General features: G+C 34.5%; 2 protein-coding genes across 2 annotated transcripts; both read right to left on the reverse strand.

The window, feature by feature from the left end:
• Positions 1–7,276: 7,276 nt before the first annotated feature.
• On the reverse strand, positions 7,277–8,558 carry LOC140790101 (uncharacterized). Its single transcript, XM_073140029.1, has 2 exons — positions 7,807–8,558; positions 7,277–7,676 (listed from the first exon to the last, which is right to left on the reverse strand). The coding sequence occupies exons 1-2, from the start codon at positions 8,417–8,419 to the stop codon at positions 7,531–7,533; spliced, it is 759 nt and encodes a 252-aa protein (XP_072996130.1). The 5' UTR covers positions 8,420–8,558; the 3' UTR covers positions 7,277–7,530.
• A 10,198-nt stretch (positions 8,559–18,756) lies between these two features.
• On the reverse strand, positions 18,757–60,227 carry LOC140790350 (ferredoxin-dependent glutamate synthase, chloroplastic). Its single transcript, XM_073140385.1, has 33 exons — positions 59,742–60,227; positions 53,713–54,025; positions 52,854–53,293; positions 52,594–52,725; positions 49,174–49,272; positions 48,971–49,041; positions 43,674–43,770; positions 42,975–43,067; positions 41,147–41,292; positions 39,664–39,823; positions 39,140–39,250; positions 38,813–39,028; positions 38,406–38,563; positions 37,519–37,648; positions 35,439–35,497; positions 35,242–35,347; positions 31,738–31,834; positions 30,929–31,044; positions 30,609–30,806; positions 30,381–30,491; positions 26,506–26,745; positions 26,253–26,351; positions 25,316–25,411; positions 25,034–25,231; positions 24,880–24,954; positions 24,535–24,663; positions 24,338–24,436; positions 22,152–22,294; positions 21,962–22,055; positions 21,647–21,885; positions 21,481–21,559; positions 19,361–19,444; positions 18,757–19,280 (listed from the first exon to the last, which is right to left on the reverse strand). Exons 1-33 carry the CDS (start codon positions 60,012–60,014, stop codon positions 19,116–19,118), a joined length of 4,866 nt encoding a protein of 1,621 aa, XP_072996486.1. The 5' UTR covers positions 60,015–60,227; the 3' UTR covers positions 18,757–19,115.
• Positions 60,228–72,089: the final 11,862 nt, after the last annotated feature.

Below are 72,089 nucleotides of genomic sequence, written 5' to 3' on the forward strand. Positions count from 1 at the left end.
CACCACTTCTCTAGCACACCAATGGCAAGCCAGTAGGGGATGTTTCACATCTACAAGTGACTAACCCAAAACTACAAATGGGTTGGCCTGAATGAGCTGTTTTATTAAGTACGTCCACTTTTTAGTAGGGTTGAGTACCCTTTTAATCATGGGCAGCCCCTCGATGAAGACCAAGGTCACATCTTCCCATATTTGAGCTAGAATTGGAAGGGGTTGCAACAGCCCCACCGATTTGGTTGAGTCAATCTTGGCTCATTGACACACCTTACATGCCATCTACTCAATCATCATGGTCATGGTCGACCAATTTATTAAATTTGTCTACTTTTTAGCTCTATCACACCCGTACACCACAAGGAAAATGGCCAACATTTTTTGATAGATGTGGCACAACTACATAACATTCCTAAGTCCATTGTGTCAGATTAAGATCTGGTGTTCATGAGTCGCTTCCAACAAGACCTCTTTTGACACTAAAGGATACATTCAACATGAGTTCGACTTATCATCTCTAGATCAACGAGCAAATCGAGATACTTAATTGGTGCCTTAAGAAGTACTTGTAGTGCTTCACGGGGGATCAACCAAAATAATGACCGACCTACCTTCTATGGATAGAATGGTCATACAATATCGCACATCAGATGACTACTATTGGCATGACTCCATTTGAGGTAGTCTACAGGCATGCACCACCGACCTTGAGGGCCTATGATCAACCGAATTTAATGGATTGAATCGAGGTGGACATGGTACTAGCGGACTGAGACACATTACAAGGTAGCTCAAATACCATCTAGCGGTGGCCCATAATTGAACTAAGTAAATTTATAATAGTAAGCAACCAGGTATGCAGCCATGGGGTGGGGGATAAGGTCTATGTTCTACAACTATATCGATAAGCCACAATGTAGCCCATCTTAACTAGAAGTTGGCACACTGCTTTTTCGGTCCATACTAGATCATGAAATGAATTGGATCAATGGCATACCATTTAGACTTAACCAAAGAGTCGAGGACACACTCGATTTTCCACGTTTCGAGCTTGAGGGCCTAACTTAGAATGAACGAGCTAATTGAACCCAAGCCGGTAATGATCTTGGCTAATAGGCAGACTCAGCAAAATAATACCTAGGTGACAAAAGTTTTGGTGGAGTGGTTGAACAAACTTACAAATGAAGCATCTTGGGATCCCCGAGACAAACTTCAAGAATTATTTCCCCGATTTCTTACTTTAAGGGCAAAGTGAGCGAAAACGTAGTGGAGTGATATAATTTAAGGCTTTATTGAATCACTTCACTAAGGGGATATTAGGTTCGTTGGGTTGAACCTAGTTATCGTAGCTATCTTATTTTGAAGGAGTAATGACCTCGAGCAAGAGTGTTCAAAAGCTTGGAAGGCCATTCAAATGCCCCCACTCGAATGGCGTCATGGCACCTTTTTGAGGTAGGCTAGCCTCTAAGTACGTGGTGGGTAGCATCTTTTAGATCATTGAAGTAAGTATATTGATCATTTTATATCTTCTTCTACCTCTTCTCTTGATCTCATCCCTCTCGTTCTCTCAACTTAGGCTACCGTCTTCTCCAAGGTACTCATCTTTTCTCCGTCCTTGACTGTCATATCTCCTTAGACCTTTAGGGCTGCCATTTCTCCCTCCTCTTTCCTTTTAACTTTCAAATCTCCTATTTTCAGCATCAGCATCACTATCTAGATATTTAATTCATTGTGTTCAAAAAGGTATTGTTTTCTTTGGAAAAAGTACTATTTACTTTTGAAAACTGAGAAACTAGCGTTAAATAAGAATCAAAACTTTCTTTTTCCACCCAAAACTAAAGCAAAGGTAAGTTGGTCTAGAAATAATAAAATTAGATGTTTTTGCAATGGAAAAATAAAATGAGAGAAAATGGTTATATCGAAACTATCTCAGTTTATCAGGCAAAATGCTCATTCCGAGTTTATACATTTGATTGAAATCTATTCTTATAATTGAAAATTCCCAAGGTTTAGTTAATTATTTTAATAATTTTTTAGTTATTAAACACACCCTTGCTTATACATATCATTAGAATATGTTTGGTAAGTTTTCTATTATTATTATTTTTTTAATGCAAAGTGAGAACTTAATAATATATCAATTAAACCAATGCTACAAGGATTGAAACCCAATACACTCATCAATACGAGTCAATTCAACCATTGAGTGGACCCAATAATCTCAAAATTTAGCTTGAAAGATTCAGTTATGCGTTTAAGGAATTCTAACAGATAGACAATTTTGCAGCATAGCTGTTCTATTTATAATTCTGCTTTCAGAAGGCTAAACTCTAGACTACTTATATGGATTTCTCAGATATGTCAAGTCGCAAACTTTCTTTTCTTTTCTTTTTTCAATGGAAATGTCCGTAGACTGTTCACTGATCAAATAGTTACAAATTACAAAGGAGAAGTGAATCAGTCTCAATTTCACTCAATCCATTCGAGATTGCAAGAGCTCATGAGCAGCAGTGTGATGCGATCCGGGTCAGATCGAATCACATCAAAGAGAGATTGGGCTCAATGGATTGAGTCTAATTATCTTATTTAGTTATTTGGTTTAGTTAGAGTCTTAGTAGGTTAGGATTTTATTTAATTAGCTAAATCTAACTCAGCACAGTTTTGGAAAAATATTCGCAGAATGTTCTACAGATATCCGAATAATATCAAACCAGTTGGATAAGATCGTCAACCTCTAGATCTACAACTTTGGTATTCACGGTTTCTTTAGATTTGGAATATATCTTCGGTGAAACGAAGGGTTAATCTGAGAAGATAAGCGGCAAAACAAAAGGTTAATCCAAGAAAGTAAGGAAAACTGGTTTAGTTAGTTTGTTATGATTTTAACTTAGTTGCTTGGGTCTTTAGGGAGAGCTTCTATAAATATGTGGAAGAAACCCTAATTGGAGTTAAGAATATGATAATTGAAATCGGCGTTGTCTTTATCTTCTTCTTAACTATCTCTAGCCATTGACACCCTCTCCTACCTCCTTCCTTCCACCACCTAAGTTTTTGGTTGGCCTCCTCTAACTCCTAATCCCCCTCTTATACAAGAATTTCTCTCCCTTCACACCAAGAAATTAACCTAGCACTTATCTAGCCATTGGAGGGCTACAAGCTAGGATTTATTTGATTTTCAGTTACTGTTTGACCAATATCTCAAGATCTAGCCATCCAAACCTTGCGATCTTAGATTTATTGAAAAGCTCTTTTCAAGGGCAACAAGATATCCAAAAATCAGGAAGATCCAACGGTTAGATTATCCGCAACTTTCTTCAGAAATTACACCCCCAATCTAGTTCAGAACCGTTTCGGATCAGATCAAGCTTATTCGTAACAATTGGTGTTATTCACCATGCTCTTATACACGATCATAATACAAGTAAACGGATCAAGCTGGTTCGTAATAAGTGGAGTTATTCAGCATGCTCTTATACACTATCCTAATACAAGTAAACAATAACATTCACCTTAGATACCCTTTGAATGATTGAAAATACTTTCCAATCCACGTAGCATGCAGCACACTCCTTGTTATAGGTGCTGAAACCTGAACTGCATTAAATAATCTCCACAGAAATTTTTATTGTTCGAAATAATGAACAAACTAAAGTTGTCCATTGGATTTTAGTTAACTAATTTATGAGATTTTTAGTTGCAATATTGAGCTTTTTTCTGGGTGGTTTAAGCTGCAACCCCAGAACCCTTATTATGTTGTGCCTTAACAAAAACAAAACTGTCACAAAACTTAGGGTTCTTTTTTTTAGTTAATTAATTAGAGCATCATGTCATTATTGATCATGTGCATCTTACAATCTCCTATAATTTGTGTATAAACACTCTACAAGGAAGAATTAAATCTAGAGCAACGATCCGTAGCATCTGTGACTTGCTACTTGAGTGCCACCTTAGTAGTATTATCTCATAGAAAGTTACGATTACTCCCATTCTATCTCGACAATAAAGAACTCCTCTTAATAACTAAATTGAACAAGAAATATTATAGAGAATGAAACAAATTTAGCCATGACCATGAATTGGCATATCAACAGAGAAATTGTAAATATTAAACTGCGAAGAAGATGTTTTCATCTTATACCTTTGTCCGTTAGCAGTACTACTATTGATTCAAGTGTCAGCCCATCTTCTACCTTTGCACGTTAAAGCATGGATTGCAGCGTCTATCTTGATCTGGCTGGATCAACAGAAACTACCAATCCCATTATTCTCTCTCCTCTCTCACCTTACTGGTCTCTCCCACTCTCCTTTGCCGCAACAGCTCGACGTCCGACAATCTTTACTAACAGCTTTCTCAAAGACTGATGAGTCCTCTTCTCTCTTGTTTTTCTTATGGTTCTCAACCCTCGCGCTCTCTCTCTGAAGCCCTGCTTTCACTCTCCTCTCTGCCGCTTCTTTCTCTCTCTATATATCCCTTATTGTCTCTCTCTCTCTCCCCTCTACTGCAGCAACAACCGATTGTTTCAGCAAGAGAGAGACATAGAGGATAGAAGAGTAAAAGATGAGATAGAGAGACTTGAGAGAAGGGATTGCTGCTGCAGCAGCCCTAATACTAAAGAAGTAGCAAAACAATGAGGGGGAGACCAAAAAGGGAGACACTAGAGAGAAGTTGCAAATGGTCTTAGATTTATTGTGTCTTACTTTCTGACATTGGCTTACAATATTCTAGCTTGGATGGTCTAGTAAAAGACTAGTAAGAAATAACTGGCGTGAAAAGCAGGTAAGTGACAGTGTCAACTGCATGAAGCAACATTTTGTTAGAAAATTAAAAAAATGTAGCATCTTGCACTAAAGTGAAAATAGATGTTATCAAAACAAAGAATAATTTATTTAATAGTCAAAGAACGAGAAAAAAAACAATATTCAAAATGAAGAGAATCAATTATCAAGAAGAAATTGATGCATAGTCCTAAAGTATAAGAGGTTAATAATGATAACAGTGAACATAATGATAAGAATGATGGGTAGAGGCAAATAAGAAAGAGCAATGAGGGAGCGCAAACAATGTACAGGGAGGATATGAGAAGTGGTGAATTTGACATATCTAGATTAGTCCACATATAGGAGAGAGAATATGGAAACATCAGTTCTAGATCAAGCCTAGCAAGGATTGAGTCTTCTAATATCAAGAGTGGTGATATAGGGGAGTCTAGAATAGTTAGACAAATGTATATATATATATATCTGAATAAAAATAGAATGTCACGCCCAGTCATCTATCAGGACAGCTCTTAAAGAGATGAAAATGCAAAAAAGTATTTTGATAGAGCTATAGAGCTATCACCAGAGTTTTCTTCTACCATAACCATGCTTCCTTAATAAATCAGATAGTCCCTATTATCACATTATAATAGATGTAATACAACCAACAGCGACAGGTGTTCAGCCTCCTTATGGATATGATATTGCAAACAAGTCTTATAATTTGCCCTATTATTAGTGACCAATTAAACAACCATTTTCTCACCAGCCTCTTTTGCTACATCATGAATTAGTCCCATGTGGTCCACTCATTACACATCAAAGTACAATCAAATTTACCTCACTAGTTTGTAAATGTCCCAAAAAAGTTTGGATATCATATACCTAAAGTTAAAATATTTCTTCACAATATCTTATATACTAAAAGGCTCAAAACTAGTCCCTCTTGATTGTATAAATTTCTATCATTGTGTGATAATAAGAACTATATCATACATTACGCTAATATAGAAAAATTCAGCAATAGACTTAACATATGTGTAATAGGTCTGGATTCCCATGTATCATTAGGAATCTTCACATTAGAAGACAATTTCTGATAGGCTTGCCCTAGAACTACAACACTCATATTCATTTTTCTCCTAGTACATGGATTGCTCTAGATTTGCCAAAGTCATCACCACTTTAAAGCATATTTCCCTATACACTTGTTTGCTCTCTTTTGTTCTATCCTGCTCTTAGTTCTCATCGATGTTCCATTACTATCATCATCAACCTTTTCCACTTTGGTTTTGAGAATTATTTTTCCTTCTCGTTGCCTACTAAAATAATCATAAATTGCTTCCTAATTTCCTTGTTCACTTAAGGGCACGTTGCCGCACTTCCTTATTTTCGAACTAAATGTCACTTCAAAAGACCAACATTGCCACACACTAGTTACAGTTTGCACGTCTTTTATCATACCCTATCAAGCCACAATTTTGCCACTAAATGTTATTTAACGGTTTCTTATCTTTAGTCATCATAGACTACAAAATAAACCTTAAAAGAAAATAAATATTTCATCCTCCTCTGTCTGCAGCAGCCCACCTCTTTGTTCTAGTCTCTCTTTCTCTCCTTCTTTCTGTCTTTGCTGTTTCAGCAGCAAAGAAAAAGAGCTTCCAAGAGCTCTGTATTTTTGTAATAATACTATATAATCCCTAAAAGAGTTTGCAACTAACCAACCAAAACTCTCTACACCTAAAGGCTTAACAGCTCTAGTTTATCAATTATTCAATTTCACTACCTACCTGTAGAAATAACTCCAGATTAACCCAAAACAATAGTAACTTTTAAATTATTTAATAGAACATATAAACTACATGTGTAGAAGATGCTAGAAACATCCAAAGAATAAATCCTAGTGGCTTAAGAGTTTCAAACAGTAGTATACATAAATTAGGGTTTGCAAAACTATTCCTAGCAAAATGAAAAAAAAAACTACCTAAAATGTCAATATACTAGGATCCAACCATCAGAATAATGTTGCAACATCATATCAGATACAATAACAAAAGTGACACTAGCCCATGCCAAGTAGTAGAACAATAATGTGATGAAAGAATAAAAGTGAATAAAAAGAACATTCTTAAGTTTTAGATATCTACCTTTCATGGCAAAAGAAAGCACACTACAACTCTTCACAGTAATGAATGTGACATAGATTACTCATGCATGTGTCCTGCATGTTTCTCACTCTGGTTTAATGCTAAAAACTATAGCATGATAATCTCATCTAAATGCATTATGTTTTTTAAACCAGCGCCCTAATAATGCATTCATGACAATTCAAGAGTCTCCTTTTTCTATTATATAGAAGTGAACAAATGATAAGATATGAAACAAGCACTGCAACAGGATATGCGAATACAGTAATCTGAAACAATATGTGCAAACTGACCATCTATAGCCTTCATCAGGAGGTATATATTAAATGAACTACAAAGAGAAAAAGAAAGACAGTAACTTAAGACGATGACAAAAGTAAATAGAAAGTAATCTTGTACTAAAGTACCAAGAGGTAAACATGGTCTCTTTACATGTAAATTAGGAAACTTGTACTATGAACATGTTAGGTCCCATACAGGATAATCCACCATTAACGAAAAGGGCAAAGAAAGTACTATGTGCAATCTGTTGAGATGCCAACCTCAATTAAAGCTTCAACAAGTCCTTCCTGATAAGAATGCTAAATTGCATGAAAGTTTCCACAAATAATCCTGAGAAACGTCTTATATTTCACAATCTCTGCTTCTGGCTGTCAGTCCCCATCCTACCTGAAGATGCAAGCTTGCTAATAACATTACCAAACATAACAGCAAAAGATGGCCCAGATTGTAATTTCACCAGCTGTGTCCTGTAAGGTATGAGTATACTCCTCAATCCTGCAGTTAGCCACAAGGACTTACAACATCAGACCAGTTTCTCAGTGCTAAGCATTCTCCAAACACATTGGTAAGCACTACCACGAGTAAGAAAAAAAAAAAAAAAGGAGCAGCAAGCTAACAACTTTACCTGCAATACACATAGCTCTATACAAAAGAGCAGCCTGGGCACCCCCTTTGGTGGCTATCCTCGGCTTCTCCAAGCACTCGAGGAAGGCCAGGTCCGCCTTGAGGAGCTTGGCCTGGTCGTGGGTGTCATATCCAATGTCATGGCAATAGCAACAGAAGTCCAACCAATCGATCGGCCGCCGGTCCCACAGCATCGATCCCTGGTCCTTGCCGCTCGACCAGTTCGGGCCGCAGTAATGGCCGTAGCGGGGGAACAACTGCGAGAGGAACGCCCGGGGCCCACCGTGCCACGGGACCTTGGCAACATAAGGGCGGAAGAGGGGGAGAGAGCAACCGGCATCCGATCGACGGTTAAGTGGCGAAACGGGCAATTGAGCCTGAGTCCCAGGCCTCCATGGGATGATGGATTGGAGAGATCTCGTCAACCCACTAAAGAAATCCTCGAAATATGCATTCTTGGACGCGGGAGGGGGTGAAATAAAGGGATCAGAATCGGGATTGGAAACGACGATCTGGGTATTGGAGAGAATTTTGAGAGGAGAGGAGAGGAGTTGGAGGAAGTGGAAATTTAAGATGGGGGGAACCCACAAGGTTTTGCCCCTCATCATTACCATAAAATACCACCCGAAAGCAAGCGTAGTGACAATGGAACTTTGACGGGGAATAATTGGGGAAGGCAGTGTTGTTTCTACGAGAGGTGAGAGCGAGGAGATTTGAAGGAAGGCTCAGAAAAGAAAAGAGGGATGTGGCGGTGATCCACTGCTCCTTTGGTCATCAAATATGCGTTAAGAGTTCTCTCAGGAAGACGCACGCACGTGTGGCGACGGGTGCGCGTGCGATGAAGGTCGAACCACAAGCCAAAGATAAACGTGACGTCAGCAGCACTCCATCCCCATGTGGTCCGAAGCATTCAGTTTAAGTGATTCTTCGGATATTCCTCGCATCGCACTCAGAGTCATTCCAAACACCAATTTTCAAAGATTTTGTTTCCCCTACGCTCAACCTACTGGTAGGCCCGTTTATTGGATTAGACCTCCTAACGAGAAGTTCTAATCAGGCAATGATTACTTACTAGTCCAGCTATGTCTTTACGCGCTAATACTTCTCTATCTAAATTACAAAATTATGAGAGCAGTCTTTAGAACGTTTAGCACACTATGAAAGTGTCGACCTGTGGAGGCCTGAGTTTGGGATAGAATAAAATTCAATGTTTGCCAAAAATGCATCCAAGCTATAGAAGATATCTTCTAGTTGCTCTTTTCTATACGTAGAATTTGATATATAGGAACATCAATAAGAGAGGCCCCGGAAGGAAAAAAAAAAAAAAATAAGAGCGGTGATAGCTATTCTTTTTAAAAAATTAGAAATATATTAATCAAAAGGCAAGTCTCACAAAATAATTACTCATTGCTGCCTCGCTATGTAATGTGCTAGTAATATTAAAACACAAAATGATACCTAAGTCATCCTATAAAAAGGATGAAGATGTTAACTAGAGCGAGTTGCCACCCAATTGGCTGCTTCTCTAAAGATGTGATTAATCCTTTCCCTTTCCCTTGGCAAGAAAATGGATCAGTTGTTTGGAATCTATCTTAATAACTAGGAGGACCTTCCATTGGTTTGGCTAAGCCATGAGTGATCATAATTAGCTTTTGGCAGGATATTATCTATAATGTATTGTCCTTCCACAAAGGCCGATTGCTCAAGATGATGATCTGCGCCAACAGAAACTTTAACCGATTGGCTAGAAGCTTTGTAAATAGATGATAAGTCAAATTGCAAAGCAAAATGAGCTGGAATTTTAAAACCCTAGCAAGGTTGTGCTTCTTAGGAATAAGAGCAATAAAAGTTTGGTTCCTCTCAAAGATGGCAGCTTGCCACTGATTTGAAACTTTTCAAGGCCAAACACAAGTCCTCACTTGTAAAAAGTTTGACATAGAAGCTATTAGGGCTTGGGGATTTGCCAATGGGCATACTTTAATCTCTTTATCAGAAAAAGGTAGAATTAATTCATTATAGCAATTAAAGGAGATAGGTGTCAAACCCTCCTAGTTCCAGCTAGTTGTTACAACATTATCAAAACTATCCCAAATCTTATAGTAAAAGTTTATAAAAGTCTGCTTAGTTGCTTCAAAGTTACTCAGTTTATCATCAAAATTAAGCAATAAGGAGTGGATAATATTGCGTCTACATAATCATAGTAATCATGTGAAAATAGTGGGAGTTCTTGTTCCCCATATGGATCCACCTATTCCTAGCCTTGATTTGCCGCTTAGTTTCCTCCCAGCGAAGAAGGGCAACATGTTTTTGATAAAGGCAAATGAGATTAGGTTGAGAAGGGGTAAGAGAAACCACCATAAGGTTGGGTTGCTCAAGCTTAGCGATTTGATCATTAAGGGCATCAATATGATTCTCAATCTTACCTAGGTCAAAATGGTTCCAAAATCACACCTTGTTCTAATAATAGTAAGCTTAGAATACAAAGGACACCTTTGAGTTGGAAGAAAAACAATCTTGATAATTTGGTGGACATTCGGTACTCAAATAAAAAATGTTCAGACCTAAAAGATTTTTTAACATATTTTGGAGCCAGAAGGGATAAAGACATGGAGAAGAGCATGACCAAAGCCAATGTGAGCAAGATGAGATACATGAGTGGAAGGAAAAAGGTGAAGCCACTAACCATTTGCAAAAGATTTATCAATCCGGCACCCCTTAGCATGGCTATTAGACTAGGGGTGGGGGGATATTTTTTCTATTAGTACTAAGCAGAATATTAAATCACCATCATAAAGCCACGCTAAATCAATGCAGCTTTAAAAACTTTAATTCATCCCACTGCATTCTTCTATATAAACAAGAGTTGTATAAATACCTGTGACTATCCAAGAGGAATTTAATATCTTAGAGGTTACTATGCCATGGATAGCTTGAGGAGAAGCTCTAATTTTTTCCATTAGTGCTAAGGAAAACATTAAATCACCATCATAAAGCCACGCCAAATCAATGCAGCTTAAAACTTTAATTCATCCCACAACATTCTTCTATATAAATAGAAGTTACATAAATACCTGTGACTATCCAAGAGGAATTTAAGATCTTAGAGGTTACTATTCCATGGTTAATGAGGAGAAGCTCTTATTATTGACACAAGGATCTCAACAAAGTTCTAGATCATGATGATGTTGCTTGACACTCACGGTTGGAGACCTACCAAAAAAATCCTAGCTTTTGCCAAGCTTGCGAGCAATCATGCTCACCCTAGTTTCAATAGGAAAAAAAATTGACTCTTAAGAATATGAACAAGATCAAAAAGTCTATTACAAGTGACCCTTTTGAGAGTCCCTTGATAGTTCTAGAAAATTGTATTAATTAATTAAACAATATGGGTATTTCCTTCTACTAGCACTGAGGGTGATTTGATCGCGATTTGAAGCTTGCATTTCTTCGAATTGGCCCTAGCTTCGAGGATGGTACCCCTCTTTCTTTGAATGGTTTCTTTCGATGCTTGCAGAGCCATCTTGGAAGTTCATATGTTTTTAGAACTTCCAAGCTTCCTCTGTGATTTTGTCCCTCCATTGCTCTCTCGATCCATCTTGGGAATAAGTTAAGGTAGGATAGTCATTAGACGAAGAAGGCATAGACACTATCTTAAAATATTATTTTCTAACTCAAATTTGCATCAATTGACTTAAAATCTCCACACATTTGGATATTTCATAAGCTGACTTGACCATATACATGAATCTAATTTATACAACTCAATTAAATGTTATTTTGTCCATAAATTTTCCATTATTAAAATTATTGCTCTTATAATCTCTCCTTGGCAATTTCGTAATGAAACACAATTCTCTAAGCCCTTGTTTGTTTTGAGTTCAGAGGGATTCCTAAACTTTGTTAGGGACCCTAACCAAGTTCAACAACTAAATATCTTTTTACCTTTTTTTTATTCCTAACTAAGTTCACTAAAATATAAACTCAAATTGATTCCAAGTTTATCATTGGCATGATTTAAATCTATCACTTTCATGTGATTTCAAATTGAAGTGAAAAAATAAAATTAGAATAGTGGAGAACGGTCAAACAAATTGGTAATTATTTGATGTTGAGGTGGTCGTTGGAGGGTGGCGAACGGCCAAGTGTGGTGGTGGATAGTCGTAAGGTAGAGTGGCTCATGGAGATGATGGTAGCTAAGGTTTGGAGGTAAAATTAGGCTTCTAACTAAATATACTCTTAGAAAAATAAATGGCTATGATTAATTTATTTCTACTCCTAAATTATCTTACTTTTATTCTCAAGGCTAAAATAATTTATTAATGCTTGAATAATTACACAAAGCAGCCTAAACCCTCTATATATATAGAAGTTGGGTACAATGAGTCATACTAGGATTAACCCTATGGGCTTATACGACTTAAACTGAGATGTCTTAAAGGCTTACATAACTTAATTGAACTTGTCTTAAAGACTTACTTGACTTAACTATACCTGTCTTAAGGGTTTACTTGAATTAATTGGACTTGTTTTATGAGTATACATGACTTAACTAGACTTTTCTTAAGGGCTTACATAAGCATAATAAATAGACTTAATCTATTGAGCTCAATGTTCCTAATCTATTGAGCCCAATGTCCTTATAATGTAATCCGATTTGACCCGATTCGCATTAATTCACCACACTCTGACCACATTATCCTCAAGGTGTCTATGGTGGTTTCCATACCTTTTATTGCTCTCAAACTACATATCTTCGATCTTCGTGTAGATCTCATCTCCCACATGGAGGAGGGCCCCATAGTGGGTTATGCTTTTGGCCCAATTGTTAGACCGATAGTCTACCTAGTCACAGATGGCTAGGGCCAAATCCTAGCCAAGGGTGGTTCAAGCCAAAATCTTAGTGCATGCAATTTAGGCCATAGTTCACATGTAGTTGGTCCAAAGAAGGTGCTGAGAGTGGTGGTTTGGACCGAAAGTGTCTGGATTGTCACCGATGCAAAGCTAGGGTTTTCAATCCAAACTTCCATCGCGGGTGGCCAAGATGACATTGGGGCCATCACTAGGGTCTCCTTTGGTGTCACAGATGTGGTGGGATGGGTATGCAGGGGTGGAAGGAGCTCCAATGTGGCCAGAGGAGGAGTGGTTATCGCAGTTTGAATGGTCTCCATGGTTTCACCATTGTTGGTGCTTGAAGATGGTTGGGTTAACTCTTCTCCTCCCTCGTAAGTTGAAGATAATGGTCATGAGAGGATCGATTCCATCGTGGTCGGCGGCACTGGCGGCGTAGGGTGGTGCTGTCTAGCCAAGATAGCTACTACTATGGCTTGGAGAGCCTTTTTGACCCTCTAGTGTTCTCCGCAGCTCTCTTCTTATTTTCGCGTATCTCCTTAACAGTTTCACGTATTGCCATTGCCTAAATGGGTGACCCGTCATTGGCAATTTTTTATGGTGACACCGAAGAAGACCCAGTCAGTATAAAGATGAGTTCTTGGTTTTCTATGGCAGCAATCTGCCTCAGATTTGTTTTGGATTGCATACCAATGGCCAAGGAAATGTGGCTTTGATATCACTACTATGAACTGTATTTGGAATGAATTGGACATAAGAAAATTATGATATTTTTATGAGACGAAGCCTCGAAAGCATGGATCTAATGGCTTTAGTATCATATGATTTTGAGGTTGGAGTAAAAAGATAAAATTAAAATAGTTGAGAAAGATCATAATTGGACAGATTAGCAAGTGTCTAATGTTGCGGCGGTCGTCGGAGGGTGCCGAATGGCTAAGGGTGGTAGTGGATGGCCGTAAGGTAGAGGTTCATGAAAATAATGGTGGCTAGGATTTGTAGGTAAAATTAGGATTCTAAGCTAGATCTACTTCTAGGAAAATAAATGCTATGATTAATTTACTTTTACTCCTAGATTATTTTGCACTTACTCTTAAGATAAACTCAATGCTAAAATAATTTCTCAATACTTGGATAATTAAACAAAGCAGCCTAACCCCTCTATATCTAGAGGTCAGATACAATGAGTTATACTAGAATTAGCCCTAAAGGCTTACACGACTTGAACTATGATTTGCCTTAAAGACTTACATGACTTAATTAGACTTGTCTTAAAGGTTTATCTAACTTAACTAGACTTGTCTTAATAGCTTACTTCAGTTAATTGGGACTTGGCTTACAAGTTACATGACTTAACTATACTTTCTTTAAGGGCTTAAATAAACATAAATCAATTAAAAGATAAACAGACTCGATCTATCGAACCTAATATCCTCATGATATGATCCGACCTAATTCGATTCACATCACTTTCACCATGGCCCACAAAAAATAGCCCTAAAAATATATTTGTACACGCTAGTGAAAAATTAAAATTTTATTATTTAATACTAATATGTTTAATATGGGTTTAAATTGGCTAACTTTCATTTATATTTTACAAATGAAATATAAATATTTTGGTATTATTTGCATGACACATACTCAGTTTCTCTAAAAGTAAAATATTTTTTACTCTTTTATGTCACATCAAATTAATTATTACACCCCTATTTCAAATATTCTCTCATTTTTCTCTAATTTAGCTCCAAAATAAATAAATTTCTCTCCAATTTTTTTTTTAAATTTACTAAGTCTACAATAGGAGTGGTTGCAGGCTTGTGAGGCAACAAATCACTTTTTTTTAATAAAAGTTTACAATATGAACAACTTCTTAAAAAATATTAAAACATTAAATTAAAAAATAATATTAAAAGTATTTAAAATATAGTAAAAAATAAAAATAATAATCACATATTATTATGTAAAAAAATTAATTTTATATTATTAAAAAAAAGTAATAATAGTACTCATTTGTCGACATATAAGCCTGCAAATAAGTCCATTAATAGGCTAATATGCTGTATATAAGCATGTTTGAGAAAATATAAGCCCGTAAATAGGCTTTTTATGCTGCATATAAGTCTGCATATCAATAATTAAAAATATTTTATTTATCTAAAAAGTTAATATTTAAAATTTTATTATAAAGTCAAAAGGCATTTTGTTCCATTAATTTTATATATTATTTATTTTATTCTAAAACTAATATATTTTTCACTTTTCACATCACATCAAACACTATATTTTCTTAGACTAAAAAACTATGTACAAAAGCCGCATCTATGACAATAATGTCTTGACTCTTCTCTAAGTGTCAAAGTCACACCAACCATAGCTTGCCTCTCGTGAGATGGTCTCTCATTTGATGGAAAGTGCTATTTTCATTTAGTAATCTCGGGCGAATCATCAAGCTCAACGTACCTAATTAAGACTAAGAAATGGTGCTAGTTAAACAAATTGAAGCTTAACCTCAAACCAAACATAGCTTTTACAAAATTTTCTAAGGTCAAGACATATAAGGTTAGTTCATATTTCTTTTCAAGAAATCTCTACAAAGATTAAAAACATTAGAAAAACTTCTGAAATGCATGCGTATCATAAAAAATTGTTTCCATACAAAATTTTCAAACATGATCCCAAATCGATTTCGGCAAATCAATCTTTAGCAAAGTAACATATGGAAAAAAACAAAAATATGTGATAAGATCCTAGTCCCAGCCCAACAATTTTTTTAAAGTAAACAAGTAAGCTCCGAACTTCAAACATAGAAACCATAGCAATAAGATCATAAGACAAAACAAAGACCATGCACTCAAATATGTCAAATACATGACAAAATAAAAGTCATGAATGAACAAACAAACTACTCTCCTAAATCAAAACTAGAGATAGTAGCTAGATCTACTCCCCTCTTTTGTCACAAATTGAGAAAGGATACTTAGACATGAAAAATTAATTCTACTAGGATGGAGGTGAGTAGTGCTAGTGAAAGTCAGCGAGGAAGTCTTGAAAGCTAATAATCAGACTATCAATCCAATTATTCAATATGTCTATAAGCGCAAAACTATGTGATAATATTAGGTTTATACATATGACTTATGGGAGATGATTGAAGAACAAAATAAAATCACGTTTAAACAATAAGTGTTTAGTTCTATAGACTAGGTGTGTACCCCAAACAATACAACGCACATCCTGGCATGAAATTACTGTAGGAATCCCTATATTATTTGAAGCTGCATGCATACTAAGTAAGTTAGATGAACTAACTACTAGTGAATCAAAAACAGAAAGTTCTAAAATTTACTCAAACTTGGTATTTTATTTTTGAGATTCTCCTAGTATAAATTGTAGAAATTCATCTATACCTATTTAATAGATCCAGAGGCAGAGCAATCCATCCATCCATCCATCCATCCATCCATCCATCTAAAGACCTCTCACCAAAGGAGCTTCAACTTTTTATCACTGTGTGAGGAACAATGTGAGTCTAAGTGCTACTTAAATAAGGGCTCTTATCTACCTCAAAATTTCAATGTCAAACATGTTGTCCTCTAGTATATTCATTCATTTAAATGTTGTATTGCTACGTCAAGTCGATCAAATCTATCAATGTAGTCTACAAATTCAATCTTCGGTAAATGTGCTACTAGAAGAGCAGGCTCACCTTCTTCCTCTGACTTAACCTACTCAATTCGAGGTTGAACTTGATAATTCGGAGTATCACTCTTACAAATCGTGCTACTAAACTAGGAGTGAGGCATTTAACAACGCCCTCACCTTGATCTATTGCAATGCTCTATATACTACAAAGTTAGAGATGAAAGATCCGTAGGGTAAGCTCTCAACTATAGAAACTAAAACAATGATATTCACTTGTAATGGAGCATTTGATCATCTAGTTTGATAAGAACTCCGCCGGTAATGGTATGGAAGGCATGGATAAAATATATCCTACCAAAATCAAGCTCATTGGCTCTCGTTTTGGACAAAAAAATGTGGAAACTAACGAGACCCAATCATACCGTTCGCACATAGGTACATCCGAATTATATAAAACATTCGCATAAAATTCTCGACCAACTTTATTTATGAGAAATTAATGTGTTTGGGATATCCTCATCTATAAAATTCCACATGATCACTTCTACATCGATCAAAATCAGCCTATGTTGAACAATGTGTACTCAAGTTTTGGTATATTTAGAAATGAAAGCCTTAGTGAAAGTAACTTTCTTGCCCTTAGGAGGCACTATTATTTAGATCTTTTTGCAAAATATTGATGAAATAATAATAAAAAAACTAAGAGCAAATGATAAAAAAAAATTATGAGGGAAATGATTATATGTGATTATAAGAGTGAAATCTAGGCCAAAATCTTTGAAAAATAAGATCACAAATTCATCGTGTGGGTGACAAAGGTGGGAGAGAGTTGGTTTTTTATTCAAAAATGTAAAGAAAAAAGTAAAATTTAACCTCTTAGCCTGCCATCGACAAATGAACAATTGAGATCATATACAACGGGTTAGGGCATTTACAACTCATCCCACAAGTTTGTCCACACAAGCCTAGGCCCAGCAAGACGCTTTGTACAATCTAGAATATATAGGAAGTACTATTTTATGCCAAAATTGAGAATTTCGACGAGCCAAGCTTTCCAAAGTCTTAAGCATAATTTTTTAGATAAATACAAGACTGAAAATCTACAAAAAAAAAAACCTACCAAATCATGCAAAATAAATATAAGTAAAATCCCCCACATGAAATAAAACTTTCTGAGTTAATCAATTTAAACCATTCCAAATTCAATCTTAATTACTCCAATCAATATAAAAACATACTAGACTCGATTAAAGATGTTAAAATATATTAAAACATGTAGAAATCAAATATTTTCCTATAATGCATAATTTTAAATTCTAAATTCAATAAAATTCCATAGTGTGTCACTATGTAAACAAGGTCCATAATTAATTAATCTAGAAGTCAAATCGACCTATGACGAGATGCATAAAAATATTTTAAAATTTTTAGTACTAATTTAGACACTTATATGTAACACTTTTCTCAAATCTTTTCAAAATCAAATTTAATGCGAATTTTTCCTTCAATTTTCCCCAAAGGATATTTTGTTTTCCAATAAATTCTCCACTGTGAAGCCTCAGTGAGTCAAGCGATAGTTAGCGAGCAATTGCCCTACTGGGTATCTGTTGTACCATTAGGGTTTCGTTGTATTCAATTGTCATCAAAGTTGCTATGCAAGCCACCACCTTTGGGCTTACCACTTTACCGCCTTGTCGAGCAATCACTCTTCATTCTTCAAGCATGAGTTGCTTCTAAGAGCCTTGTTCTCTCGAATCCCATACAAAAAATGAAGGGAGGCATCATTCTCAATTACACTTTCCTAATCATATGGGCAGAGGTCGTAGCCTTTATGAGTTGTTGCCTGAGTTTGAGACTAGGCGTTACTACTGAACTACGTATTCTTCCAATCTTCTTTGCCGAGTTTGATCTGGTTATAGCCAGATAAACTATCCATAATAAAGAGCTTCTCATGACCTGCAGTGTTGTCAACCAGAAGGTCCATGCGTGGCAAGGGAAAAGAAGATGATGAGCATGATTTCTTTATTCAGCTTTGATGAAATCGACGCACTCTCGCACGGCCGATTACACTCTTTGAAGACATGCAGATGTGATCTCATAGAAGGTTGTTTCTTACGTTTCTTAAGCCCTTACATAATTATGACTTCTTCTGAGCCATATTTGATAACAGATTTCCTAAATATAACTTCAATTATAATATCACATATTTGCAAATGACATTATTCTTCAACTCAATTCTCCGTCTTGGTTTTGCCAAAATTATGAGATAAAAACTTATTTTATTTTCAATCTGATCAAGGACCAGCCAAAAAAGTCTAGAAGTTCAAATTAAGACTCGGTGCTCAATCAACAGTAGAATTAGCTCCGTGCAACTGAAACTCATACTTGATAATCCAGCTTTTTCTACTGAAACCTAAGGAGTCACTGCCGCAAATTAACTTCCAGATGAATAAGAAAACAATGAAACAAAAGTTGCAGTCTTATATTCAAATGTAAAGGTAATTACAAGAGACGAAATCACTATACAGGATTGGAGAGTGCCACCACCTTCTGACTGGCAGCAGCTAAAATTTACAAGTAAAATTAGGATGCAACCACTCCTAAGGCCAGCAATGGATGATCTGCAATGATTAATCTCAAGAAGAGGAGTCTTTTCTGATAGATTATCAAGGTCGTATTCCCCTTCTTTATACCTGACTGTAGTCAACCTGGCCGTCCATCAATGAAAAGAATTTCATTTGACAGCAACTATAAGAGTCCAATATATTCCTCAGGATAATTCAGCTGGCTGGCTACATATCCCAAAGTAATTTCATAAGCTTATGCAGATTGCAGTGTCATTCCTTGTTTAGCTACTACTCTTTCAAACTCTGCACAAGCTTCGGGTGTGTCTTCTTCACTAGGTGGCACTAATTGCCAAAATAGTGGCAGATAAGCCTCCCATTCCCCTAAGACAGCAGCGCCTTTCTTGCTCCCAGTTTTTTCCTTCCAAAAGAAATTAGAGGAATAAGTATTGGGCACATACATGAAGGAGTTATGAATTTCTTCTAGGATGCTTTACTCACCACATAGGCTTCTATCAAACTTTTTAGCTGCATCTGTCCAGCTGGAGCATTTACTCTCTGAATCTTAACAATCTCCTTATTAACCTGTTCCAACAATTACAATTATGTGAAAAGAAAAGGAGATGTCATCATTATAGTTCATAAAATTATTGGAAGAAAATATTAACTTGTACAAAAATCAAATTCTATTATTATGAGACTTGACATCTTAAACTTGGGAGCTGATGACCAGACAAAGACAATGAATATGCTTTATCTATTTACGTCATATAATGCTTAATCACAAATCCTTTACAAAGACCAGCCAACTTATCTGCTTTTCCAGTAAAGAAAAGAATCAATAATTCTCTGTTCTCATTCATTCACCAAAAGAAATGGATAATATGTGAGGTAAACCGACAGCTGTCTTAGGTAAAGAGCATCTAAATCATGAATGATCATGTAATATGAACGGAGAAAAAACTAATGTCAATAAATTCCACAAATGTTTTGAAGAAATTGCACTTGTCAGATTGAGTGTTCTTATTAATTCAAAACAGTCATCAAAACCTAATAGCTCATAAGATGCCACTTAAGTAAGAAAAGTATCGGAGATGCTGAACAATAATAGCAGCTGAAGCAAATAAATTGCAAATATTGCCCTAGGGATTCCAAGTACCTAACATGGGCTTCCTACTTCATATTTTTCTTGTAGATAACTTGCTATTATTTTATGTTAGCTATGGTGCATAAACCTTGCTTCTTGATGGAAGATAGTGTAAGTAGATAATATTATCCAAGAACTATCTATTTCCTTAAAGGTTTGTCAATCAAATACTTACTTGCCAAGTTGACAATTGTGTATCATGCAAGTGCCTTACCAAGAACCACAGAAGGGTTTGACAGGGCATATGTGCTACATTAGTATATCAAAGTAAACTAGTTCTTAAGAGTACGATAAGAGTCTGTTTTGATCCATTATTATAGGTAATGTGGAACGTGGATTCCCTCTGTATCCTTTCCTACATAATAATAATCTTAATTTTAGTGTGCTTAGACTGATTTGTCTTTGTGGCATGTACTTACATTATGTCACTGCCACGCATGTGGAAATAAATGAACCTGAACCATGTAGCATGCACATTTTACTAAAAAAGCACATAATGAATTGAAAAACCACATGGTATGCCAATAGAGGTGCAAAAACACTCATAACTACTATTCTACTCTATTTGGTGACATGGCAACACATCTTGTTTATACTCTGAGCTGCAAGATCATACTGCACAAGATGACAACAACAACATGAAATGAATTTTAGAACCAAAGAGAAAAATCTTGAACCTAAAAGGCACGGGATTCTCATTAAAAGTGAGTTCATTTTGGATCAATAAGGTTCAAAAGTAATGAGAAAAAATTGAATGCTATAAAGCATGAAGAAAAAGTAAAAGCATAGAGAATATTAATCAATAAGAGCTACAGAAGAGAAAAATTAGTCAGTGAAATACTGTCTGCAGTTATCTACATCACAAAGTATATGCTAAATATATGAGAGAAAAATTTGTTAAGGCAAGAGAAAGGAACAATGGGAAATCAATTTCAAATGTATAAAATATGAGGATCAAAGCACATTTGGTAAATGAAAACTAGAGCAACGAGAAAGGAGAACCTATTTCATGAGTTGATTTACTGAAAAGATACTAGAAACTTAGATCTTGGAATGGTTAATATAGGTCAAGTAGGGAGACATGCCTTAGAAAAGATGTAAACAAGAAAAGATTGTTAAGACATGATAACACATCTACTAAGGTTTAGAGTTGTTTGGAGGATGATGGTTAGAAGCAAAGGGAAACAGGAAGAGGGCACACATTATCTGTATATGAACAAACAAGATATGCAAAGTTGCACATCCTGTGAGATGAAGCTCATGGAATTCTATGAAACTCAACAAGAGGGTGATCAAAGTTTACTGCACAGATACACTAGTCGCAACCTGGTAAATGTTAAACTCATTATCAAGATAAAAAGAGACATATTTTTTAGAACTAAAATTATGTTCATAAAGTAACATATAAGCACACATAATAATTAGAATATATTACAGAAGAGAGATTGACAGTTCTGAGTCTTCTGACACAAACCTTAGGAATGAGAGTATCGTCTTCATCGAGAATATATGCTAAACCACCAGTCATGCCAGCAGCAACATTCCTGCCCACTCTGTTGGAGAAGAGAACAAAATGCAATAATTTGGTAATTACTCTAACTAATTTCCCTAATAGGAGTGTAGAGAAGAGATATACTAACTTTCCAAGTACCACCACACAGCCACCAGTCATGTACTCACAACAATGATCTCCAGTGCCCTCAACCACTGCTTGGGCAAGAGAATTTCTAACGGCAAATCGTTCTCCTGCCTTTCCCCGCACAAAGACTTGACCGCCAGTAGCCCCATACAGACAGGTATTTCCAACTATTGTAGCATCCTCTGGGCAAAATCCAGTATTCTCAACAGGAACTACTACCAGCTCTCCACCAGCCATGCCCTGAAAGAAAAAGTTCCCATAAGGCACCAGACTCTAAGAACACGTTATATCCACAGGGAAGAAGAATTTTCACTACCTTCCCCACATAATCATTAGCTTCTCCCACCAACCGAATGTGCATTCCAGGAGTTAAGAAACAAGCAAAAGATTGTCCAGCGCTCCCAGTAAATCTGGGAAACAGATAATCAAATTGTCATTCCTTATATTTTTCTTATGATAAATACCACGGATTTTATTTAGCGTCACACAGAGGACAGATCACATACGTCAGATTAAGCTGACCCGCAAACCCTGTATCTCCATATTTCTTGGCAATGACACCAGCTATACGGCCACAAACAGAACGGTCAACATTGTAAATCTTTATTGATTTAGTGATCTCTTTCTCATGCTCAATAGCCCCCAATATCTGGAGACAAGAAGATAATTAAAATGACAGTAGTAATATGGTCCGGAATTATGCAGTGTAATCTTAAAGCTAAATCTTTATAATTGGCTAGCAAAATAAAGAAATTCAGCATGCCATGATGCAAGAAGAATTGAGATCTATAAAGTGATTTAAGGACTGGATCTTCAATGACTGGCATATTGACATGACATTGTACTAGAAAAATATCAGGGAATTAGAGAGCTGAGAGATATATCCTGTAAGGACATAAATAACCATTGGCAAAACAAAATACAAAGGGCATCACCAGCGAGTAAGAAGAGGCAATTTGGTAATAGTAGGCTCAAAGAATGCATGTTGACTTGTCACAAAGACAAAAACTCTTTCAAGGCCATGCTACTACAATTTTCTTAATATGCTTGGTAGACAGTCACATTAAAGAAGTTATGGTGAAAAACTGTAATCAACCTACTAGGATCAAAGCTAGGAAGTTTAGCAGATCTCTTGCTTTAGATTATCGAAGGAGAGTTGTTGAAAAGTGAATGTGGACAATACATATAAAAAAAACATTTCTATGCATGAAAATCAGGCTAAAGAATCATAAAAGATCTGTTACCGCTCTGAGGGAAATGACAAACTGTACATTAGATAGAGAAATTGTTGATGAACATGAGCTTCACATGACAGATTTAAGCTTTTTCCTTGATATAAGCTTGTATTTGGTTAATAGGCAATTAGATCAAGGAGATCTTTAACTGCTTCATTTTTCCTCACTTGATATGGATATACATCATCATGCAAGTAAAACAGTATACATGGAAATGAAGAAAGAAACTAAAGGGACAAGGAATTACCTATCATAACTGGTTCTCTCAACTGCATAAAGAGATAATATAGAAAAAGGAGAGCCGATCACATATATATTATAATTACAGTTTCATACATGGAGAAATTCTTCTAGGATACAATTGAACTGGCAGATATCATACAACCAAGCATATTTTTTCTGTAATAACCAAGGTCCCAAATATTGCGATCAATAAATTACTCAGATAAAATACAAAAACTAAAAAATATATACTAATTTATCAATCTCTATTTCTCTCTTCCTCTTTCTCACACAAATAAAAAGATACTATTTTTCCCTCTCCCACTCTCTCCCATTCATTCTCCTTCATACTCTCTCCCACTCTCTGCCATCTCCCATTCTCACTTTAAAAACACTCTCTGACTCCTTCTCTAATCATGTGCCTCCCCTCTCTGTTCCCTATACCCCCGCCCCCCCTCCCTCGCACTCTCCCTCCCTCCCTCTCTCATTCTCTGCTGCTGCTGCAGCAGAGAGGGAGTGAAAGGGAGAGAGGGAGAGATGAGGAGGTAGACAGAGAGATGTGTTGCTGGACATCTATGTCGCAGAACTCATTTCAAGAACTCATATTGGGTGCTTTCAGCCGATATGGTCGAGACAGGTCCAACATAGGACAGAATCGTCTGATCTGGACAATCCGACCCTAAATCCAACGAATATGCTGGGATCGGGGTAGTATCGAGATCAACCGATACTGGCATCCTATGTTATTACCATACATGAGATGATTATGTCTTGATACAAACAGAAAACAAAGTTCTTTATATCTTGTGGCAAAATTAGAACATAAAACTAATAATGAGCATTGAGCAAGATTATATGTAATTGGAGTAAAAATTTATACTAATTGTAAACGTATATACACCAGATGTACTTATTCAGGAAGTACCTAAAGAGAACTGCTTAAGAGAACTATCTGAGGTTGTAGTTGAGGGTGTAGAGAAAGTGGGTCGAAATATAAGAAAATAAGATAGGACTTATCGAAGGAAAACAAGATATACTTGTAAACAAGAATCACAAAATAGAACTTATCTTAAGGAATCAATAACAACCTGGGATGATGACTATCATGCTTGATGATTAGTGCAAATAGAGCGAATATACTTCTTGTCATATTCTATTAGTGAACTGCCTTTATAGAAAGTAAGAAAAAGAACAATCACATAATCCAGCAAAGCAAGTTCAGAAATGTTTTCTACCTCGGGATCTGAAAGTATGATGTCATCTAGAACAGGGCCATTAGTGTGAGCATCCTGATTCCTTATTTCAGAGCTGCTCCATTTTGGTTGGCCAACACTCTGAATCAAACATAATGAAATATGAGACAACGAGAATCTTACATCCAGAAGGGAGCGGGAGCACTTAAATCTAATAGCTCAACACTCAATTGTCATACCGCTAATATGTAACTGAGATCAAGGTGTTGAGTCTTTGTCATTGAAATATGTTTTGGTTTTAGAAGATCTGTTCGCCCAATTATGTCATCCAGCTTCTCATAACCTAGTTGAGACAAAACAGCTCTCACCTGAACAAACATTGAATTTCATTAATTAAATTAAGATTGAGACATCTATGATATATTCCTATTTGTAAAGAAAAATAGAGAGCATGTGATATAAAGGTCTTAACTCCTAACATTGCAGAAAGATAGAACCTTAACTAAAAAAATTTAAGTACAATAGACCAGAAGATTTAAGAAGCACTATTATTTTAACTAAAAAGTAACGGGCAACTTCGTTACCTCCTCAGCAACATATAAAAAGAAGTTAACCAGATCTCCAGGAACACCAGGAAAACGGGCTCGGAGTTCTTCTCTCTATAGAGGTATCAACAAACTGATTAGCAAGATAATTATAAAGAAAAAAAAAATGCAACAAGAACTGTCTTGTTACCACCTGACTGGCGACACCAACTGGGCAATTATTTGTGTGGCAGATGCGTGCCATAACACATCCTGTAGCTATCATAGCTACGGAACCAAAACCATACTCATCAGCACCCATAGCTGCAGCCATAAGGACGTCAATGCCGCTCTTAAATCCACCATCCACTCGAAGGATCACCCTCTCCCTCAAACTATTTTGAATGAGCGTCTGACGGAAGTATATCATGCTCATTACATTAACTGCTTAGGGAACAAATCCTACATAGTCATTAATAATAAAAATAGAGCAAACCTGATGTGTTTCAGTTAAACCAAGTTCCCACGGGCCACCAGCATGTTTAATGGAGCTTATGGGGCTTGCTCCAGTCCCCCCGTCGTGCCCTGATATCTAAAAGATAGAAAAAATTACTTGAACAATTACCATATTCATAATCCCATTCAAGAGAAACTTGGAGTATTCATAGTCCCATATAAGAACCAGTAAATGCAGGATAAGAAATGAGAAAAATAATGGATGAGAACGCAAGTGAAATTTATCCCCTATTCTTCAAGCAATTGGCATATTAACATGTTCTGCAACTTCCTAGAACATTGATATAGCCCAGTGTAAAACTATGAGCATATTGTGTACGAGCTCAATTATGTCTTCAAAAGTGGACATATTGCATCAGTTTGATCACGATATGCTTCCTCATCACAATCATCAGATCTTTTCAGAGAAAGAAAAGGACTGTCTTGACAAGGTTTACTTACCTGTTCATTTTGCTAGGAAGGGACTATATCAAATTACTTCTCTGAGTACATAACATTGCATATATTTCTCTATTATGAGGTATGAGCAGTTGACATTTGCCTAGAATCAATATCCAGAAAAATCCCTTCTTTGTGCTAGGAAGGTACTATATCAAATTACTTCTCTAGGGACATAATATTGCATATATTTCTCTACTATGAGCACTTGAAAATTGCCTAGAATCAGTATCCAGAAAAATTGTTTCTTTCACTTAAGGGAATTAGGTAATAATTGCTGATACACCCTAGGAGGAGTTAGCTAAAAGTATATCTAATATTAGAAACCAAATGTTATAACAGTGAGCAAGGAAACAAGAGCACATAAATAGATGCACAAGATAACTAGTCAAGAATTCAAGTTAAACTAAGAACATAAAAAGGAATCAGTTATGAGTAGCAATTAGCAATCGGCTAATTGCAAGAGGTTTATCTTTTACCTGTATAATATCTGCATTTCCTTTAGCTACTCCAGATGCTACTGTTCCTATTCCTGCCTCAGCTACAAGCTTTACAGACACCTTAGCTTTCGGATTAATCTGCTTCATCATCAGGTATATTACATGTCTATGTTAGGAGAGGAATAAAGCTCATGAACTAAGAAAATCTTGATGATGTGCCTTCCTTCTCCAAGAAACACAGCAAAGAGGAAACTGTATGCAAAAGAATAGCTACAGGAAATGCTAACTGTACCTGATGAAGGTCAAAAATTAACTGTGCAAGATCCTCAATAGAATAGATATCATGGTGTGGTGGTGGAGATATAAGTGGAACTCCAGGCTTGGAGTTTCTTAGACGTGCTATATAGGCACTAACTTTTTTCCCAGGCAATTGACCCCCTTCTCCAGGTTTGGCACCTTGTGCAATTTTAATTTCCAGTTGTTCCGCATTAACCAAAAAAGTTGGTGTGACACCAAAACGTCCAGAAGCAACCTGAAATTATTGTATCCCAGGAAAATTCAATTCCTTGAAAACATAATCTCCAAATTTCTTGACAACCATTTATTTGCATTGCAGCAATTGCACATCAACTCTCTGGAAAAGAGAGCACAAATTTCCATATATACAAAGAGAAGAAATGTTTCCACATATGCTCCACCATATAAAAGACAAACAAGAGTATATATTATACAAAGTACACACATGATATGTATGTCCCTAACCCCCCCTATACTCCCATAAAATACAAAAAATCTACACACACACACACAGAGCTAACTAGCATACATTATATCGATGTCTCTAAAAGGAGTTCTGAGGCAGCCGTTATGGCGGAATCCACCCTCAGACTTACACTTTTCTTGCACCAGGTGTAAAAGGTGTTTTGGGATGTATTGAAAATTATGATTAATAAAGGCAAACATATTTCTTTAAAAGAATTAATCTATTAAAAACCAATTCAAACCTATTTCTAACCAGTTCCTCAATTGGGTTCAATTAACTTATATGAAACTGGTTCAAACACATTCCTAAAAGGTTAAACTTTCTATCGATGCCCTAAATCCCAAACCTAGAGCAAGAAAGAAAAGAAGAGACTAACTTATTTGCATGAAATTTATGTTGCTCTTTTTATGGGTGATATTGTGACATACATACTTAATTACCTAGTTTTATGCCTTTTTTGTTGGATTATATAGAGGTTTAATAGCTAGGGGAAAGTAATTTTATGCCATAGTGATACGAACTAAATCAGCCTAGAATCACCACACTCGGGTCTAGGCGTTTGAACACCCCAGCCTAAGAGCAGAAGGGCCCCTTAGGCATTGGAACGCCCTTAACCTCGTTGGAACGCTCGACGAGGAATTTAACTCGAACTTGATTTTTTTACATATTTTTCTTGCATTAGTACTCTTTATTTGTTTTAGGACATGGTTTAGCCTATAAATAGGTATCAAAGCAACCTCTTTTGGTCATGCATTAATTATTTTATCGGTATCTATCTTCATCTCTCTCGCTCTCTTTCTCACTCCAAGTTTTGGCCAATTTAGCTTTGATCTAGAGACGTCATTACTTCTTTCCTCCTCGACTGATCACCCCCTAGTCTCTAAGGAATGATCCAACTTCTCCCTCCTCCCTTCTTCTGTTTTATCAAGTTATCATTACAATCTGCCCCAGTCTACTATGTAACCTTTACGCAAGGTTATTATCTACTAAACCACATCCTTTGCCCAAACCACCACCATCAGCGTGTTCCTCTCGTTCTTCTCATTAATTTAGACTATTCACAAGCCCAATTCCACCACCAGAATCATGTTCTACACTTTGCCCAAGCCCATCCACCATAATATTCCAGAATTGAAGTCAAGATCGTTCATACTCCAATACATTCTTAACCAAAATGTACCACATGGCATCCGCCATCCGCTGCATGCTGTGAAACTCCTTGGCTGCTGCTACGTACATGCCACAAGCTTTTTAAAACATTTCTCTATATAAGAATTCATTTACATGCAAATAAATAGAGCCTTTTCATGACAATATAAGTATAATGGTGCAAATGATAACTGATAAATTTTTTCCTGACAATATAAGTATAATTCTTTAAGAGATGACTAGCTGGTAACCTGATCACCAATAACTGACTCCAATCTGAATCCACAATTGGATAGAAATCCAATGACACCCTTACTTTGTAGCTATGTTGATATGTATCATCAATCATGTTCGTAGATACTTATAATAAGCATCCAAAGATTCTACTTGCATTTCATATATCACCACATGTTATAGAAAATAGGAAATTTTATAAATCACACTATACATTTAATCTATTTTGTGATTCACACCACGTCTTTGAGAATTTTGTAACCCGACTCCTCATTTTTTTATAATTCTCATTTAACATCATGGGTTAACTTAAACGGTACTAGTAAAAGAATATTCCATTACAATATACAGAATAATTTATAAATATTTAAATTACCCTATCTTATTTAATAAAGGGGTAAATAAAAGGGAGAGTGGTGGGAGTATTTAGTAATTTGGATAATATCAATTAGTCAAAATAACGTCAAAGTGTTAAATGAGAATTATAGAGAAAAATGAGAAGTCGAGTTACAAAATACTCAAAAATAGAGTGTGAACCACAAAATAAATAAAATATAGGGTTTGATTTATAAAATTCCTTAGAAAATATTCTCCATGCAAGTTAATATTAATTTGGTTACTTAGAGGATCATAGCTATTGAACTACAAATGGTGACATTCTTAAGAATTATAATCTATGGAAGTACTCAAATAAGAACACATTCAAATTGCATCTCTGCCATTTTGTTATTATATAAATTGGTAGTAAACTTAAAAAGAATAGCTAATAGTTATTTTCTAAACCTAGCTAAATCTATTAAATATCTGATATGACTCGCTTAACAAAAATTTGATAGTGTGTCCAAACTTAAAGTACATCAAGAACTTTCTTGAGATAATTTGCTTCCATGGGAAAATGCCTTATTTGTGTCCAACTGCACAAATTATTTACAGCTTGAATAGAAGATTTTTGGGCTAAGTATAACTCTCTAGCAGATAATTGCTGTGCACCAGCCTGCTTATAACATAAAATATAACAAAATTAATGCTTGCTATCTCCTAATTTTATGTGCAAGAACTAGTGCGATTCTCGAAAAGTCATAATGACAGAGAACAAATTTTCCTAATGAGCAATATTACCTACTCTTTTGGGAAATCGAAATTCTTGTATTAGTATTATTAAAGATTGTTGTGCTGAAGGCATGGGTTCTGCCTACCTTGGCTCGCATGGCACATATTGCTAACACATATCTCACCAAAAATTGTTCCATTGGCACACTAAATAGTTTTGATATATCAAAAAAGCAATCTTATCATTTTTAGGAATTTAAATGTAACACATGCAATTGGATTCTAATCTTCTCATTTTTCAATTTTTCTAGGACCTTCTAAGACAAATTAACTTCAGAAAAATTTGAAGTATAAACTCTATAGAATTATAGATCAAGCACCAGAATGCAAAGACTCCAAATTAAGATATGTTTAATTCCTAGTGGCATATGTTGGCATGGGTGGCCATGAGTATCGAGATACTCCCCCTGTACTAATGCCAATAACACGATAGATATTTGACCCATGCCGATTGTGTCAATGGGTACCACAATCCATGAATAGTAGTTTATAAATTATAAATTATACCTACCTCAAACAGTTGGCGCTAAAGTCTTGGTTGTTGTTTTGGCAATGGCTATATCATACTTCCTCTTATGGGTAGTTAAATGTTAGGCTCACTAGGAAGGAGGTGCCAATACTTTTAAAAGTTATGGTTCGTACCTCTTTAAGGAAAACGTAACTCTAAGAAAACCTGAATATAAAATATATGTATGTAACATGTATAAATATGTGTTCATAAATATATAAAATTATAAATACGTGTGCACATTAATGACTACAAGTACTTTCTAGTTTCTAGTAACTATTTATCGTAATTCGCTTCAGACAGTAATTCCACAGAAACTTCACAACCTGAAGGCATGATCATTTTAATACAAATTAACTGCAACTTGGACAATAGAGATTCTCGGTGTCTGATAAATTCTGACCTGCTTGATTGCACTTGTAGCAGTATCTCCATTTTGAAGACCCTTCAGGTGAGGAAGTGTTGGTGAATACCCATCAACAACATCTGTAAGCGGGCTCCACCGAATTGGATCCTAGATAATCCAAATATACATAATATAGCAAGGTATAATAGCATCTTATAAAGTGAAGATATTAATTACTGTTCTACATTAAAATTGTAGCTCAAATGCAGAGTATATTCGACTAACCTCACCACCTTCCCCAGAGTTGGATTTTCCTCCTATTCTGTTCATTGCTATAGCAATTGCTTCATGTGTTTCTCTTGAAATAGCTCCAAGAGACATCCCACCAGTACAGAAGCGTTCAACAATGGAAGATGCCGGTTCAACTTTGCCAATAGGAACTGGCGGACGGTCACTTACAAATTCAAGAAGATCACGGAGGACCTAAATATAGAATCAATTTGAATACAACCACAATAATTAATAAAATCTCTAGCATAGTAGAAAGGAAAAAGAAAATCCAGAATATAATCATTTGGTGGGCGGAAGCTGAAGCTTGCACTCACATTGACAGGTCGATTTGCAAGGTGCTGTTGGTAGATGGAATATGCATTCTCACTTTTTTGACGAACAGCTTTATGAAGCAGTTTTGACATCTCTGGGTTATTTCCATGATATTCACCTAATTAAACAAATAAGCATGGTAAGAAAAAGACTTGATTTTCTCTCTTATGTTAATTATGAATAAAAAATTTACTATGTCATAAGGAAACAAAGAGAGGAGAGAGGATGCAGATGTGTATAATACATCTACGCTTCATTACGAGATAGATTTTGCAATAAATAATTGAAAGCAATATTTTTTCTCTGTTCTTATGATATCCTCTATAGTCTAGATCCTCTAGAGTCTAGAGTCTAGACATGATTACTTCAAACATATTGCAATATCTCGTCATTCTAGATTATGCATTTATCAGCAAAAGCTTCCAAAGCATGTTACAAGAAAAGTTTACTATAATGAAGATTTTATCTACCGTATGCTTCTCCTTGCTAAACACATAAAACTCTAAACGCTAGCACTTATTTGATAAACAAAATCGTTCCAGATCAAACATTAAAGAACAGACCAAGAATAATAGTGCATACCAGTGCCAAATAAGTCCACAGGTTCATTAATGCAACTTTCTTGCTAAATGACTATTCAGATTAACCTGATTCTAGTCCATTTCTTTATCTGATTTCAATTTTATAGGAACAAAATGTAGGGTGAATTACCAAAAGTCAACATTCATAATTCTGCACATAACTACTACTAAACTCATTTTAATCTCCAAAAAATACATTGTTTAATAATATGCACTATCATCAATGTTACCTCCAGGTCTAAATTGAATAAACCCAAAGTTTTCTAGTCTCTTGGCTGTATCTTCTGAGAATGCCTTCACCCAGAATGACAATGTTTCCCTTGCCAACTTCACAAGAAAAGGAGAGAAGAAAATCCGTGAGAAGCAGAATGTGTAAGAAACATAGTAAAATAGATTATGATCACCTTGACAAGAATGGGAAATAAATGTATTCCAATATAGTCACATGAAGCAACAACAAAACATGAATAACTTAGGGTCAAATATATGAATCCGTTTACTCTGTCAATCTCTATTTTATGATCGTCGTGTACCAAACCAAGTGATATTCTATCTTTTCTCACTAACCCTCTATGTTAATAATTATCTTCTAGGAGTGCTACTCCAAACTTTGCCTAATATTGTCATGCATGTATGTTTCATAATAATGATGCTTAACCATCTTAAAATCCAAATCTCGACAACAACCAACCTTTAAGACGTGTTGGCTAGTTGATCAATATTCTAACTCATAAAGTATTTCTGGTCTTACGACTGTCTATAAAATTTTCCTTCCAACTTAGGGGGTATATGACAATCACAAAACTGGAAGCACTTCTCTATTTTAATCATTCTGTTCTAATATTATAGAACATTCTGTTCCCTCTCGTAAAACTGTATTTAGCAAGAGGCTCGTGCATATGGAATTAAGAGTCTATCCTTATTGATGAGATTCTTTTCAAAGTTACCAGCTTGGGAATGGTGATTTTGATTCTTAGCGAGAAAATAGAACTTATCCATAGGAAACCAAAATTATTCTAAGAATGTTGATAATGAAGCAATCTCAGTAATTAAGTGCAGTAATTTTCTGGAAGATAACCACTATGGCTTGTATTTATTGACACTAGGACCCAAAGTAGGTAAAACAGATTGCAAATAAGACAAAATCAGTGAATAAGTAGGTGTCAGATACATAATGACAGAGAATGTTGTGCAAGTAAAAGAAATAAAATAGTTAGAAAGGTTCACCTATAGGAGATTAATATAAAAAATACCATCCTAGTGCAAAAGGCTCTTGCCAACCTAGTGACTTCAAAAAGCAAGAAGTATGCAGCCTTATCCCAATATTTGGAGAGGCTATTTCATCGATTAATTGTGATACTAGGTTTGAACTTGCAAGCCTTACCATACATCATACCATGTGATACAAATAGTAGAGGAAAAGTTTAAAGATAGACGAATTATAGGACTAGAGGAATCAGAACTTGCCGACCATCAAAACCAGAAAAGCTACAAACTGAGAGAATGTTAATTGACATGCCAGGGCTGTTAAAGATCATGCACAGAAAACAGTCAATGCAACATTAGATACACCCATCATGCTTGATAGGATACATACATAAGACTTTTCTTATCAAAAGAGTTTGTAATCACACAAGGACTAGTAGGAACATATTTTAACAACGTTCAGGTGAGTGTAGACTCCTAGTAAAGCAAGGACAACACTGGACGAAGTATCATCAGTTATAATAAAAGGAAAAGTTGCAAGAAAAGAAGCATCATGAATACAGAAGTATGTTGATCCTGGAAGAATTTTGCATGTCTTGTATGAAATTCCTTTTTTGACCAACCTAAAGTTGAATCATTTTATTCTATGATAAATCTTGGAAGCGATCGTTTACAGGAAGTCAGGAAAAGAAAAAGTCATATAATCTTAAAGAATGTGAGACAATCACTTTTTATAGTTGGTGCAGACACCAGACCAGATCGTTGGTCAGACCATGAGAGAGGGACTTTGATTTTAAGGGCAGTTTAGTCTTTCTATGTTAGGGTATTTTAGTCTTTTTTTCTTTTAGGGTTTGCCTATATAAAGGTTTGTTATCTTCTTAATCGAGATTAATTAATGTTTTAAGATTTTAGATCATCTATTTGTTATGTTGGTGGATTCCAACATTCCATTGGTGGATTCTACGGGTTTATTTCTCATTGGTGGATTTCAATACCCCGTAGGTGAATTTCACGGATTTGCTATTTTGTTCTTCTCCTATGATTGTCCTACATCAATAGTTCTATTGTATCAATCAACGAAAAAAAATTCCAATAGGTGACAAATGTTAACCCAAATAAGTTCAGTAAGTTCTTATCCTGCCAAAAAAAAAAGGCACAGCTGATTTACATATCGTATAGAATTTTGTGATCACTTATCTTTGATCAAATAAATTCATTTTCAAAATCCAATAAGATACAAATATCATCGTAGTTAATTAATTTACATATCATCTTATTGAAATGTGTGCTCACTTATGAACACTTACTACCAAATGGCAGATCTAGTACCACAAACATGACACTTTTTACGTGACACATAAACCATATGACATGTTTTTTAAGCATCTTCCATCAACTAAATGGATAGAATTTACACATCAAGTTGAATGCCTCATTCTAGAATGTCATGGAAGGATTTTCAAGGAGAACTGGGGGGCTAATTGAGGCATTGAATATGTAACTTTAAATGTATAGATAAATTATATTTATGAAAAAAAATTCTTCCAAGTTTACAAAGTAAAATCTATGCCAAGAAGATTACTTTGATACAATGAAAAAACCAAGGAATATATGGAATGTTAGTGGTTCATTGCATAGTTTGAAGTTGTGATTTCTCTTTGTGTTTCGGCTTAGTTAAAAAACAGAATGCTTTCAGTCAGTTTCAGTTCTAATTTGGATGTATTGGTTCTAGATATATATTTTTTTGATATATAATCTTCTTTATCTTATTTTTCAATGCATCACATAAAATCTTGCAATGTTTAAGCAATGAGGTTGATATTGAGTCAGGTACAAGCTAAATTCAAGTCAAATCCAGCTTTAAATTTAAAACATATGTTAAAAAATTGTTACTATGGTTGTTTTGGTTGCATGCTAGTTTCGGGGGAGAGTTTCAAATCGGATAGGATGGAAACATGAAACATCACTTGCTGGCAGTTGGCAATTGGCACCAATTGTGGTGAGCGGCAGGGAATGTGCCACCAGCACATTTTGTTGTGCGAATGCAGCACAACAGAGGAAAATCTGAGTATTAAGAAACAGCAAGAGGTGGAGAGCCATACAAATTCCATGGCCGTTTTTGGGAATATTCTAAAGAATTATATTGAGGCTTTTATAGGTGACATAATTGTCAACTTCATACATGTAGCTAATCACATCAACATCAAGAACTGGCATTAAACAAAATTAAAAGATGACAAAAATGTCAGTATCTTATCATGAAAAGCATGACTCATCATGCCTAAAGAATGCCTCGAATGCCACTTTGTTCACGCAACACCTCACTAATGTTTTGCATGTAATAAGTTAATAACTGGCCCTTTAGCTTTAAATAAAATTAAGTCAAGCAATGTTATGTTGCATAGTTGGATGCTGTTAGACAATTTTATGACATTCTAGGTAAAGATGCAACCTAAAAAAGTTATTTGTAATAAAGTTAAAGTGGATCAACATGATACCAGAACTTTTCCATTTAATGCATTTATTACCTCATCAAGAGTCAGTCCACCTATTTTTGACACGCTTCCACAAAAAGCAAGATCAACAACTTCTTGTCCAAGGCCATAGATTTCAAATATTTGTGCTCCACAATAGCTAATCAAAAGAAAAAGAGCAGTTAGCAAATAATATAAAAGAATACATTATTTCATAGTTTTGGCATCGAATTTATATTTTCCTTACAAACCTTGAAAGCAGCGAGATGCCCATTTTTGAAAGAATCTTAAGAAGACCAGATTTGACAGCCTGAAATTTCAATAATAGACAATGAAGTAAAGTAAAATAATCAATGACAGATTCCTAAGACTTTTACATGAGATGGATAGGACACACATACAAGAGGGATGAAGAACAAATTAAAGATAATCATATAATGATTTAATAATTGCTCTTAGATATCTGCAGCAGGCTAGATGTTCATTGAAGAATAGAGTATCTAAAGATAAAAGCTAGATACACCATAAAATAAATTTAGTAGTACACTAATGAGACCAAAAATCTAACCTTCGACGAGATATTTTCAGATGTTTTGTACCATTAGAAAAAGATCTACACCAGACATTACAACTACCAAAATAGAGTTTTCAAATAGTGTTTTTGAAAGGAATTTACAACATTCTATGTAAAGCAATCATTAAGTTGCTGACAGATCTAAAAACCCACACAGAAAATGTTGAAGGAGATCAAAAGGATCCCATAAAGAAAAAAAGAAGTAAAATATAGGAACTGAATTATAAAAGCATGTTGCTCAGAATAACCTATGCTGAGACAGTATACTAAGGCCTAAAGCATTACATCAAGAAATGGCCCATGCCTCTTCTTATGGTAATTTCCAACATTGAAGTACAGGTATGGGAAGTGGGAATATGGGTGTTTCCAATGTAATTAAAAAGTTAAGACACTGCACAGGTCAATCTTAATTGTAATTATGATTTAACTTTCTTTTATTTTTTTATTTTGATATTTATAAAAGTACCCCATGATAGATCTCTTTAGGATAAAAAAATTCATACACATCAGTATGGAGAGCAGTTTCAGTGCGGATTGGTCCAACCGCCGGTTGGATGCAAGATTGGTGCAGATCTGACAAGCTGATCACACCCAAAAGAAATTACATGGGGACCTTGGGAAAGAATGATTAGAGCCATCAAATGTATGCCATTAATGTTTTGATGCTAAGCATGTAACCAACCCAAGCTTTGTTCAAGTTGGTTTAATATTAATTTTGAGCCTAAGCAAAAAGATCAAGCCTAACTTGATTAATTTCAATTCAAGCCTATTTCGAGCTCTGAGTCGCTTGATAAGCAAATCTGCAAATGCAAGATTATTGAGTTAAGCTTGAATTGATTTTTGGGTGGTCTATACTTCATAAAATCAAATCAATAGGTAATCATATTGAATCTTATTTACTATACACGCACGCACACACGCATCGCGCGCACACACACAAACACACACACACACACACACATATATATATAACCCTATCAAGTTGAGCCTGATCAAGATAGCTTGTGCTCAAGCTCAGCTTCAAATTTAATTTAAGCTTGATCCAATTATTAAAGCTTGGCTTGTTTCAAATTTGACCGAGTTTTAATTGAGCCTTATCGAGTCAAGTTAGATCTAAGCTCGAGCCAAGCTTGATTATTTTGACAGTCCTAGTTGGCATGCTTCCAATGACACAAACACACCAACGCACATGAGGAAGGCCCACACTAAATCGCAATCTAGTAGTATCTAGACTTGGAAAAAAATAAACAAACAAAGAAGAAAGGGACAAAAGGATATGAACGAGAGTGACTAGCGATTATAGAAGGAAAAGAAGTAAAGATTGTCAAACATTTTGAAGGGTACTAAAGCCTCCAATTTCTCTAGGTAAAACAAATTTAGGTGCAAGCATTCTTCTTCAAGGTTTTATTACTCTGTTCTACTCCAAAACTCTCAACCAAGTGATGGCAATCCAAATAGGATCTAACTTTGTGCAAATATGAGTTGTTCCTCTTCACTATCGCTCATGACTAGTAATTGTCTTTATGTAGTGGTCCAACTTTGTTAACAACGTTAAGCAAAGCCAGATGCAAGATGTCGCTTCGCGAATGCCTCTTTCTTGTGCTAAGTAATGCGTATGGTCTAATCAAGGGCTCCAAAATTCTTTCACCACGTGTAATATGTTGTTGATACTAGGTGGTTTATAAATATTTAAACAATGGCAAGTAATAAAAAGAAAAAGGAAAGCATAACAATACACTAGGAAGAAATGTCCAGACCTTGCAAAAGTTTCTCTGAGCCTGCTCAATTGTCACTGTTGGCATCTTTCCATTCCGCATCATATTGACAGTTTTAGTGCTCAGCCTCCATTGCCGACAAGTCTCTAATGCTAGATATGGGCATACAGCACTGAAATTTTTTTAAAGGAAATGACATTATTTCAGGAACACTACAGTTTTGTGTTAGTTTTGTGTCAAACTCAGGGATTAGCATCTTTCAACCATGAGTTTAGAAAAAAATTGCAGCACTGCATTAACAATAGAACATTTTACCAACTAAATTTAAGCTAGTAAAGTCAGAAATATGCTAGTTAGTAATTATAACCATGAAAAGGAAGGTAATACATTGTGAATAGTATTACAGGTGTCATTAGGATGGTACATATGGGAACAATGATATGCACAAGCAGTTAAGCACTAAAAAAGCTTCAATTGTGGTCCCAATGCACTCTATCTTATGTCAACTAAACACTGGACTTGAAATCCTACAACCCACTATTTGGATTAAGATGATGGGTAGCATCCAATTAGTTTTTTCTGTCTGTATTAACCTACTTATCCTTATTTGCATTCAAGATTTGGTCAAATTTTATAATCTGATCTACATAAGATCTAATGTTAGTTACCCTTTTATATCTTTATAAGAATTTTAAGTTTTTAACATAGTAAATCTATGAAGCGAATTTTACTATAATATGTTTAAGAGTAAGCATCTCCATGTAACTGATAAGAAAATAATATGTAAGACAAAAAAACAAGAGAAATTTCATCACAGCAAACCTCTAGACGAACCGACACAATCTGCATGATTTATAAATAGTAATGAACAAAGAAGAGAATAATAATTAGAAATGTATTTTAAGCATCATTAAGAACAGAAATAAGACCTGGCTCCATATCCAATCAAACACGCAAATTGATGGGTGCTGAAACACTGAGCAGTTTCAGCAACAATGGAAGCTGACATCCGCAAGCCATTTTGAATTAAATGCTGATGGACAGCACCAACAGCTAAAAGTATTGGGATGGCAGGACGAGTTGGTTCCTGATGACAATAATATTCGTTAGTTTATTGGACTTATATCAATAACATAATAAAAAAAACAAGGTGTATAAAAGGTATGGACTACAAACTCACAAAATTGACGAGCATGAAAAATAGACACTCTTCAGACTTCTCAATAGAAATTGTCATTTAACAAAATTGACAAGCATGAAACGTCGACAACTCTTCAGATATGTCAACAGAAGCATACACAAATACACACACAATGACAGAGTGAAAGTTGCTCACAAGTTCGTCTGATCTGTCAGAAAGAACGAGCAATTGAGAACCATTTCGAACAGCTGCATCAGCTTTTTCACAGAGACTTTTTATCGTTCTTTCAAGTGACCCATCTAAACCTCTTCGAATATCAAAGTACGTTGACAGTACTGTAGGTTTCAGATTTGAGTCTTTCAACAGTGAATCTAGTTCACCTTCATTTAGCACAGGACTTGACAGAATTACCTGACAAGATTCCAAAAGATAAAGCATATTGATAAAATTAGCTTAGCAAATAAAGCTCACGATTGACTAAAGGAAATTGAATGATAATAAATTAAAAGAAAGGTTACAAACCTGAGCAGCATTCTCAGGCCCAACCTCCAAAATATTACCACGTTTTCCAATATTAACTTCAAGAGACATTACTAGACCTTCTCTGAGAGGATCAATTGCAGGATTTGTGACCTATAAACAATAACCACGACTAACATCATCACACTATGAAATAAATCAAAAGTTGTAAAGACAACTCTACAAGAATTCTACAAGTGTTGAACAGTAAACAGTATCCAAGCAAACCAAAGCAATAGCAGAAACCCCACCACAATTAATCTCGATATTCAATAAACAGGAAAGAGATCTGAATCTATATTAGCATAAGCACAGCCATTTCAACGTGAAAAAGGAGCCTTCCTACTAAGCACTAACAAGACCTATCATAAGTTAATAAGAAAAAGAAAAAAAGGCAGTATCCAATCAAACCGAAGAACCAATTTGGATAATAGAGGCAACTAGCAAGAAACTCAACAGTAGGCATCCCATACAGTTCAGTGAGCACAAAAAGTTGAATCGTGCTTTCTGAGTAACTTCAAGTATACCTGAGCAAATCGCTGTTTGAAATAGTCATAGATCATGTGTGACTTCCGTGATAACAATGCCAATGGAATATCATCACCCATGCAAAACGTTGGCTCCTTCCCTTGTGAGGCCATCGTTTCGATTACCATCTGCACATCTTCGCTTGAATAGCCAAATGCCCTAAAAAACCAACACAATCAAGAGGATGACTCGCATTTATTCCAAAGGTTAAGCCAATGAAAAAAAAGGTACAACCTAACCTGAAATGACTACACACTATCAGAAGAAAAACATCCTACAGAAAATGTAGTAGTGAAAAAATGAAAATAAAGTATACACATCTACGCATACAAGGATATGTCTAACCATCACGTATATACTATATGCATGAATATGTGGAAAGATATTTTTTAAAGATGCATAAACAACGAATGACAGATTTGAGTAGTATGCCAGAAAAAGATGAAAAATATTTCCTTTATATATATATATATATATAAAAAGATGAAAAATATTTCCTTTATATATATATATATATATATATGCATGCATCCATGCACACATATATGTATAGGCATTAATATTGCACAGATATTTTCTTTTTATATGTATATATATGTGCACCTATATATAAAGAACAATTTATGAAGAAATGCTTAATAGTATAAATGCTCAATAACAACTTGCTAGGCCAATCACAAGTTCTGACAGCATCGTTAGCCAAAATATACTAGCTCAGATGAATATAACTTACCTATATACTCTACACACATAAAGTACATGTATGTTTATATACAATATTTACTAAAGTTTGTTTCCATTATTTTCTTTTTTAGTCTAAAAATATTTAATTCTTAGTTGGTATAAGTTTATAAACTCATATATCCATAAGAAATGAACACACATGGTGCTCATTAAATATTATGCAAACCATCCAACCAGGTATAAGAAATAATATATTATTTGTTACCCAGTGAACCCTCATGCAACTAACACATTTCAATTCTGATGACAGGATGATTCATGACAAAATGGATGATAACAAAATAACAAGTCTGGGTTATCAATGGAGGAGTATTTTTTAAATTTTAGTACCAAAATGAAGTTAATATACAAGCACAGCAGAAAAGTACAGTTTAAGATTAATTACTAATGAATTAGAGATGACAGCTTCATTCACTTCTTCTATCTAAGGAATCCATAGTTCGGCAAAGAGAGAAATTCACGGCATTGATCAGATGTGACACTATCATTCACAGATGGTCAAGTGGCAATATTACAAATGGTGGGACACATTCTATGATTTTCTTCTTTTTCTGGAACATTTCTTTAATTTATCACAATGGACTTGCTCAGCCTCATCAGAAAAAGAACTCGATATAAAATTCCAGCTTGAGTTCTAGTGGTTCAGTTACATAACTCTCTGAAAATGCCTTCATATAAGAACTAGCTAAAAGTTGGATACTGAAATTGAATGAAGGATAATATGAAACTGATTCTTACTGCTGGTGTCTCAAAGCCATCTCATTATCCATACCAACAGATGAAAGAAAGTTCACAGGTTTTATAGAACGCATATTTTCTTTCAACCAACTCCCATATGGATTTTCTGAAGCCACTCTCTTCTTGACATCTGTATTTTCATAAACCTAAAATAAGAAGATTGGACAAGAGGTTCAGAGTCTGCAAATCTTTAAAAGAAAAGAATTATAAAGGACAGACAAAATGACATGTGTCCAGCCAGCAACTCAGTACAATTTTTTGGTGCACAGGAGAGGAGTGTTCTAGATGTCCTTACAAAGTAGCAACATTAGCATAATATTTAAATCTTGTCTGTTTTATTATAAATAAGATGCAGACATCAACAGGGTACGAGACTGTAACATGGGAGAAAACCACAAAGAATATATGTAATACATTTAAGAATAAAGTTGAAAATCTGTGTGATGAGTTCAACTATTCATTTCTAGTCATATGCAGCAGAACCAAACGGGTAAAGAGGGCAGCATAACCAAAGTACCAGAAGAATAGTTCACCACAAGACAGAGAACCTAAGATTTTGGAGGTGACAAAAATGAAATACTACTATGCATTTGTGTAAAATAGTTTAGGTCTGTGCATGCCATCATTTGGAGTGCACCCACAGTAAGGCACTACTGCCTATTATAGAATTGTCAATCTGATGGCTAAAAATTGATATTTTAAAAACGAATTTTGAGTGTCATTACAGTTGACTAGCTAGACAATGTCTAGATTTAACAATAAGTAGCCCAAGCTAGGATTGCATTCAAAGTTCAAACTTCTTCCTGAATAACAAGATTCAACTGAATGATGGCTAAATAAAAAGGGTCATTGAAGCTGGTAATTCTAGACAAAGATTACTATATTAATTGCCAATATGGCAAATATTTACCAACACAATGTATGGCCTACCATGGTGTTGGCAACTTGGCATGATCAAAGCCATGAAACTCAATTGAAGGCAGCAACTTCAATGCAGAAGAATGTAAGAGGAACTATTGAAATGTGTCCCTCTGGTGGATACACTAAGAGGGTCAAACCGATTCTTATTTCATCTTAAAGTTTTGATAACATCTAAGGAGAACCTGTGACAAGAAAATGGGGACGTATTCCCTCCACCAAATTCTCCTCTTTTCCCACCAAGGGCGGTACTGGTATTTGACCCAAAAAGCAACTTAATCCAAGCTGTCAAATGCATATGATAGAGGATAGGGGATAAGAACCATTCTAATGTGGATGAATGTGCTTACCACATTTTTTATTATCACGAAACCAAACAAGTGTACTGTGAACCAGTCGGTAGATAAAATGATTCACTATTTTCTTGAATTCTTGATAGACAGCAAAGATATGTAAAATTATTTGCTTTATCTGTCATAGATTGGCCAGGAACAAGAGTTCATAAATATCAGTTGTAGTATTCTTGCAGTTTAGCTAAAAACACAGTAAGTTTCTGACAACTTCTTATCATATGTTAAGCACCTAATCAGAATAAGAACCCAGTATCAGTTTATTTCAGAGATAAAACTAATAAATAACTATACAAACTTGAAAGCAGCTTGAGCTCATGTGTCATCAATTAAATGGGCATATCATAAATAACAAACCACTAATATCATATGTGAAAATGTAACTCTCACAACAAGAAAAATCTATAGCATTAACTACTAATCAAATCTACTATCACTGAAGGTAAATAGCAAATTAGTAGACATTTCATGCCTAAAATGAACTTCAATTATGACATAAAATGAAGCAACAAGAAGTAATGGAAGAAGCTGGAAATAAAAAAATCAACAGAGTCACAAACCTGGCCATTTTGTAAATCAACTGTTATCATCATTCCAGGACCTAATCGTCCTTTCATTATGACCTTTGACTCATCCATTGGTAGAACACCAACCTGCAGATTACCACTATTTCCTGAGTCTTGAAACAAACAACTTCACAAATTAACAATTTCTTAGAAAACCAACAAGGACCTGTATAATGTAAGGAGACTATTGAACAATGTTAACAAAACTTAAAATTCAAGCAATCTCAAATAACTTGGCATGATTGGTAGAGCCTCTGTTGTGCAACTGGCTGGATGCATTACACTGCTCTGCCCATCAGCTTACCTAGTGTATCACACACAATAAGGGATTGCATATTACACCATGGTTTTGAAAAGTGAAACCTGAGAAACAGCTTGCCCGGCCTTTTCTTTGAGATTATGTAATGTTTAAATATTTATGAGATTAATAATGATGACATAAAAAGAAAAAAAAAATTGGTGGCCTGCTGCACAACTCTCCCACGTACATGCTATGAAGTATAAATATGTATCATTTGAGAAATTTACCAAAGAAGTTTTAGCTAAAAAGGACATAGAAAACTACACTTTCACTGGCAGATATTCAACACAAAGGATAATAAACTTTCTCCTTAGCCTATGTAGAAATTTGACAGAGAAAAAAAAAGATCTCAAATAAGTGTGTATCTAGTAATTACTAAATAGATAGTATACCTCAGATGCAACATAGACAATATCATCAGTTGTTCGCCAATATCGAGCTGGACGAAGCCCATTTCGATCAAGGCAGGCCCCTACTGTTTTTCCATCACTGGATACATTGGAAAATCATAATTAGTCAAACATCATAGATATATATGACGCAGTTCACAGGTGACGACAGGGTTGAAGTTGCATCATCTTTTTTCAGTAGACAATTCACTGCAACTCTTTTGAGTTTACTGAAGAAACATTGTTTGGATCATGAAAGCAATACAGAACAAAGACGATCCTACCCATACAACCCAATAGTTTTATCAACCTGATTTAGCCACATGAAACTGTCACTATTACACTAGATGAATGAAATTTCTGCGATAACAAAACACTGAGACCATCTGCATCTAATAAAGTAGACATATGAGCCCTTCTCGTTGGCAGTCATAATGCAGGTGTGAAAGAACAAAGTTCTCGTAGCAATGTACTTTGTTTGTATGCGTACTCTTAAAGGTATGCGTAACTTGTTGGCCCATTACTTAACAACTTCAGTTTTTAGATCAACTAGTTATCTTTACATGATCTCAGAGCAAAATTTTGTAAAAGATATGAGTTCAAATCTCGTCTAGTCTCATTTCATTCTTAAGGGCCACAGACACTATTATGTTTCATCTATCCACATATTGTGTATAGGAGCCGAGAAGGGCTCTTAAAAGATATTATATACATTATTGGTCTAATACATAGCAGCTTAAGCTTTTGGTCAACAGGTTATTAGCATGTAACACTCTCGAATATCAAATATTGATAAAAGGAGAAAAATGTATTCCAAGTGCAATTCTACTAGTAAATTACAGCCTTTCATCACATGTTTCTACTCTCATAAACATAATGGACCACATAAGAACCACTAGATCCCACTGTTTTCTTAAGGCAAAGTGTTGTATCCACACATTTGATGTAATATTATGACTACTACAAGAAAGTAGTTCTTTGTAAAAAGAAAAACAAAATGAAAAATAATCTATTTCAATCTCAAATTTCTAGCTTTCTTCTCTCAAGCAAGAATGGTTTTGTAAATAAAACCTTACCCTTTCACCACCTAACCCCCAATCATTGAAGTTTCAGAATACTCTTCATCAGTTCAAATGTCCAGCATCTTCAAGCCTTGAATTCCTGATTAAAACTAAATGCATGAATTGTCGTGCCGATCAACAGAATCAGCGCAGGCCACTATATATCATGCCAAGGAATTATTGACACCAATATGGAGGGAGTATCTCGATACTCCCTTCTGGCCACATACAGCAATGCTTGTCATTAGGAATTGAGAATATCTTATTTTAAATAAATATAATTTTGAATCTCGTTCATCTCTTTCGATACATGTTTGCATTTTAGTGTTTTATATAAATTATACCTCAAAATTTTAGAAATCAAAATAAAATTTAAGCTTTTCCTAAGTTATTTTCCCCAACTTAGAACATCTGAGAAAAATCATGATACTAGTATCTAATTGCATAAGTTACACTAATATCTAATATGGAAGGACTTGACTTCAATTTTGCCCTTAGAAACCCATTGTAAGGCACTAGAAATGTGTTTAAAGATTATCTTTTCAGCATGCCGAGACTAATCAGTGTGTCGTTGGCTGAGCCAAGGCTGGTACACACTGTGCCTCTGGCAGACTGGCACAGCAACCCTGGTCTAAATGTACTACAACAAATTTATTATCTATATCTAACACTCTGTTATGTCACTAATGCTCTCCAACACATGCTTCCACTACTGTAAGGCAAAAAGAATGTTTTATATTTCTTCGGGCCTTGTGCCTTTAATTTCAGTATCCTTTATATAAATAAATTAACAAAAATACACACACACAGGCTTGCACTAAAGGGTGATATCTTACTCTCTCTTATGTACTCAAAAGGGCAGTATAGTGCTAGAGTTTATTAGAAGTATACAGTGTTCAAAGGGCTATCAGGAGAGGCTGCTTTTATGGCTCAAATCATAACCGCTTTGGTGCAAGTTAGTTGTCTCCTATGTACTTAAATAGTACAAACTACAAAGTGAACAACAATTTGTATATTCCTAGTCTTCAGATAAACATCATCTTGAAGACATGACTTCGATACTTTACATTTTCCCACAGGGGTCTGCAACTTAGCATATTAAAAGTAAATGTCTTACTAAGTGAAGTATCGAGGGCATCCCTAGAGAATCAAATCAAATATCATTCCAGACTATATCATGTATAATTTTTTGTACATCGATTACATCGGATATATTCTATCTAAATGTTCTTCTAAACCATGAAATGGAGGCAGTCAATCAATTTGGTACAAAGACACCGGGGCATTTTTTAAAATCCTTGTAGGTGAAGTTGAACAATGCCAGTTGTACATGTTTTAGTTGTTCTTACAATCAACATAAACAGTTATCACGATTGATGATATCAGCCCAACTGTTAGCATGACCTTGACTGTCAACTACAGATTGGTTGAAGTTGAAACCATTTAGGTTGAAAGCCATAGTATTACTACCTATACCAACTACAGGCCAAGCAGCCAAGAAGAAATGTAAGAACGAGAATTGTTGAAACTAGCATATTGGAAGATTAATCAGCCAAAATAACCATGAGCAGCTACGATATTATAAGTTTCTTCCTCTTGACCGAATCTGTAACCTTCATAAGGAGACTCATTTTCAGTAGTTTCTCTGATCAAACTAGAGGTTGTCAAAGAACCATTTATAGCACTGAATTAAGTATCAGTCTACAACCACAATTACAATGAAGCATTTTGGAATATCCTTTAGCCTTGGGAGAACGGTTAAATGCTAGCTCTAAACTCTCTTATCTGTTTTTCACTTCAAGAATTCAACTCTTTTATCTGTTTTTCACTTCAACTCTTCTTTGGAGCAAGCTCGGCAGCAATAGTCATCATGTGGTGTCATGCCGTCAAAACTCCAAACAATTCTTCACTGCACGCAATCTGTGCATGCATATCTGTGGCCACATGAGTGATGAATCGCACTGAACTATAAATGACCAAAATTTCCATGCAATGTGCATGAACCGGTACAGTACCCTCTAGTTCCAGCTTGGAGCAAGATTTTGTCATGCTTCCATCAGGGAGATGGCTAAAGAAATAACTCCCAGAATCTCGGCTGAAACAACGTTTGGTCCAGCCATCACCACTCAAAGTCCTCCTCACAACACTTGAAAGCCCTTCCCCTTTTGATAAGTGATAATCATACTTTTTCCTTCTAAACATTATCCTCCGATTTATCTGTTGTTGTATCTTCTTTTAATTATCATCTTTAGGCCAATATGGACATCATTAACAAGAAAAGAATTCTCTTTGGCTCAACCACATAGAGTCCAATATCCCCTACCAAAATCTCTTGACCTCTCTTCTTTATTTTCCTTTTGATGCCAACAAATCCCACAACAATAAAAGTCCTACAACAGAAAAATTCCCGATATAGGCACCTGTCTTGAAATATTGTTTTCTTTTACCTATTTTGTTTCCTATAGATGTTAGAAAGCCACATAAGTACTCCTTGTGATCTTTTTATCTTTGCTGTCAATTTCTATTATAGATTGCAGTCTAGGTAGCTCCACTGAATTTTATAAGAAGCATTTATTGAAGATGGCATTTCTCTAACCTGACATCCAAAACTTTTACCAGCAGTATATGGTCATGTAGACCATAGCTTAAAGATGAGAAGGCTCCATAAGAAGTGGAAATGTAGTAATGTACCTTCCTTTGGCTCACCATTTTATAAAATCTTGCAATCATAAATATAAGTACCCAACATGCAGCTTGAATATTGGTTTATATATATGGTTGTATAGTATTCCTGCCTATGAACCATAATACTACATGGGGGCAAGCACAAACTGCAGATCAAAAAAAGAGAGAAGGAATGGGATATAATAAACATGGATGGCCATGCCGGCGGTGTACTGGCACATGGCACAAGAGGTGCCGCATAGCACCCCTCTTAGTAGCTTCGCCGTTTGCCATCTACCTCATCGTTGAGCTTGCCATCACCGATTGCCACTGGCCGCTGGCCGTTGCTCGCACTCTCGTCAGATCTGCAACTTAAGCTTTTAATCGACCGTCTCTCTCTCTCTCTCTCTCTCTCTCTCTCTCTCTCTCTCTCTCTCTCTCTCTCTCTCTCTCTCTCTCTCTCTCTCTCTCTCTCTGTGTGTGTGTGTGTGTGTGTCGCTAGGGCACCCGACGGGGGTGCGACAACGGCAACTCAACGAGCAGCACGTGGTGAAGGGTGAAGGTGAGTATTCCCTTACCTTTTTTCTCTCCCTCTTATGGCATGGCTGGCAAGTGCCGCAAAACATGTCGTGCCATGCCAGTGGTCGGCACGATCTATGCCTGTGGCATTAAATATGTCAACGTGAATTCCTGTTGAGATACAGTATGGCCAATGTAACGCCTATGTCTATTATCAACTTTGCATATATAAGCGAATTACAATAACATATGTATATCAATAAAACAATAGAAACGCATGATCTGCATAAGGTAAGAAATGTGCCAAAACAGAAAAAGATAAGGAGATATGTGGATCGATGCCCAAGAAGAGGAAAGGTAGGAGATTAAATAAACCCCTTTTCTGCCTAGAAAAACCTTTCCCGTATTAAGCATGAAAAGAATTAAGAAGAGAGAGGGAAGATAACCACCAAGCCATGAGGGAAATAAAATCAACCCACAAGATTTCCAACAGAAAAGAAGAGAAAACATGGAATCCACCACAAAAGGGAGAAGGGAAAGGAGGGGATAAGAGATACTTGTGGAATCCTCCAAAAGAACAAATTTTGTTCAATTTTTTCATGATAAAACTTACATTATTTCGTAACTTATCACAACCCTATATAACGAGAGCATTAAATCACAATGTCTAAACTAAAAAAGAATCTTTTCATAATCCTATTCAAACCACACAAGAATGTTTTTAAATTCAACATCAGCCAAATCATAAGTTTCTAACAGAAGTTACCAACAAACAAACTAACATCCAAACTTCCGAAATTTGAGGAGTTTTAGACCAAATAATAAATAAATACAATTTTCACCTAAAGAAATTAGGTCCAAATGTAGAAAATTGAATAGCCAATTCCCATCAATACACCATTTACATAAAATTCAAGAGTAATAAAAAGGAAAAAAGAAAAAAAAGTCGAACTAATGTAAATAAGCTCCAGAATCAATAAACCTACCAGGTTAAAAAAAAAGAATCCAACTTTGACATATAAACTTTGATTAAACTTTTCAGAGAACATCAAGTACCTAAATAGAAGCAATGCAGGTCCATCCCAAGCCTCCATTTGACCTTTGTAATAGTCATAAAAATCAATAACCTAATGCATAAGAGATTGCTGCTATAAATATTTGCAAAATTTCATATCCAAGAAAGAAAGCTCAGAAATAATAATTAAGTAAAATTAGCGTTTGAGTGAGTTCAACAGGAACCAGTATTTCAGCAATATTACCTCAGGATATTTTATTGTCAGAGTTGGATGATTCTTGTATGCCTCGGGAACAAGAATCATAAGAGCTTCTGCTGGACTTCGACCACTTCTTAGTAATATCTGATCAGATGGAACATATATAACCAATCAAATACAAGAATTAAAGAACTCAAAGAATAGAGTTAGAGTTTCAATGAGTTATAAGTAGAAAGATTTAAGTCCAGCATCATTGACTACGTGTGTTTGTAAAACAAGAATGCATTTGCAGTTATATATATGGCCCAAAGGAAATTGCAATAAAATCAGCAATCGTAATGAATACATTGCTGAAGCAAATAGGCATTTTTTAATCATATACTTCAAGTACTCCAACTTACATAACATAGCAAATAAGAGTATGCTAACCTAACATGATTTCTTGTGCAGTTAGTATTTAATGTTCAGTTTTGTACTAATATTTGTATCACGACATGATATCATATCTTATTAAAGATCATAATTAGAAAGCTAAGATATAAGATATCCCACTCTGTGTTGTTATCATGGTTCCTAGTTTCGGCCGATCGCGAGTGGGATCGGCCATAGCTTATCCCGATCCCTGGCCGATCGGGTATCGACCGGATCGGCCAATACCTAATTCGTTTCGAGTCGAGATCGGCCGTATCAGCCGATCCCGCCCGAAACGAGCATGGGTAAGAGAGAAAGAAAGAGGAGAGAGAGAGAGAGAGAGGGAAAGAGAGGGAGAAAGAGAGAGGAAAAGAGAGAAAGAGAGAGAGAGAGATAGAGCAAGAGAAAGGGAAAGAGAGAAAGAGAGAGATGGAGCGAGACAGGGAAAGAGAGAGAGGGAGAAAGAGATAGAGTTTGTGGGTTGCAGCAGTAAGAGGGAGAGGGAAGAAGAGAGAGAGGGGAAGAGGAGAGAGAGACATGGAGAGAAAACAAAAGTTAAAAAACTATGTTAAAGAGGGAAAGAGGTGGTAGTCGGTGAAGGAGAATGAGAGTTTTTAAAAGAGAATTAGTGGGAGAGAGAGTTTGATAAGAGAGAGTTAGTGGGAGAGAGTTTGATAAGAGAGAGTTTGATAAAAAAGAGAATTAGTGAAGAGAAGGTAAGAATTTTTTTTAATTTGTGTGGGAGAGAGAGAGTGTGAGTAGTAGAAAGAAGGAGAAATAGAAATTGAGAAAATAGTATTTATTTTTTAGTTTTTAGATTTTATATATGAATAATTTATATTTATATCTTATTATTATTTTTCTAAAAGATTAAGAAGTTTTCTGTATTTTAAAAATTATTTTAAAATACAGGCCGATATGAACGGCCGATACGTATCGTTTTTTCAGACGACCTATCCCGATCCTGATTTCGATACTTGGAACCTTGGTTGTTACTCTCCCGCTGTATGTCTGGAAGCAATTTAAATTCATCTTTCCTGCATCCTTAGGAGAGACACGAACACCTTCTATGTTTACACCAGGCATCAGAAGGGGAACCATCCGATTAAGTCACTTTGGATAGGGAGTCTTGGGCTGAACCTTGAGTGCACGATTGTGCCTCCAAGGTTTCATAGAAAAAGATATCGGATACTAGAGGGAGCTCTTTATAAATGTATTAACCTGCCACATTGATAGGTAGAACAAAGATCACAGAAGGGATTGGACGATCGCAATAATATTCCAAAAGATCATGGAGAGAATCAGAAGATCTTAAGAATACTCCAAAGGCATATCAAGAAGAGATTAAGACCAAGGCTTAAAAGGAAGGAAATGAGGAGACATAGTATGAACTATGAAGATTTATTTTCTTCATATAAATTATTTGCCTTCCATGTATTTTGATTTTTGATGTATGGGAGGGTTATAATATAGAGGTGAAGAGGCATCAATCAATGATGAAAAATGTTTTGAAAGGCAAAATTTGGCGGCTGCCCTGCTAACCCAAAAGGTGTCGGTGCAAGGTGGGTGACCACGTGCAAGAGGAGAGGAAGAGGACTTCTTCTCCTTCTTATGCTGCCTTGCTAAGCCAGAAAACACTGTGCAAGGCAGGTGACCACATGCTCGAGGAGAGGAGCATGAGGATTTTTCTTCTTCTCCTCCTCGTTATTCTTCTCTTCCACCTTTTCTATCTCTCTTTACGTCAAGAACTGATTTTTGTCATTGGTCCCCCAATGACTACTCTTAACTGTCAGACAACTCTAGGTGTTAGACAACTCTAGCTGTCACACACTCATGCACCCATCTCTCACTAGTTGTCATGCGCCACTAATTTAGATACATTAATAAATACACACACAATGTATATCTGCACATATATATATAGTTGTATACATATATATACACATACATATAATTATATACATATATGTATATATAAATATTTGTGAATTGTAATCTTTTAATGTTATTGGTTGTATATTACATTATTAAAAAATTTATATATGTTATATAATATATATTAATTATATATCATATTAATTTTTTTTTATTTTTACATATTAAAAATGCTAGCCCACTTCCACCTAAGCACTAGGAGGTGGAGTGCCTGCCCGCAACCCACTTCTGCCTTTGAATACACTGACGATGAAGCTTTCTTTTCATCTCACAAAAGTTCGGTGCCCTCCTCAACCTCCCTCTTGATACAGTCCTTTCTCATGTTTCCAATTTCCTAGGCATCCAAAGCTCAGATAACCACCTAATTATGTCTATCAACCATTGGCCAAACCTACAACCAGCAAAGCGCATACAAACTATAAACTTCCATCATTTTGTAAACCACAACCTTCACCGGATGCAAAGAATTCAAAAGACAACATGAAAGCTCTTCCATGCATCCAATTTGCATTGTATCACTTAAGGACTCTTTCATCAAAGGATCATATGGCAGCGAGAAGATGAGGAGTGGCTTGAAATTTCTTCAACAGCATTCTTCTTCCTTGATCCAAGTATCCTTGTGATGGATTAGTTATTCTAGGATCTCAACATGCTTAATACCTTCCACATTTTCTTAAGCCCAAAATCAGCCCTTGGTTTTCTCTTATTTCTTATAGAACCACTAACCCCTATTAGTTGCCCTACACCACTTCCCCACTAATTTTCTATAACTCCACTACCCTAATAAACTTGTAATCCTCCACCCTCCCCATTAAACCTCAGTCACCATATCCCACATTGCTACGACCAATTCTAGGTACCCCTTTCATTACCGCAATGAAATTTAACAGGGCATAACTAATTACCTCTCGGAAAATATAACAAAAGAAGTTAGCAACATAGTATTATAACATCCTAGAATATAAGCAATTAAGTATATCATCACATTATGTTACAACTACTATTGTACTATCAGTTTACATGATTAGCTAGATGCATGATCATACTCAATATAGAAAAGAAAATCGCAAGAGATCCTTGTAAACCAAAAATTGAAGTAATCTAAACTCTGACTCTTACTTCTGCAGCACTATCAAGGTTTGCAGAGTCAGATGCCTTAGGGTCACCAAACGGGCGTATTTCATTTTCACGGCCACGCCAAACAGGGGACTGAATTGTAGCTTCTCGTGATTGCATCCAATTCAGGTTTCCCTAGTAGAAAATTTCTTGTGTAAGTACCCCACAAACAGTTGAAATTAAATGCTACAAGATAATATATCAAAACTACAATCTCTGCAAAATGAGAAGTAAGAACTCCAAATATAAGAAATATCTGGAACCTGTATTGTATTGATCTCTCCATTGTGTCCAAGTAGCCTCATAGGTTGTGCAAGAGGCCATCTAGGACTAGTATTGGTACTGTATCTTCGATGATAGATGGCAAAAGAGGATTTGTAGCACTCATTTTGCAAGTCTAAATAAAATTGTCCCAAAACTTCAGAGCAAAGCATGCCCTTGTAAACAATTGTTTGATTTGAGAAAGAACAAAAATAGAGCTCATCCTTCCATTCTGCAGATTTTGCAGCTCGTTCAATCAACTTTCTGCAAATGTATAGTTCTCTTTCTATGTCATCACTGTTCTCCTCCAGAATGTTGACAAAGACTTGTTGAATATTAGGCATGGTTTCTTTGGCATAGTAACCAACTACTGATGTATTTACAGGAACAGGTCTCCACCCAAGAACCTCCAAACCCTCTTCTGAAAGAATCTTTGTAATAACTGTAAAAGGACAAATTGCCGATTTGAATATTTCCAAAGATCGGTGAATGTAATCAAAGATGGACAAGGTTTTTCCCAAAAAAGTAGATACTATAATAAACATATGAATACAGCAATAAGTTTGAACATCAAACTTCAAAAGAAGAAGGAAAAAAGGAACAAGATTACCTTTTGAAGCAACAGATATAAGCAGTAATCATGCAGCAAATCATGTTAAGACACTTTTATCACATAAAAATACAAAAATTCAGGTTTTAACTTTTAACAGTTATCTCAGCTCAGAAATAAACAAATATAATAGTAGAAAAGTGACAGATGAAGGGAGCTCCAAGCATGTACTACTGGCGGATAAATATGATATGAATTACTTCCCGAAGAATGTATACAAATCTATCGAGAAACAATGTTAGATGCATTACCTGATTTTGCATCTTCCATGAACTTTTCATCTCTGGGAAGAAAAATCATGCCAACACCAGTCTTTGACTTCTCCAGTGAAGGAAGTCCCTGCTCTCTGGCCCAGGTATTATACAGATCCCATGGTATGGAGCTCATCAAGCCAGCCCCATCACCAGAGTCGTTATCTGCTCCACAACCTCCACGGTGTTCCATGCATCCAAGAGCTGTAAGAGCATCCCTAATAATCTTGAAAGAAGGTTCATTTTTCAAGTTTGCAATGAACCCAACACCACAAGCTCCTCGTTCAGATAGGATATCATTCAAATTTGCAACCTGATAGATAGTCATTAAGGATCAAGGTATAATAAAGCTTTAGTTTATTCCATAAAATAAAGAAGGAACTAAAATAGGACAAATCACAAAGTTAGTTGGGTTTAATAAGGGCATTTGATAAAACTTAAGAGATAAACAGATGTACTTATAACGTGAACTGAGTACTTAAGATTTTGGAATGCATATCTCAATATAGCATCTGAACCTTCAAAGATTGGAGCTATATATGTAGAAACACAAAAACACTCTAGGAGTGTATGTTACATACAGCCAACTGAACGCATATTTTATCCACCTTTAGAACATTGATGTTATCCCAGAAATAAAATAATAAAAAAACTAGAATTTGCATGATGGTTGTTGTGGCAACAACTAGTTTCTTTGTAGTCACTCCTAGAATAGAAGAACCTATAGTGCCTTCAGGTAAGCATTATCAAGCCAATCAACACGAATAGTGTTGATGGAGTGCCAGCACGTGGCACGCAACCATGCCAAGATACTCCTGCCACTTCACATTGAGCTTAATTAAGCAAAATTAAGAAAATATTAGAAATGAAATCATCAAAGTTGTGGTTAACAGTTGTAAGTTTGAAGTAGAGTGAATCTACTGCCTATGGGTTGATTTTAACCCAATTGCATTTATTGATTGAAATTTCCTAATAAATAGAAATTTTGGGCTTTCCCCAAATTTTCTACCCTAATTTTGAAATTTATAATATAGAAAAATAATAAAGTTGGAGTCAAATTGGCATAGAATCAGTGTAAATCTACTCCATATAGGTCATTTGCAATCATATATTGTAATACAAAAATAGTATCTTTCCAACCTTTGGCCCAAATTTTTGAAAGAAAAAAATCTGAAGAAAGAAACCGGAGAAAATCATCAAATTGAATTTTAATTGCTATATGATTTAAGTAGATCTACCTTTGTCGTCAAATGTGATTTAAATGTATAAGCAACTTCTAGCTTCAGGACACTTTTCTACTTTGACAGTGATTCATATTCCTATTTCTACCAAGGTTCCAAGTATCGGAATCGGGATTGGCCGTCTAAAAAAACGATACGTATCGGCGGTATCGGCAGTATCGGCCGTCCATATCGGCCTATATTTTAAAATAATTTTTAAAATACAGAATTTCTTAATATTTTAGAAAATAGTAATGAGATATAAATATAAATTATTCATATATAAAGTTTAAAAACTAAAAATTAAATATTATTTTCTCAATTTATATTTCTCCCCTTTCTACCACTCACACTCTCTCTCTCCCACACAAATTAAAAAAATTCTTACCTTCTCTCTACTAACTCTCTTTTTTTATCAAACTCTCTCTCTCTCACTAACTCTCTCTTATTAAACTCTCTCCCACTAACTCTCTCTTATCAAACTCTCTCCCTAATTAACTATCTCTCCTACTAACTCTCTCCCCTAAAAACTCTCCCTCTTCCTCACCGACTACCACCTATTTCCCTCTTTAACATAATTTTTAAATTTTTGTTTTCTCTCCATGTCTCTCTCTCTCCTCATCCCCTCTCTCTCTCTCTTTCCCTCTCTCTTGCTCCATCTCTCTTTCTCTCTCTTTCCCTCTCTCTCTTCCTCCCTCTTTTTCTGATGTGGGCATCATCTTCAATTTGACCAAAATAGAATTACTTAAGTCCAATTTTGGTCTAATTGCTAATTTTTAATTCAAATAATAAATTGAATTAGTTAATTGACAGATATGGTAGCCTATATGCGGGGGATGTCCGTATTGAGTTATTACCTAAATTGGGTTAGTCAATTTAGGTAAGGTTTAATCAATTAGGATCCTATTAGGAAATGAATTCCTATTAGAATCTCAATTGATAATTATGGTAAGCTTATATGTGGGGGATGTCCACATTGATTTATTACCTAAATTGAATCAATCAATTTAGGTAAGATGATCAATTAGAGTCCTATTAGGAAATAAGTTTCTATTAGAATCAGCTAGAATTAAAGTTGTTAACCTATTTAAGGGTTATTGCATGAGAAACAAAGACAAGTTGGAATAAAAATTATTTGAAATCTCTCATTTTCTCTCCTGCGGTCTTCTCTCTCTCTCTCTCTTTCTTTCTCTCCCTTTCTCCTACTCTGTCTTAAGATTCTTCTCTAATCTCTTCTACTTCCTCTCTAAACCTCTCTTCTTCTTCAATATCTACTTTTTCGTTAGTTACTGCTGCTGTCCAGAAGACTCCAATAGTGAAAGAGGACCTTTGGGTGCCCGGACGTGAAGAGGAGGACTTGGTTTCAAAATAAAATACTACTATTCCATTTATTGGTAAACCTAAACTCTAAAGTCTTTCCTTACACCATATTTTAAGCCTTTCTATTATCAACGTACCTATTTGAGAGTTGAGAAAGCTACTGCCTTATCTAAGTGGTTTTCTCTCCTTCCATCTAGTAGTGATCATTTTAATCAATTAACTTCTTATCAGTTATTGCTTACTAAATTTTACTTTAGTTACTTGTTTGGGTCGATTGTTCTCCAAAACATTGCATTCATACTAGATTTGCATCACTTTCCCTCTCTTTCTCTCTTTCTTTTCCCTTTCTTTCTCTCTTACCCATGCTCGTCTCAGGCAGGATCGGCCGATACGGCCGATCCCAACCCGAAACGAATTAGGTATCGGCCGATCCGGCCAATACCCGACCGAAACCAATCAATAGATTGGTTTTGGCCAGGATCGAGATCGGCTACGGCCGATCCCGATCCGTTTCGGCCGATCCCACTCGGGATTGGCCGAAACTAAGAACCATGATTTCTACACAAAATTGGATGTATAACACTAATATCAAGTGCTGAGAGACCTTCATTAAGAGTACACCAAGGTCGTATTTGTGTGTGCTTGCGGCGCGCTAGGGCATGCCGAGCCAATATCGGAATACCTCATGCCACTGCACTGCAATCTTTGCCTACAGGACTCTTTAGCTTATTTATTTCGGTGCAGGGTTATTGAATAAGTGAATGGAAATAAGAACTAAGAACTATAAAAGGTAGCCCATGTTGTGCATCCTAATTTTGCATCTCTCACCAAATGCATCAATATGAACTAACATCCAGCAATAGAAACTAAACCACAAGAAAGATGAGAGGATGCTCGCATATAACAAGTTAAACTCTATACATCACTGCAACACTTGTTTCACTACAAAATTCTAGATAACAAGGAAAAGGTAAAGTTTCAAAAAACAAATAAGACTAGAACCTAGTAATTGAAGGGAAGGAAGTAGCAAGAAACCAAGGATCAAAAGGGATATACAAGCTAAATTCCATTATTGATATATAGTTGGAAACCTGGAATAGGAAAAAATCAGGCTAATGCTGAACTTTTAGCAATAACTTATAGGCCTAGAGTCTAAACCTAGCCTTGGTACCACTTATGTGCAATATAGATGTATACAACTAATAAAGGAATCCAATAGAGAACTTGAAAATTTTACTGCATTTTTATTTCAGCTCTTAAAAATCAACACTTCATCAAAATGACATAAGCATGAAATTCTTAGATTTTATCCAAGTCAGAAATTCTTATAAACCTTATATCAAATAAATTTATAACAATTCCAACACAGTACCTCAAGAACATATTAGGTATCAAGAAGAATTTGACATGAGAACCATAAGATCTATCATTGGATACTCCTCTAATTCATTCATGTATACACGTGTGCACCAACATTTAAGTACTATGGATAATGATGGAGATCAATTCTCCTTAATTTGATGTAATTTACAGATCATTAGTTCAATGTCACATTAGAAACATAGTTTCTTGTTGAAGCACCAATGTCTTCTCAATGATACTAACATAAGATTAGATGATTTTCCATAAAATATTGCTTGATATTCCTGAAAGTTTTGAAGTGTGAATATAAAATATCAAAATTTGGCCTCTCCTGATAATATTGTTGACACATGTTATAAAGCTAAGCATATGGAAGCAGGGATACTAATTAACAGATTGAGGAAACAAAGATTTGATGGTGTAATTTATGAAGAAGTTTGCAACAAGGAAAATTTTGCACTGAACATTTGAATGTGCATAGAAAATATTTTGGAAAAGACTACGATAGAGGAATTTGGGTTACTAGGGGGGGGGTTTAAAGGAAAGACACAAGTGAATTTACAGAGCATGTGGAGAAGCAAAGACAAGCAGCCTCGTAACTTCTAACACAATCAAAGCATGCCCTCAATATATAAAAAAAAAAAATATAGCAAGGACAAAAGACAATCAGCCAAAAGGGCCTCAAATCAACCACTGTTGTAGAGCCTCCAAAAAATCTTCTCATTTGTTGGTTATATATATAACCAACAAATGAGAAGTATTTAATATAAGTATATCCCAAGTATATCCCAACAAGAAAGAGAAAGGAAGAAACATCAGGCCAATCAACATCCATATAGTACGGGTGAATAAGAAAGGTGGCCTTAGTTCTCCCTTCTATTAGCTTTCTACTTTATTTGATACCAATAATATCCAAATTGCACCCACTTAATAGGAATTAATCGACTCTTTCTCTTTATGGTTCTTTATGCAATTATGTTTCTGGACTCAGCTTTTCTATGCTCAATTGATGTTCCAAAAATGACATTAGTATTTCAAAAATCCCATGTCCTCTAGAGTACAGATCATTGACAATCAAAACGAAAAATAATGTTGAACCAATCTAAATAAATATCAAACGTATTGAATAAATAGAAAGAAACAAAGTACAAAATAATGTTCACAGTACACAAAGAACAACTTTTGTATCTCAATTTCTTTTCAATCAACTTCAAGGAACTTAACCATGATATTCTTAGTTTGATACTTAGATCCATGTGAAAACACTACAAGTAAGATCGTCAGTGTGAAAACTCACTTAATGCTTATTGCAACTAATATATGCTTAGTGGAAAATATAATTATTTTCAGAAAGACTAGAACTATTTAGATAAGCATAACAAAGAATTCATTATGGGTTCACGAAACTTTTGCAAGCTAAACTCAAGAAAAGAAAGACGAATCAAGAGAGGATGTCAGAACAAGGGATTTAGCTCTATGGTTTTCTACTGAAAATAATGAATTTCAACATCAAAAGAATTATACTTTTGTTGAGTGAAACTCTAACCTTCAAAAGGAAATCCAAAATCATGATATTTTTTTGCATTTATGATATCCTACACCCTAGTAAACATGTTTACATGTTGGAAATAATCAGTAAAAATATCAACATATATGTTGGCAATCTGAATACCATTCAGGACATAGTATAATAATGTACTTAAAAGAAGCCTCTTTTATGTATTAAATCGATGAGCCCAAAATGCTATGTCAACGGCATAAGCAACTTCAAAAAAAAAATTGATGTATCAATGTGACGACTAAAAGTGGCTAACAGTATGGTAATTTATCGAGTAGATTAAGGTTAAAATGCTTCCCCGTAGTGTACCAATAGTTCCCAACCACCTAGCCGGTGAGACTCTAAATCCACCAAGCGCCTTGAATGAAATAGATTTGCTCTGATTGCATAGCAGTTCCTTTCAAACGAATCAACGACGCTAAAGGTCTATCACTATAAGAGATCAAAATGGAACTGTTGTTGCCAAAAACAGATCGTTCAACTTACGTAGGTCTACTTTAAACTCGTGAGCACTTGATCGAAACAACTCAAACTGACCCTTTACATCAAAACAGAGAAAAAGAAGATACCTTAATAGGCAGATCATCTTTCTTCCTCATCTGAGACACCCCAACTGCCTTAAGAGAAGCACCGGATCCGCCATCCAAATCAAGCGCAGCTTTTACCGACGACAAGTACCAGCTCCGCCTACGAGCACTCACTTGCCTCAGCCGCCTTGGGTTGCGCGAGAGAGCGCCAATATCCCCCAAGAGGAGGCTTCGATTCGAGGACAAAAACACGGGGTTGGAAGAGCGGAGCAGGATCTTGCTCGCCGCCGGATTAGGCTGCGGAAGGCTCGCCATTACCCCTTCCTCCTTTGATGTCGGACACAAACCCCAAGGGCAACGCTATACGATTACTAATACTACTACTAAGTGAAACGAAACAAAAAATAATCGTGTGGAGGAAACGCGAGAGATGAGGATAAATGAGAGAGAGAGAGAGAGAAGAAGAAGAAGAGGATGCGACTCTTTGTTGAGAGCAAAGAGAGAGAGAATGGAAACCAACCACCCGCTTCCCCTGACGTCTACCTCCAGAAATCCAGAGAGAGAAAGAAACTAGAGAGAGAGAGAGAGAAAGAAAGAGAGAGGAACAAATAAATAAAATTAATAACGTGTGTTGTTTGGGGACTCGTTTTAAAATTTCGTACAAAAGATTGGAATGGACTTGACTAATTTTATCTATTCGCTAGTGGTATATAATTTATGAGATTCGTTTTTCTTTGCCAATCCGAAAGACCGACTTTTGGGGGACCACGGTAGCAGTTACTTAATACTTCTTTTGTTATATATATGCTATTTCGAGGGAAATCCTGGATTAATAGCTTATAAGTGGCTTAGCTCAGGTCGAGCTTTTTTTTCGTAAATGTGACATTTGATAGAACGTTTCTCTTTTCCTTTCTTGGTCAGAATGTGTTAATTAGTTAACACTAAAATGAAATTTACACTTCACAGCCTTCGAAAAAAAAAATTTCTTCATCTTATCCCGCCCTCATTTATTATAATTTTAATAATAAGGCAACCATCTGATTATAAAGTAGTATTCTGTTTTTTGTTTAATTGTGCTATTGTTTTGGACAAAATTAAGATATTTTGGCAGTACGAGTGCGGTCCAATAATACAATTGAAGTCTAAGTTAGATACTTCTGACTTTAAAATCAATTTGAAGTACATATTCTATTCGGATAATTACAGTGTATTTATTTAATATTTTTTAAAAATAATGATTTTCTGGAGAAATATGATCTCTTACTATTATTCTATTAAGTTAAACAATTGTTTGGGACGTAATTTAAATACCTAATGTATTGCACTTAAATATATGCAGCAAAATGACACTGCCAAATTATAATTAACTTTAACTAAATTATATATTTCGGATTTTAAGGATGAAATTTGTTAAAATTGGAAATATGTACATTAGTTAAATTACAAGAACTTCATAACTAGATTACGTAGATTAAATTAATTGCTGGACATATATACATTAGTTATGCTACAACAAAATACATAAGTAAATTACAAATTTCGTATATTAAGCAATTGTTTGCATTAATTGAGATTATTTTTCTATATTAGATCAATCTGGGATAAAATTCCATGCATGAGTTATTCATGCATGAGCAGTCTAATCCTAGTAATATTAATTTGAATCATTTAGAGGCACGAGGGTTATCACATCTCAGTCATTCTACTAATCAATCATTTGCATTTAATGGACATTATATACCTGATAGTGAAGTTTATTTTTCTATATGTAATTCTCATAATATTGTTATAATAAATATTATTGATCCACATGATCGTAATGGCAAACCCAATAAGAATCTTGGCAAAGATTTATCTATTATTGATTCTATCAATTCATTTTTAAATGATAAAGCATGTATGAATCTTCATGAAGAGTTTTCTTTTTCTGATTCTATTGAACTATCACTATTCGATCAAGACGATAACGTAGAGTCATCCGCTTGTAAATGTACTCATATCAACTAATGGTGATTATTAGCTTAGTTTAGATATATCTATATCAAGAAAAGGAATTGATGAATTTGTAGAATCTCATACGTAATATTTAGAACCTCCTAAAGTTGAAATGTTATAATTTATCACATTAGATGATATTTTTTATTGGGAAGATTTTTCAAAACTTATTAGAGTTTGTAAAAGCACTAATATCGTTTGCTATCAATATATATTTAAATTAAAGCTGGTTAGAACTAATTTTCGTAAGATTGTTACTCAATGCAATTCAGAAGAATGTCCATGAGAGACAAATACTATAAAGTTGTTAAGTGTCGATACATTTAGGATCATCATCGAATAATACGCATGCAATAGAGGTATATCTAAGAGGGATCATATATAATGTACAAAATTATTCATGGAAAGAAGTGCATGAACAAATGTTAAAAAATACTAAAATATACACAATTAAGATGATTCAAGTGGACATGTAGAAAAATAAATTTAAAGTTTCAATAGGTTACCATAAGATGTATTGCACTAAATGCAAAGCAGTGCAATAGATTCATAAAAGCTATGAAGAATCTTATAAGTGGTTGTAGAGCTACCTCTGTGAGCTTGAGAAGAGGAATTATAGTAATATACAAAATTGTAATAAGTTAGCTAATTGTGAATGTTTTAAATATGTATTTTAGGCTTTTAGTACATATTTGTATTCATTCAGGTCACAATTTTCTCTACTAAATCAATAAATTAGGTAATAAGTAGTGGATCCAACTTTATAACACATTTTAGTTTTCTCATTATGACATCAAATTATAAGTTTACAAAAGAAATATTGATATGTGAGGCCTCTAGATCAACATTCTCTTTCTTCCTTTTTCTTCTCCTCTTCCTCACCTTTCTCTTTCCTCTCTTCTTCTTTTTTCCTCCTTTTTCATTCATTTTATCTTCTTGTTTTCTTTCTCTTCCTATTGCTCTTCATTAGCCTTCTCTTTCTCCTCTTTCACTACCTTTGTTCATCTTTCTTCTCTTCCATTTTCTCCTGTTGCTCCCCTTCCTCTTCCCTCAACATCAAAGCTGCACAAAAACCTCTACACAAAAACCTGAACAATGCTAGATTTGCTATGAAGAATGTAAGGATATTTTTTGGCATCTAAACATCTCATTTAGATCTACTATAATGGACTTAGCAATTGAACCAATCTCATTTAGATCTACCTCTAGATCAATATTCTTCATCAAATATCTCATAACTTGTCACAACTCTTGCATAAGCTCATACATAAAATCTAAACACATTACATTAATAAAAATTATGTTTTAAAATACAATTTGCCAATTATATAACTATAATAAAACCTAGCAATATCTCCATTTGACAATTTGTGATAAAACTAAGGTTCAAAAAATTGGGATCGGGATCGGCTGTAACAACCTATCACGAAAAAAATTGCATGGCACGACATGGCCGGCCACAATGTCTCCACCGCCTCTCTCTCCCTCTCTTTTTCTCCCCTCCTTTTGCCGACGTCGGCCTACCGCCGCCGTCGTCGTCATTGCTGCCAAGATTTTGAACCCCTTATTTGAGACCCCGTGGACCTTGCTAACGATGATTGACAGATGTGAGGAATATATGATTCGTGTCTTATGATCAGATGTGAATAGTCTTATCCCCTAAACACCTTTCTTAAATTAAGTCACATAATATATACATGTATATTCTGGCCTCCAATATTATTATATGACTTTATCTAGAGATGATTACAGATGAACATATTTTATCATGCATGTAATTAACTGATCTTGGATGTGAGTATGATGATGATATATAGAGATAATTAGAGATAACTATATTGTTATAATTTTATGTCAAGTTGATCTATAGCATAAGTATGCATATGATAGAATAGCATTAGTATGCATGTGTTGACTACATGATTGGAGACTACATTGCATCATTTTTCTCTTAAATCCTATTCCACTTAACTTCCTGTTATGCATTAACTTGTTATCGTACTGGATATATACATATGATCTGTCATTTAGAAAAAAAAAGCATGAAATCTGATTAATAGGATAGTTGGTAGAAAGCATGAGGATACCCAAGTGGGCGCGAATGTTAGGGCGTGTTTGAAGTTGATTGATCGCTCGACATATTCGCGATCTTATGGTCTTACGTCTGAGGCCAGTAGTCTGTGTGCACAGTAGACATTCAGACACATGTCATTCGCTAGGGCATATGTGGCAAATTATCCTCATATATTGATGTTATTTAGAGTCGATATTGATGATTAAGATGTTGAAAAATGCATATAATTTCATTATCATCTGATTACATGATTATCGAATAGTCAATATACATCATATGTGGTTGTATTCGATATCATAACATGGTCATGGTCGGCATACATCATATGTATCATATTTGAGAGAGAGTCATGATGATGATATAACATTTAGATTTGTTTATATATTGTCAAGAATTATATACTTTTATCAGTTATGATATGATATCTATCTTTTATTTATATATTATTAAAGATACATTCATATATTTATTCATGGCATGATGCTCCTATGTGATTTATATTATTCAGTACACGATTTACTCTTTGTTTGGCAACATTGATTCAGAATAAGGTCTATTCACTGAGCCTTTTGCTCATGACTCTCTTTATTTTTTTCTAACCCTCTCAGATATGTGATACGTGATAGCAACTTGAGATATTCTGAAAAAATATATTTTACAATGATGAGGTGAACTATAAGTGCAAGATGGTATAGATAATAATTTGTATAGAAATTGAGTTGTATCGTGGTTTGTTATATTTATACTTTATTGTATCAGATGATAATTTATATAATATATGTCAAATTCTAGTATACTTATCTATTAGTTGTTTTTGTTGCATCTTGATTATTTGTCGTGGCCTTTATGGGCCCGCCAGATTATGTGGTGGTCTAATATATATTATTGTAGACTTAGACGTTCATATATTAACAAGTTTATTTAGTTAATAATATAATTTATTTGGTGATGGATTATGTGAGCATGTATATGTTAGCAGGTTTTATTTGATGATGTCATTATTATATGGGCACAAAAGTGTATCTATGCGTGATAGGCTCCGTCCGACCTATCGCGTGAGCCGCACGTGCCTATGTGGGCATGTGAGCGTGCATGTGCCTGTGCCGGATGAGGGCGTTACATCGGCCGGATCGACCGTATCGGTTGCTTAGATCGCGTTGGATTTTTTTTAATTACAAGGAATTCTAAATATTATTTAAAAATATAGAATTTTTTTTAAAAATTTAGAAAACATGACCAAAAAAAGAAAAAAAAATAATTATTATTCACATATGAGCCCTAAAAATTAAAAAAATATACTTACTCACTCAAAAGTTAAAACTTTGATAGATACCGAACTAGCTCTTGTAAATCCCTATGGTCGTCTTCATCATAATGACCATAAGTTTATAAATAATGATGTCTTGGGCTTAGTGCTCCAAAAAGTAATTGTATCATATCATTCATATCGAATAGATATTATCTCGAGGGTAAATAATAATTAATATGTGGATCTTGTGTCTAAGAATACTAAGGATGATAATAACCAGCATATGAATTATATGATGGTTTCAAACAATGAATACTTAATGAACCATAGTCATAGGAAGCAACATTTTGATAACGACACCGTTGATATGTATATACATTCTCAGTTTCTCTATCTTTAATCTCTATGCCTTCTTGACTTCTCTGAGCAAATGTGGAAGAGACAATCTCATCACTAGGTGTATCATCAAGATCATTAGGATTATTACTGGCACTAGTAGCTGTATTATCTCTCACTGTCAAACGACTTTGTACCACTACTCTCATCATGGTCTCCTCTAATGCCTCATCTAACCATGAGTTATCTTTATCATCTAATAATCTATCTTCCACTTTTCTAATTCATAGAATTAGGAGGTCTTATTCATTAAAATATAATTTAAATCAATCAATTGATTATTTTTTGTCTTTCTTCTTAAATTTCTCTACCTCAATCTTATATTATAATGATAAAATACTAATTTCTCTCAACTCTCCATTGTCAATCAATTACGTGTTTTAGTATGGATCAAATAAAAGGTAGTCCAATTTCTTTTACATTATGATATAGACACAGTTTGACTTAAGATCTTATTTACTATTGGTATCAAATTTGGTACCTCCTCCCATTCATTAATGGATAACCATTCAGTTGGACTGTTAGCAACTTTAGTAATACTAAATTGGCAACTCTCAATTTATATTTTTTCATCTGAAATATATTATTGAATACATTTTATAAGAAATTGAATATATTAAAACTTGAAACAAATAACAATAAAATTATTAATTGAATAATAACCTACTTCTCTATCGCAAATGATTTACTTATAAATATTAGACTCTAATCTACTAATTACTTTTCTAACCCATAGCAATACTGTAGTATCATTATTAACATTTGTAGAGAGTTAAAATCTGAGATTTGAAAAATATCCTATAGAAATTTATAATTTAAAATTTGTAAGAATTCAAATATCAAAATATTTTTAAAAAATAAATTAATAAACTAATGCTTACTAATACCGTGTATATTTCTATATAGTTGTTTGTTCCATCTCGAGTCAATCAACTTCTACCACTTTTTATAACTTTTACTCACATTTATTTTTATTGACTATTTTGCTAAGTCCAATCATCGTATAAGAAACCCATCTCAGACTTGTAGTCACTGTCTGCAAGTCATAATACATTGACAAGAAGCTTAAATATTGCGGTGGCATAATATTATGCCGAAATGCATTTCCAAGAAACATGTTTTTCAAAGCTTCACCTAGACTTTGATTTTTTGGTTTCATATTCTTAATTTTTGTAGACTACTCTGCTAATATAAATACCCGTATAATTTTATTTTTATATCGCATTATGCTCTCCAATGCTAGAAAATAAGTGGCAAATCTATTGAGGTTGAGTCTGATAATTTCTCTATCATTAGTATTCTGCCTAAGCAAATTAAAAATTCAATCATGATTATATATAAAGTTTGTCAATTTTTAACATTCATGTATTACTATGTTAATTTCAAGATTTTTAGTAATTTCTTCCAACATGATATTAAGACACTGTGCACCACATTGGTGTCCAATATAAACTTTGTCGCTTTATCATAAGTAATTGTCCAACAGTCTTATAATTTGCCCTATTATCAATAACAACTTGGATTATCCTTTTTTCACCTATTTTTTCTACTACTTCATCAATCAACTAAAAAAATAATATAATTTGCACTTTTAAAATAAGCAGTAATGTCCACAGACTTAAAAAATATTATCTCGATATATGAGTACACTAGGAAATTAATTATATTTATTTTATTTTGTGTAGTCCACCCGTTACATATTAGTATACAATCAAATTCATCTCAATACTTTTTAAAAGCCTCAATATAAGTGTGGCACTTATCTATTTCTGAGTCAAAATATTTAGTAGCAATATTTTTTGAACTAATAGGTGGTATTTATAATATAATATCCACCATGGTTTGGTAATAAGGGCTATTAGTTATATTGAAACAAATATGATTATTAAAAAAATTTAGAAATAGCCCTACCAATATATTTTTTTGCATCTTTTTATACTTTTAAGAGCTGTCTTGATAGTAGCCTGGACCCATTTTTCTCCGAAGATATATATCTATTGATCCAATATTCTCAAACTTTGTTGTAAAACTTGTAACATTAAGAGTCCTATACTATATCTTGTGACTTTTCTTTTGGAGCCATTTTAATTTTAATATAAACACCTAATCAAGATCAAATTAAAATATGAATTATAGTTTACAATTTCAACAAATTAAATAATTTATAAAAAATAAAAAATATAATTTTATTAAATATTTAATCTTAATTTTAGCAAATTAAATAATTCAGCAAATATTTAATCTCAATTTCAGCTTCAGCAAATATTTATCACAATTTTAGCAAACTAAATAATTCAGTAAATATTTAATTTTAATTTTAGCAAATATTTAATTTCAATTTAGACAAATATTTAATCTTAATTTCAGCACATTAAATAATTCAGTAAATATTTAATCACAATTTTAGCAAATTAAATAATTTAGTAAATATTTAATTACTATTAAATTCAGCAAATAACAATTTAGATTTTAGAGAGTTATTATGTGGAAAAAAAATCAGTTAGAGAAGAAAAAGAAGAAGAGATTAGAGAGAAGAACATCAAAAGAGAAAAAAAATTTCTTCTTGACTTTCACCAAAACCAAGAAGAGATTAGAGAGAAAGAAAACCAAAAGAAAAGTGAAAAATTATAGTGCAGTCAAGGAGAAGAAGAAAGATAGAAGAAAAAAGAAAGAGTAAAAGAAATTAAAAAATTGAGAGAATTTTTTTAATAAAATTAAAAAATTATATATCAGAATTCGTTAGAGCTTTGTGTTAGTGGAGTTCGCCATAGTTTGTCGAAGCTAAATCTCTCCGTTAAAAAGACTGAGAGAGTGAGAAGAAAAGGAGAAATGAGTGAAAGAGAGAAAGAGAATAAAATAGTAAAACGATACAAAGAATAAAAAAAGTGGTTTGGCTTACGAACATCAATAATTGATGCTCTGGTCAGATTCATCATGGATCTCATATGGTTTAATTAAAATCAATTAATCCCAATCCGAATTGGCCGATCTAGATTGGGATCAGCCAATTCTGGTTGATCCTAGTCATTTGACTAAGATAGGGCATGGATCGGAATCGGGTTTGGCCAATCCGACGAACCTTGGACAAATATAATTTTCTAGAATATAAAGTGTTCACATGTAACAATGTATACATTTTAATAATAACACAACTTTTGTTTGCTATCAAATATCCTGTATAACTTCAACATTCATACCAAGTGAAATGTATGTGAGGCTATAAAAATAAATTAAGTAATTTATAGCAAACCAAACCGAAATGAGTAACTCTATTATATATCACTCTCCCCATTTTTGTCGACAAAGAATGAAATCAAGCACTCATACTCCCTCTCAAAACCATAGTCTATTTCACATCATTTTTATTCACTAAATTTTAGAAATGTACAAATATTTAAAATCTCAAACCCAATTTTTAAGTATTCAAAGTTAAAAACGACTCATAAATCAAAAGATTTAACATTTAAATTTACATATCATATTTAAGCAATTTTGATTGATGCATTCAAGAATTTTAAATTGACTTATGAAAGAAATAAGACTCATTATAAAAATTGAGAAAAATAGATGCACAAATATTAAATTAGCAAAAGAAATAGATGCACAATTATAGGCTAAATAGTTTGATCGCCCAAAATTATCAAAAGAAAATATCCAATTATAATGTCTTGATAATTCACTTTAGTAAAGTACAAAAAACATAAGGTACTTATAAGATATTAAACATCCAAAGAATACATTAAACTAAAGTCAAACAAAACTTAGTTCACATTCTCCTCTTTTAATTCAAGAACATTTTTTTTACTTTTTATTTTTTAATTTTTTCTCTCTCTATTTTTTCATATCAAATAATAATTTGACGTAATAGCGGCTTTTACACACAAGTTAGGTAGCCCTTTTCTTACAATGCACCGTAATGAAAATGTAGATAACTCATAAATGATATAAATGTGCACAGTGTCAAACTAAAAACTTTCAAGATAGTTTTCATACTAATTACGTGGTAGCTCTTTTCATCTTTTAATAATGAGAGTTAAACAGTGAGTATCAACAAGTAAGATATCTAAAGAATACCCTGTGAGATAATACCACAGTAACTATAATAGATGCATAGAAAGATGGAAAGTAAAATTGAAACTAATTAGGAAAACATACCTAATATTGAGAAACAATTTTTTAATGTGAAAAACTCTCCCTCACCAAAGGGAGGAAAAAATCACTGCTCAATCTATTTCACTAAATCATATAAACAAGATCTACTTATAAAAATATTCCAGATATACCAACGTCTAAATATTTGAAGTCTATTTTTCTGCTCATATTCCTTTGCAATGAACTACTTCATAAAGCTCAATTTCCTTTTGTTAATTGTCCTAGACGTGGATCATGATAGCTTTCGTTGGAAGTAGATGTGTACTTGTAGATGTTTCATGTGTTTCAATGTGCTTCAAGACATTTAGAGAATATGGCAAGCACTCAGACAATTGGATTCCTCACACTTTAAAAGTTAGCTCATTTGGGGATCTTAGAACTCTCTAGCTGTAATCTTTGACCTCCCTACTAAATTCTCTAACTCATGAGATTATTATAAATAAGAATTGATGAATTCAAATTAGGAGAGTTGCAAAAGGAAAGCTGAAGTCCGAATCAAATTTTAAATTGTCATGTTCAATTATGGCTAATCAATTCATACTATTTGGAGTGCGGTTTGGGCTACACTTATATCCCTTAAGTGTTTGATCACTAAAATTTTGTCCCAACCAAGAACATTTCACACCGTTACTTTTGGATAGCTAAAATTTGCTCTTTTACACTTGTGTCTTCAATTTCTTTGCACATAAATTATTCCACAGATAGTGTGACTTAACTAATACTTCGTGCCGACAAATTTGTCATTATAAAATATTACACTTAAGTCTCATTATGCTCTAAAAGAACTCTAAAAGAAAGAAGAAAGAAGGAAGAAACATACAGGTATTCTCGACATTTTAAAAAAGAACAGTTTGCAATGGAGAGAATATTCCCATCTGTCATTAGTGTTAACTTAATCCTAGCTATTCTTTTGCAAATATTTGGTTAAACACATGACTGGATTTGTAAATATTAAAAGTGTAAGGTGTAACGTACAAACAGGTGAAATAGGCATGGTGTTAAATTGCAAATTTCTCTACAAAATATTCAAGTGATGTGATTCAGCTATTCTATCCCGAGTATAAACGTCGACGATCCTTTGGTGCAAAGACAAGGGAAGATTATAGATTTGTCCCTAGCATGAAATGAACCATGAGCCTGTAGAGAACCAAACCATACTGCTGACTGCCATACTCGATAGTTCTTTTATTTCTAATGAATTAAATTCTCCTTATTATAGTTCAATCCACATAGAAAATAAAATGTATTTAATCCTTCTATCTATCTTCCATATCAGATAGTTCTTCTCCTAGATTTTGTTTTCCCTCTTTTTATATTGAGCTTCATTGCTTTACATTAATTGATCACAGACAATTTTCCTCCACTTGAGCACTTCTATTTGCGGTTTGGCTTTTTCCATCATGAAAAGTTAATAGTATATTTATCAGGCAGCCTTGTCATCATAAAAAAATAATAGTAATTGGTTTCAAACTAAGAAATTCTATCTGTATGTTAGATGTGCATTTCGATTCAGTATTTGTTTAATGTTTACTTGCTGAGACAGGGATAAAAGTATACTAGAGGACAAATCTGGCTCTCTTTTTTTTGTTTTGTGTTATTGTCTTCTGCCAAATTTGTTGGTATTATGTTACATCAAATGGTATTAAATTCAATGGCATTGACTTAACAGGTAGAACACTACCACTAAAATTATGAGTTTTTTTTTTTTTAAAGCTTGCTGCCTTACAAGCCTTAATCTTGCAACCCCTAAGACTGTTTTTTTAAGGTTTGTCAGCTTACAAGCAAATCCGCATGGTTGCCGGCTTTAGGCTTGTAAGCCTAAAATAACTTGTTGGTTTGGAGCTAAGCATTGAACTAAATTAGCTGAACTTATTTTTTAATTTTGATTTAGGTATTTTGAACTAGACTAAGATAATTTAGTGTTTGGTTTTAAACTAAACTAATAGTGTATTAATTAATTGTGAAAAAGTGAAAATATGGTATATTTACAATATTATAATATACAAAAAAAATGAAAAAGTGAAAAAAATGTTGATTCCGGAGGAAAATAAATGATATATAAATTGATGGACGAAAATACCATTTTCATGTCATAATGGTGGCAATTATTATAATATACAAATATTAAATGGTGTATTAAATATATGAGTATTATTATATTATTATAATATAATATTTGTATCTTTGTATATTATAATATTATAATAGTTGTATATTATAATATTATAATATGCATTTGTGATATTAAGTGTATATTTACTAGCTTATATGATGCCTATAATAGTCGTTTACAGACTTAAGTGCATATTTATTAGCTTATATGATGTCTATAATAGTCATTTAAAGTCTTAAGTGCATATTTGCTAGCTTATATGGTATTTATAATAGTCATTTATAAGCTTAAGTGTATATTTAGAGGCTTATATGATGTAGAGAGAGGAAAGAGATTCGATTGGACATTATTTGACATATTTTACAATATAAAATATAAATATTTTGGAAGATAGGAGAAGTCAGAGGAGAG

The sequence above is a fragment of the Typha latifolia genome, chromosome 6, assembly GCF_019914945.1.
Source record: "Typha latifolia isolate L0001 chromosome 6, TyphaL0001v2, whole genome shotgun sequence".
Taxonomy (NCBI): domain Eukaryota; kingdom Viridiplantae; phylum Streptophyta; class Magnoliopsida; order Poales; family Typhaceae; genus Typha; species Typha latifolia.

Coding starts and splice junctions, on each gene's coding strand:
- LOC140790101 (XM_073140029.1), bottom strand. CDS start 8,419: ATGGTAATGATGAGGGGCAAAACCTTGTGGGTTCCCCCCATCTTAAAT. Junction 7,677..7,806: donor TAGAGCTATGTGTATTGCAG/GTAAAGTTGTTA, acceptor GGCTAACTGCAG/GATTGAGGAGTATACTCATA.
- LOC140790350 (XM_073140385.1), bottom strand. CDS start 60,014: ATGGCGAGCCTTCCGCAGCCTAATCCGGCGGCGAGCAAGATCCTGCTC. Junction 54,026..59,741: donor AAGATGATCTGCCTATTAAG/GTATCTTCTTTT, acceptor ACTATCTATCAG/GTTGCAAATTTGAATGATAT. Junction 35,348..35,438: donor GGCATCTCGCTGCTTTCAAG/GTTTGTAAGGAA, acceptor TCTTTTGATTAG/CTATTGTGGAGCACAAATAT.